Consider the following 72,089-nt stretch of genomic DNA (forward strand, 5'->3'; position numbering starts at 1 on the left):
TTCTTGTTGGGCTTTGTTTGCTTTTCCATATTTTCCCATTTGAAGAAGTTTGGGGTAATGCACAAAAACACACAACTTGACAATATCCGTTAAGGGCAGAGGGGAGGATTCCAGGCTCATCGCTAATTCAAGGATGGATGTTCACTGCCTTCTTGGGCCTATGAGCCAACAAATCAAATTAAAAATGAAACACATTTAATCTTGGTGATTAAAAGAACAACAACAACGACAACAAAAACCCAACTGTTGTATTTATTCTTAAGTTTACCCTCCAGGCTCCCTCTGTCAGCTTGAGTGAAAACTTTCTTTTTTGTTTTTTTAGTTTTTTTTTCTTTTTAAGAGGACCAAACCGCCTTTTGGTTGTAGGAGTCTATTCTCCAATTTCTTAAAAGGTTTTTAATGATACACTAGTGCTGAGCACCTTAGACATCAAATCAAATCAATTGTAACACTTTTTCAAAAGCCAGATTACATGACAATAGGGGCCCCATCACCTCCTCCAGGAGTCTTGCTAGCCTGAAAGCCTCACATTATACACAGCTGTTGATTTGCCTGATGCTTTCACAGTCTATCCCTCTCCACCCACCCTGCTCCCCCTTCATTCTGATAAAGGTGGGGGGTTGAGGGGTGTTTTGGTGGCATGAGATCGCCATCAATCTCAATTCTGCACACAAAACAAGGGTCACTACAATCTCATTTGAGCTTCCAGGGCCTCCACACAAACTTTTCTTCTCTTTGGAGAAGAATGAGGTGGGCTTAATTAAGTGTGGTCACTTATTGGTAGCACTGTATTGATCAAGGAAATGTGCAGATGTGGTGTGAAATGATGAGGAATTACTGGTGTAAAGAATACAAATCAGGGTGAGTGCCCATTATTTGTCCCCCAAAGAAGTTGCTGGGCACTCAATTATCCCAGGCATTGTTGTCACAGGGCACCAGATGGTTCCAATGCTAAGGAGCTTTCTATGACCATAACATTTCCCTGAACATCTTTTCTTCTTCTCCAATTCACCATAGGATGATTAGCTTCTTATTGGGAACTTATTGAAGTGGAGGGGATGGGGTGTGTGGGGGTAGGTGGGGGGGATCATGAACAGATTCAGTTCATCATCAGACAAAAGGAGCAGGAGACCCAGAAATCAGATTGAAGGGTTGCAGCTTGCCTCTGTTGCTATTCAAACCACTCTGTAATAGTCGCCTTGTAGCTTAAGCTTTCCCTTCCATACATATACATACACACACACTCGCACACGCACCTCATTTGTCACTTCCCCCTCAAAAAAGTCTCTGAGATGTAAAGTGTTTCCAATGTGACCGGCTGCTCTGCCTTCTGTCCAAGCATTTCCAGCCAAGTGAGCAGTTTTTCTTTTAATTCACTGAGTTGTTCTCAATAAAATTAATTCCCTCTCATCAGCAGCATTGAAGCATTGGATGAAAACCAAACCAAATGAGCTTTTGAATATAGTGGTAGTCATTAACTTGGGGGGCCCAACTCTATCATCTGTCCATCCCTCAGAGGTGGCTCAGACTGTGCATTGGCTACTGGCCCTGCTGCAAGGGAAAGTAACAATACCACTGGAATAAACAAATAAATCATCATCCCTCACAAACATAAAACTACCATAAAGTCTTAAAGCCCTGTGAGCCTTGGGAATTTTGAAATAGTTCTAAGGAGGGATGGATCTCTTACAAGCTGGTAAAGTATTCCTTCCCAATCAGAGAGACAAACAAAATGGTGGCACGTTGTCACCATATGTTGGCCCTTCTCTCTTCTCTGAATCAGCTTTTTACCAAAGCAAATTTCCAAGGAGACCCAGGTGTAGCTTCTCAAGATGGATCCCAGGCCAGTTGTTTCCAGATGTTCTGTTCCCAGAGCAGAATGTAAAATACGCCAAAGGGGATGCGGTCATTTCTCCAGCATCAGCCTGCAGTTCTCCTTCTCCACCCCCTTTCTGCCAGCCGTGCCCTTTTTTTAACAACATCCTTGCCTTTCTGTGAGCAGAGCCATAGAACCAAGAGAGGCTACCCAATGAATATTACAGGACACAAGGGCCTATAGGATTCACAGGGAAGGTACCTGTTGTTATGGTTACAGCTGTTTGTTAAACATAATGATGGTGTACAGAGTCAATGCAGTTATGACTTTTCTGCTTAAGACAACGGGATAGCTCGAGTGGCGTCTGCTTGAAACTCGATCATGTGGTTTTGGAGGCTGGCAACCACATCCTACTTTGGGGTTAGCCAAATAAAACTATATTTTGGTTTCGTGCTGCTAGCATTGAGGAAATGATGGTTATGCTATTTGGGCCAGAGTTTATGTTTACTTAAACTGCAGCAGCCATGAGACGTGGTCCATTTTTCCTAACTGAACAAAAGCATTTTCCCCCTACTGCTTGTGAAATGGGAATCGTGTCCTTCTCCAGCTCCCCACCCAACCCCCCTCCTCTATTCTTAAAGGTGTTTTCCCATTTAAAGACACAGACACCACGATGTGGCCATTCAATGGACCATAAACTCATATGACAGGCTTATAGCTTGGAGCCAGAGTCGAACACTGAAAGCTGTTTATTATTCACAAACACATAAAGCTTACTGACATGTATTGCATAGATCCAATTTCAACCATGTCTTTTCTTTAATAAATGAAACAAGCTGTACCAGCAGAGAAATAATCAAGTGATGATAACATCTGGTTTTCTGAGCATGCAGGGAGCAGAAAGATCCATTTTTCTCTCACAACAACAACAACAACAGCGAGTCAGAAATCCACGACCTGATTTTGGCCAGGATGGGGGAAGAATGTGTATGAGAGAGCACACGCGTGCGTGAGCACGTGCTCTCCTTTAACAATCAAATGCTGTTCTTCTCATGTCTTATCCAAAAGAGCAGTGTCAATACCCTTTGTGTGGCACATACCCACGTTGGAGAATTGAATGCAGGCTCCGCTGAGGAAGGAGATAGATTTGTCCTGAGAGGCCAAAGAGGAATGGCTCAAGATTTCCTTACTCACCATTGTTGCCATAGGTCTTATGATGAGTCTGAGGAAAAACAAAACGAAACAAAACCAAATGAAAACACTGATCTTGTCTTCTTGAACAATTCAAATCTTGAGAACTCTGTCACAGAATTTCATAATATGCCTTGGAGAAAAAGAATGCCCTGTACTACCTAACAAGTCTATCAGTCTCACATTTCAACAGGTGGCCATTGTCCCAAATGCCATTCCTTTGAATTATTTTTAGCTGCAATAATTTAGTATGGCAAAAGGAAGGAGAGTCATTCACTGAAAATGAAAACCTAGCTACATCCCAGAGATCTAGAAAAGTGATAACAAGCTGGTGGTGTACTGGATCAATTATCAGTTTTGATGGTTCTGAGAATTCTGGACAAAATATAATAGTTATTTGGAAGGAAAATTTGATTTCCCCAATGTTCTCCATAGAGCCTGAGGTGTTTATCTTCTTCACTGACTCTACATTTTCCTAAGCGTGGGTGCTCCTTTCATGAACACAAATTGAGAGCCATCTATGTTTTATTTAGTAGGTAGTGCTAGGTACTGGACCAAAAAGTTCATCCAGGCTAGTCACTGAAAATAATTAAAAAAAAGGATCCCAAGCCTTTTTATTTTAAAATGTCAGTTAAAAAGATGATTACAAAGAGCCTTAGATTGGGCCTCCTGCTATATTATAGCTTAAATCTATCTGCCCCCTCCTTTGTATTCACACAAACATTAATCTGGTTCAGGCTCTAACTACCCCCATTCATCACCACCCATAGCCCGAAAATCTAACAACCCTTTCTCCATAGAGGTACTCAAAAAAAGTTTCTAAAGCATAATCTGGCCATATTTTTCCATTGCTCAAGAAGCCCCCTGACTCCTTATTCCTTCTAGGGCAAGGGATTTTTAATCTGGAGCCAGTGAGTAAAAAAAAAAAAAATACCCAATAACAAAAAAGTAAACAAAAAACTCCTTGATAATTTCATTTAAATACAAATTTTTTTATGATGCTATATATTATTTCATTCATCTTAAAAACATTATTCTGAGAAGAAGTCTTTAGGTTTCACCAGATTATCAAAGGGGTCCATGATAAAAAAAAAAAAAAATTGTCTTTTTTCTCTTTTTCCTTTAAAAAAAAGTTGCGGTTTTGTTTTTGTGTCTTTGATTATGAAAGAGACAAAGTTGAAAGGCAAGGGGAAGAAGATGAAAGAATAAGGTTACAGAGGCCAGAGTTACCCCATATAACCTTCTCCCCTCTCAAGCTAACTATTAGCTTTCTTCCCGAGGCATTGGCATAAAAGTCTGGAATATTAGTATAGCAGGGTGTTATAGCAGGAAATGTAAATATCTTGGTTGGTATTTAAAGCCCTTCCTCATCTATTCCCAACACTTTTTCAGATTGTTTTCATATTATTCCTTCTAACATGTTCTGTGTTCAAAATGACATCCCATGAACCACCCCTACATAGCAGAGGCTATACTGTATCCCTAGGATCCTTCTATCTCCTTTAGCCTCTTAGCCTTTGAAAGTCTAACTCCCTCTAAATATGCACAGATATTTAAACTGAGATCTATGAACTTTTTAAAAAAATTATGATAGCTTTAGTGCCCATACCTTTATAATTGATTTCTTTTGTAATACTATATATTTTGTTATATGCATTTAAAAACATTTTTTTTTGAGAAAGGATCTAGTTTTGCTAGAATGCTGAAAAGGTTCAAGATGTTAAAAAAAAAAAAAAAAGTCAATAATCTTTTAGGTCCCTAATTTGAAAATAGTAGAAAAGTTCCACATTAACTAATGAAAACAAATAGATTTTCTATAGTCGTGATTTCATAGCATTTCTTTTTTTCCTCATTAATAGATATGCCAGAAGTCTTAATTGTACATAAAAATTACTAATGAATGCCAACCTTGGATAGGTGGCACTTTGAAAGTCCAAGAAATGTTTAAAAGCTAAATGGTTCTCTCTGATAAGTTCGTTTTATGATTTCATTTTTTTTTTATCTTACTAATGTCAAAACAGTAAGCAGAGAGCTAGACTTCAAGTCAAGGAGGTCTGGAGTTCAATTTTTAACTATTTTGCTGACCAGCTCAGTGATCCTAGGGAAATAATTTAACATGTCAGATATAGGTTTAACTGAATTAGGAACTGAATTGCATGGACATTGGGAACTCCCAGGTAAAGAAACTCCATCTACCAATGAAGGTAAGAATCTTTCCTGCAATTTATAGCCCCCAAAGTTGCCTAGAGAATGAGAGAACAATTGACAATGTATGTTTTATGTAGGAGTTGAATCTATATATTCCTGAGCCCAATGCTAGCTCTGAATTTTCAACCTGAAATTGCCTCTCTGAACTTGTCTAGACCATAGGATATTTCTTATGGCTGATACAACAAGTAAAAGAAAGTTAAATTTTTTTTATTTAAGGGTTTCCTTACTAGAGGGGTTTCCATACTAGAAGCTTTCAGATTTCTAAACTTAAGTATTATTTTCTGACTACTCTTTTTAGCAATTCAAAATACATGATCAATTTTAATTTCCAAATGATGAATCCACCACTAAAAAGGTTGAAAGTAAATATGGCAAATCAGAGAGGATAAGGCCCCAGAGATTAGAAATACCTAGGTTGTACAGTTCAAAGGACTGGACAGTGTCTCAAGCAGTAAATGATATAAGGATATTTCAGGGGGATGTGCAATAGGCATCAGAGAAATCTGGCAATAAACAACAGATTAAAGTGCCTTTTGGGAGGCAGGCAACCACACTGAAAAAAAGCAGCAGGTAACAGCATGGCCATCAGTAGTGAGTAGGGTTCAGGGGGAGGGATCTAGGTCTAGAAATTATGAGGTGGAAAAGCATTCTCACAGGAGGCAGCACAATACTCAGAAAATTAGGATAGTTTTGGAATCAGACCTGATTCCAAATCAGAGTTCACATCCTTACTTGTCACTTAATACTTCTGAGATTTTGGGAAAAATAACTTTCTCTTTGAGTGTCAGTACCCTTTTGTATGTAAAACTGAATTGATGAAATAGAGCTTGTTCCTAAGAAGAGGATTGATCTGTGAAAATAGAGTGAAGTCCAAGCAACAGGTGGTTCCAGTTGCTGGGGTCAAAGGGACAATGGGGCAAGGAGTCAAAAAGGTCATTGCAGAGACTGACACCATTCGGTGAATCTCATCACACAGATGAAAATGGACAGAGACCATCCCTGATTCTCATTAGATCATTAATGATCTAATTAATGATCATATGATCATTAGATCATACCTGTCATAGAGATGACACGTTGGTATACTAGATCCTACAGAATAAAATGCAACAGAAAGTACACTTGCATTAGGTGCCATACCAATCGAACTAGTTTTTAATGCATTAAGAGGAACTCACTTCAAAGCAGTCGTATCCCAACAAGGGAAAAAATAAATCACTAATCTATTAATTTATCCTAAAATTTTCCACTTTCTGCACACCATTTCTTTCAGTTTGTTCTGGTCAATAAATAGATCATTTCTTCACTAGCACGGTATCTACAAAACAACTTAAAAATACACAAAATAAGCTAGTTGATAGTACTTATTATTCTCACTTGCATATTCTCTCCATTGTTTATCCAGCCCACTTCCAACTTTTGGAAAAAAGTCAAGAAAAATATTTCCCTTGTATAATTACAAAGCCACCCCCAACCACATACACAGACCCTTGTTTTCTTCATTGAAAAAGCAGCAATTCTAGACAAAACAATCAGGCTTATAGATTCAGAGACTTGATGAAAGTTTAGAGGTCATCCAGTACAATGGCTTTGCCCTTGGTGGGCAGCAAAGAGTTAAATTCAAGGGGAAAAATATAAAACAAAACAGTTGTTTGCTACCTACCTGTGATACATACTAATTATTAATCACTATTGACCTATCCATTCCCATCCCTTTATAATCTATCTCCCTTTTGTTGGAGGATTAGAGGTCATTTCTTGAACATATATGCAAACCTATAGAGAAAAACAGACAATGGTATGGAGCTGCCCCAAGTCCCAAACTCTGCTAACTTCCAGTCTCACTTTTCCAACTGCCTTTCAGATAACTTAAATTGGATATCCAGTAGATATCCAACTGAAAATCCAGAAGACATTAAACTCAACATGTTCAAAACTGAATCCATTATCTTTCTCTCAATCCTTCCTCCTCCTCCTATCCTCCTTATAACTGTAGAGGGCAATACCACCCTCTCAGTCCCTCAGGCTCACAACCTAAGAGAGAGAAATCCTCAGGTTTTTTTTTGTTTGTTTGTTTGTTTTTTTGTTATTTTTTACACTCTCTCCCTATTCTATATCCAATCTGTTGCCAAGGCCAATCAATTCCATCTTTGCAACATCTTTCCAATGTATCTCCTTGATTTTGCCACCATTGTGGAGAAGGTCTCCATCACCTAACACCTAGATTAATGTAATAGCCTGCAGGTGAGTCTGCCTGCCTCAAGTTTTTCTCCACTCAAATCTATCCTTCATTCAGCCACTAAAGTGATTTTCCCAAAGTATAGATATAGTCACATCTCGCTGGAATAAAAAAAAATATTCAATAAATTCTAGGGGTTTCTTGTCGCCCACCAGAATCAAATAGAAATTGTCTGTTTAGTGTTAAAAGCTGTACATAATCTAATGCCCTTCTACCTTTCCAGTCTTCTTATGCCTTATTGCCTAACAAGTACTCTTTGATCTGGTGACATTGACTTTGGGACTGTTCCACAAATAAGAAATTTCATCTCTCAACTCTGGGCATTATCTCTGGCTGTTTTCCATGCTCAGAATGTTCTTCCTCCTCACCTCAGCTACAGACACTCCCCCTCTTCCTGTAAATCTCAACTAAGATTCCACCTTATAGGAGAAGCCTTCCCAAATCTTCTTAATTCTAATGCCTTCTCTCTTTTATTTTCTTTTTATCCTGTATATAACTTTCTTTGAATATTTTAGTTTATATGTTGTTTTTGCCCCTTCTCCCATTAGATTGTAAGCTCTTTCAGGGTAAGGACAGTCTTTTGCCACTTTAATGTTTTATGGAAGCATTTAACACAGTGCTTGACACATAGTAGGTTCTTAGTAAATGTTTAATAATTGATTGATGAAGAAATGTTACAAGATAAAGATTCCAATTTGTTTTATTACTGATTACCAGGCAAACTTTGATGAGTCACTTTATTATAAGCTGGGGTGGAGTTTCCAAAATTTAATTAGAGTCTTCAAGGGAAGCCATAGAACAGGAATTAAATGATTATATGATTTTTAAATATCCCCCATCACACCCCTCCTCTTGTCTTTATCTCTAATGAGAGAATAGGGACTAGACCTATGGTGTCATGGGCTATTTCTGGGTGAGGAATCTCCCTCTACCCAAAGTGGAGCATTGAGAGGTTAAATGATTTGCCCAGGATTACAAAGCCATCATGTGTCAGAGGCAGGACTTGAACAATCTTCATGAGTTTAAGGCTAAATCTTATCTACTAATACCACACAGTCTATGTGAAACAGAGCATCCGCAGAGGTTTTTTTTTTTTTTTTTTCAGCATTTTAGCCAGGTTCAGTTGATGAAGAGAATGGGAGAGAAAGAAAAACAAAAATTCCAACAATGTGTTTTATTTTTCCATTTTAGCAACAGCTTAAATGACCATGAATTCATTTTGAGACTCCATTAACACTGTTTTGTTAACTCAGGATTTATTGAGTGCTTACTGTGTGCTTCACACTGAACTGAGGTCTTCAGAAATAAAAGATTTATTCTTTTCAACTGAGAACTTTAGTCTTGGGAAATCCAGTGTAGTCTGCAATTTATGTACCAATTGAAGGGAAAAACAAAAAAGGGGTGAGGGAAAAAAAGAGGAGGAAAAAAGGAAAGGAAGGAGGAAAGCAACAACAACAAAAAGACATATTGTTAAAAAGTGATTGAGAGACTTCCAGCCAAGATGGCGGAGAGGAGGCAGACAGCTGCTTGAGCTCCACATTTTCTCTCAGGACTTACTTCATAACAAGCCTCAGAGTTAATGTTTGACCGGAAAAGAAACCCACAAATAATCACCAACAGAAGACATCTTTGAAATTCGCCAGAGAAGGTCTGTGTTTGCTTGGGGGAGGATCAAACAGACTGAGTGCAGACTGAGGGCAGGCAAGCCAGAGCGGGACAGGCAGCTCACATGGCTCAGACCGGAGGGGGCAGGGGCGCGATCTCTTCTGTTTCTGCAAAAAGACTTTTACCCTAGAGTGAATACTCCATTTTGGCAGCAAGCCAGGAGAAGCAGAGAAGGTGTGAACACAGGAGGTGAAGAAAAAAAGAAACCCAGAAAGCCTCAGAGCGCAGATGCAGCACAGCCATTGCTGTCCTGTTAGTGCCTCACTGCTGTCTCCAGCAGTCTGTAGAGGAAGCCCAGTAACACCATCCAGCCCCAATCCCCCCCCCCCCCCCCAGAAACAGACCAATTGTTTCTCTTGTCAATTTGTTTTCTTGGATTTCCACTCTGATAAAATGAACAAAAAATTTAAACCATTGACAGCTTCTGTATGGATAGAGAGCAGACTTCAAACCCTGAGGAGACTAAAAGCAGATTGTCTCCAGAGGAATCCCCTAAGGGGGAATATGATCTGCTCCTTAATACACAAGACTCTCATAGAGGAAATCAAAAAGGCTCTCACAAGAGAGCTGGAAGAGAAATGGGAAAAGGAAAGGGAAGCTTGGCAAGAGAGCCTGGAGAAGTCATCCAGAGTGGATAAAGAGATCAAATCATCGAGAAATAAAATTAGATCTCTAAAAAATAAAATGGATGAAATGGAAAAAAATTCCATAGAAGAAAAAAACTCACTTAAAAACTCAATTGGAGAATTACAAAAAGATATTTAAAAAGTGAGTGAAGAAAATACATTATTGAAAAACTAGAATGGAACAAGTAGAATTGAATGACTCAAGGAGAAACCAAGAAGTAGTCAAGCAAAACCAGAAAAATGAAACAATTGAAAAGAATGTCAAGTACCTTATTTGAAGAGAACAGACCTGGAAAACAGATCTAGGAGAGACAATTTGAGAATAATTGGACTCCCTGAAAAATGTGAGGAAAAAAAGAGCCTGGACACTATTTTCCAGGAAATTTTCAAAGAAAACTGCCCAGACGTTTTGGAAACAGAGAGTAAAATAGACATTGAAAAAATCCATCAATCACCTACTGAAAGGGACCCTAAAATCAAAATGCCAAGAAATATACTGGCCAAGGTCAAGAACCATCAGAGTAAGGAAAAAATATTGGAAGCTGCTAGAAAAAAATCAATTCAGATATGGAGGAGCTACAATAAGGATAACCCAGGATCTAGCAGCGTGCACATTAAAAGAACGAAGGGCCTGGAGTATGATATTCCGAAAGGCTAAGGAACTTGGTATGCAGCCAAGAATAACTTACCCAGCAAAAATGAGCATCTCTTTCCAGGGAAGAAGATGGACATTTAACGAAATAAATGAATTCCATCTATTCTTGATGAAAAAACCAGATCTACACAAAATGTTTGATCTTCAAATACAGAACTCAAGAGATCTCTAAAAAGGTAAAAAGAAATCTTGAGAACTATATTTCTGCCATAAAGATATGTAAAGAACACATGTATAATTTGTCCTAGAAACTAGAGGTAGAAAAGAAATTATGTCATATAAAAGGGTAAAATGGTAGTACTACATCTCATGAAGAGGCAAAGGTAACCTAGTATATCTGAGAGAAAGAAAGGAGGGGGATGGACATAGTGTGTATCAATTGACATATTCAATTTATGGTTAAACTTCTTCCACTTCATTGAAAAGTGGGAGGGAAGGAGTAAGCTAAGGGGAAGGGAATACAGAAATTGTGAGAAAAAGGGGTAAAATAGGGGGAGGAACTTTAAAGTGGGGGGAGGGATACTAAAAAGGGAGGGCTGCGAAAAAGCAAGTGGTGCTCACAAGTTTAATACTGGGGAGGGGAGTAAGAGGGAAGGAAAGGAGAAAAGCATAAACAGGGGTTAACAGGATGGCAAGCAATATAGAATTAGTCATTCTAACCATAAATGTGAATGGGGTAAACTCCCTCATAAAGAGGAAGCAGTTAGCAGACTGGATTAAAAGCCAGAATCCTACAATATGTTGTTTACAGGAAACACACCTGAAACAGGGTGATACACTCAGAATAAAGGTAAAAGGGTGGAGCAGAATCTACTATGCTTCAGGTAAAGCCAAAAAAAGCAGGGGTAGCCATCCTCATCTCAGATCAAGCAAAAACAAAAATTGATCTAATTAAAAGAGATAAGGAAGGGCATTGTATCTTGCTAAAGGGTAGCATAGATAATGAAGCAGTATCGATATTAAACATATACGCACCAAGTGGTGCAGCATCTAAATTCTTAAAAAGTGATTGAGAATGTAACTTGGTTTGATTTAATTTATTTTTGGTATGACTTTTCTAAGAGCAAATATCAAAGTTTGGCTCTGGAGAGGAAAGTGAAGCAGATGACCTTGCACAGTCCTTTCTCACTTAACAACAATTTACCTGCATATCATGGCATCACTTCCATGATATAATAGTCATTTTCAAGAAGAAAGGACAAACAACAATAACTATATACACTCTAGCCAATTGGTGCAACGAATTCTGAGCCGAATAAATCACAGATCCTTCTATAATAACTATAAACCTTAAAAAAATAAAAGTTTCTTAAAAACATTTTAAATGTTCTTATATGATTTCTTTCTTAGCATCCAACATATCTCTTGATCTAGTAGATAAAGGTCTAAGTCAAGAAGACTGGAATTCAAATCTATCCTCAAAATTCAAATTTGATTCCTAGCTATGAGACCCTGGGTAAGTAATTAAATCTTTAATGTTGTGAAAAATCAAATGAGATAATACATATAAAATCACTTAGTATAGCATTTGGAACATATTATTGTTATTCAGTTAAGTCTGACTCTTCATGACCCCAATGGGAATTTTTTTGGCAAAGACCCTGAATGGTTTGCCATTTTCTTCTTTAGCTCATTTTGCAGTTGAAGAAACTGAGGCAAACAGGGTTAAATGACTTCCTCAGGATCACACAGATAATAAGTGTCTGAGGCCAGATTTGAATTTACAAAGATTTGTCTTTCTGATTCTAACCTCTATACTTTATCTGTTGTGTGACTTAGACACCCATTTGGCACCTATATAGATACTATATAAATGCTCATTCTTTGTTTTTATGTGCTTGTTTTAATTTTTTTTCTGGCTTTTTTAATCTAATTTTCTTTATGTGGTAGATGAATTTTACTATATATATGTATGTTTGTATGTATGTATGTATGTATATGTCAGCTTAGAAAAATCTCTGAAAATAGTATAATGATAAAATGGGAGACTCAGAAATGAAAATAAAATGATTAATTGATGAATCTGACAAATGTACAATTTGTCCAATAATTCAATCTATTTTCCAAATATTATTCAAAATTCCCAAATATATCTTGCAACTTATATTTTTCTTCTTTAGTTTTCTTGATCCATTAATCTCTGAAAGAAATTCATGGATTTGTTACTGATTCACAGTTAACTACCAACTATTTCAGAGGAGTTATTTAATGTCCAGAATATATTTAATGAGTAAACATTTTCAAGTCTTTCTCCTTAAATGAAGGAAAATCTCACCTTGCCAAGAATATATGACTTGAAACAATAAAATGTCTGAGAGCATTTCCAAACAACTGAACTCACTATGGTCCAAAGTACATTGGGAAAGTGCATTTCTGCATCACTAATATGGAGTGCAGCCTTAGATACAAATAATTTAGAAAACCTCAACTAGAACAAAGAAGAGAGCTGGCTCTTTGCTCAATGACAATCTTTTGAATTTTCTTGCTACCATGTGGTTATCCATAAATCATCTATCAATTAACTATAATTGATTTAGAATCCATTTGGATACTTTTAGTGATTACAGCTATCCCCACTCTGAGCCTAAAGGAAGATTTGGGGGAATTCATCAAGCCTCTAAATTAGGACCAGAGCAAGTGAAATTTATCAACCAAATTTTATTTCTCATATAATATGTCCAAGATTTCTTTGCTTTGAAAAGAAATAACATACAGATCTTATCTTCAGGAAACTTCTAGTCTAATTGAGGAGAAAAAAAATCTATAAAAGATAATCAACAGTATAATGCCTATGTAAATATAGATTAAGTACTATAGACAATAGATTCTATAGAGGTTCAAAGGAGGCAAGGATCAGTTCACTTGCACTAAAGTGATTAAAAGAGGTTTCTTGGAAGAGTTGTTTAGCAGACCTTGACAAAGTAGATTTTGGATGGGTCAAGAAGGAGAAAGTGATGAAAGGAAACTATGTAAGCAAATGTATGAGAGTGGGAAAATGCAAATTATATTCAGAAGATAATGAGGAAACCATCTTGATTGTAGTAGAGAAAGTAAAGACAACTTCTTGGACAACAAGACAAGTTAGCCTAAAAAAGGGATTGTGCACCTAATAGTGAGCTGTATATTTTAGTGCCTACCAAGATAGACAATGTGGCCCTCTTACTAGAGAAGATTTACCATGAACAACTATTCAGGGACTTGGAGAGAAGCTCCATCTAATTCCTCATGAAGTCTCATCCTTGTTGTCTAGAGTATTGGTCTCCAAAATGGAGGTCATGACCTATTGAGGAATCATGATGTAAGGAGTCAACCAAATAAAAGGTAGGAAGATGGGCTACAATGATGCCCTCCACGTGACAGTGAATTATGAAACTCATCCCCAATACAATCATATGTACCCTTCACCCATTACAATCCAACACTTCCTATGTTTTCTGCTCCAGCTCCTGATTGCCTAAGCTCTTCCTTTTTGTTCCAGGCATCTGCTACTCAGGGCAATTGTAATATAACCATGACCCAGGAACCAATAGCAGAATTCCTTCTGCTTCAAGCCCAATGTAGTCATTTATCCCATCTAGTCACCCCATTGCCTTGTAAATTTTCTTCAGAGAATGAGCTCTTTCATTGTGGGTAGAACAAAATGAGTTGCACTGGATAAGCATTCATGAATCGAGATCTACAACATAGATCTCATTACATTCTCTTTTCCTTTGAATTCTAATTTTTTGTGAATTCCTCATTACAATTGAGGGCATTACTTTTTAGTAATAACAATTCAAATTCTCGGGGTCAAAAACCTTCATTTTTGTTCACACAGCTCACATATATCCAAGTAGTTTTGAATCATCTCTTATCTCCATATTATCTCTTACATCCATTTATCCCCTTTTTTCACACAGGATCACTAAAGTTTATGTCTGCATCCCCTCTTGTCTGGAATATTGTGATGTCCTAACCTGATCTTGATCTCCCAAGTTTCTCTCCTCTCCAATCTATCTTCCACATAGCTGTCAAAGTGATTTTTCCTAAATTATACATCTGACCTGGAGTTCTGGAGGTGGAGCCAAGATGTCAGAGTAAAATCAGGAAACTACTCAAGCTGTTCCAGTTTCCCTCAAAAACCAGATAAAACTAAGCCTCTGAACAGTCTGAAGGAATGAAACCATTCTCCAGCTCAAGATAATTGGGAAAAAAAACTTCAAGAAAAGTCAGTTTCATTGGGGTGAAAAAAGGTGTTCAGCCCAGGTTTGATAGACTCTGAGAAAGCAGGTAAGAGGGTCTTAATCACAGCAAATCAGCAACTAAGACCTTCAATTTTGGCTCAGTAGAGGAGCAAATCAGTGGGGCACTAGAGATCATAGAGATAAAGGGAGCTTTCCTTAAAATAATAAGCAGTATCTATCTAAATCTATAGCAAGCATTATTTGTAATGGAGAGAATTTGGACCCTTTCTCAATAAGATCAGGAGTAAAACAAGGATGCCCATCATCACCGCTATTATTCAACATTGTACTAGAAATGCTGGCTCTAGAAGTAAGAAAAAAAAAAAAAAAGAAATTAAAGGAATTAGAGTAAACAATGAGGAAATAAAACTAACAGTCTTTGTAGATGATAAGGTGATATACTTAGAGTATCCTAATAAATCATTCAAAAATGTATTGGAAACAATTCTGAGTTCAAGTGCAACTTCAGAGGCTAGCCATGTGTCCCTAAGCAAGTCACTTAAACTTCTATCTGCTTTTATTTCTTGAGGTACCTCTCTGGGTTTTTTTGAGGATCAAATGAATAAAGTGATTATTCTAGCACTTAATACAGATCCTAGGAGCTTAATAAGTGTTTTCTTTTTTTTTCTTTCTTTTTTTTTTTGCAAAATATAACACAGTCATATTAGCCTTCCTGATATTCCTCACATTCACACAAAAACATCACTAAAACATGCAATCATCAATAGAAAATTAAAGCATGATACCATCTATTAAGCATAACCACACACAGAAAAAGGAATGATTTTATATCAAAAACTTTTTGCCAAATTGAAATCAGAGACAATTTATTTTTATTTGCTTCTCAAAGAAAGATGACTCCTATTAAAGTATCTGGGATCTCTTCTTATTGTGACTTATTTGATGGTTTCATTATGTATCTTTCAAAATTAAACTGCTAGACTGACTACTTAGATCAACTTAATTAATTTATCCATTACCAACAAACATTTATCATCTACACAACTGCCCTATCTCTTAGGACATATATGGAGATTTAAATAGATAATGAAACTTATTCAGTCATGTTTCTTTCAGAAGCAAAATAGTTTTTTATGTACTATTAATAAATAACATTAAATTTTAAAATATATTTAATTTTCATTCTTTAATAGTTTCTATTTGTATTTTATACTGAATGCATTAACAAAAGCAGATATTTCTAATCTAGAAATATACATATATTCATAAGTTAAAAATACATATAGTGCATAATCAAAATTTTTTGTGTTTATCAAAGAACTCCCAGAATCCTTCTGGGTACTCAGTTCATTCTCCTTACTCATTCTTGCTGTTGTTGTTTTCTGACACCATTTTGAGGTTTTCTTGACAAAGATTAGGTTTGCCATTTCCTTCTCTAGCTCAGGAAGATGAGTCCACTGTACAGTAACCTAGCTGCTCATGAAGTTTTCCTCTCACTCAGAAAGAAGTAAAATAATGCTTCTCCCATTGCTTCTTTTGGTCAGTTTAATTTATAGATTTTATGTGACTGAAAATAAACTGAACCAAAGGGAGTCTTGGAACAGACTGGCTGCCCCAAGGGAACTCTTCTCTAAGAGCCTGCAGCCAACTTCCCAGGCTTGCCCTGAGCATAATCTACCCCTTATTACCCAAAGGAGAGAGAACAACTCCATGAATTTCTAAATCTATTTTAAGGTAATAGCCACCAAAAGGTTTGAAATGTAGATCAAGAGGTCCCTCCAGGAATTATAAGGTACACAAATGATCAGATCAAGCCTGTTGTAGCAATAGCTAGGTGGGAAAAAGGATAAAGAGGAAGCACTATGTAACTTCCTGCTGCTGTCATCCCACTAATGCTTTTTCTCTTACTTTCCAAAGACTTTTGTACTCTTTACAACCCAACTCATTCCTATCCTTCCAGACTTTTTCTACATCATTTTCATCCATGTACTCTGTGATCCAGCTATTAGAAGCTTTTCCTGTTCCCCTTAATTCTAGTACCTTCTACCTGAGAATATTCCAAATATCCTGTTAAGACAGTTTGCATGTTTCCTCCCTAATTAGACTGAATTTGTTGAGAATAAGGACTTTGTTCATATTTTCAGCACTTCCAAAACTTGATATGTAGTAGGTGGTTAATAAAAGCTTTTTTAACTGACCTACTTTGTGTTTTTCATACACAGAGTTACACCTGGGGTAGTTAATAAACATTTATTAAGTGCTTAATTTGTTATCCTCCATAACTGGAATGATTTCCCTCCTAATCCCATTTTTCAGAATCCCTGAATTCTTTTAAGACTCTTCTTAAATGCTACCTTCTTCAGGAGACCTTTTAATGTTTCCCCAGAGGCTAATACCATCCTCTCTAAGGCTCTAAAAATCTATCCACTCTGATGTATCTTCTAAATATGTATTATACATGTTGACTCTTTGGGCAAGAACCATGGTATCATGGTAGAGAAGGTAAGGAATGAGCATTTACATAGCACCTCCAATGTGCCAGACAAAGACTTTTTACAAATATGATCTCATTTGGGTCTTTGAAGTAGGTGTACTTTCTCATGCAGAAATCAGTGGCTTACTATTCAAGCATAAACATTCCATCTTTATCTTTTTCAGTTTTCTTGGGAACAAAAATTGCCAAATGTATTCATCTGATCGTTCCTGAATTTGTATCCTAAGGCTGATGTTCAGCTGGATTCAGCTAGCTTTAAGCTGTTCAAAAGAGCTAAGTTTTGAAGTGTGTATTCAGTATCTGCTTCTTCATCTAATATCTTTGGGCATATTTCAGACATCTTGTAATGATCCTTCCAATTAGCATTGTCTGCTACCTTCCCTTTAGAAGCTGCCAGAGATTGATGGAACTCGGCTGCTTTGCTCTGAGAGGAAGTTGGGTAGATAGGAACAAGGTCTGGTGGTAATAGTGAAGCATATTAGAAGAAGTTTTTTATTCTTGGAAGGTCTGATGCTTTGTTTTGCATGTGTGTGTGTGTGTGTCTTAAAATCCTTAAAAATCAAGCAGAGTATTTTCATGTGAGGGATTCAATAATTCAACATATATATATGTGCTTACCCTATGCAAGACATTGTTCTTGTTACTCCAGAGAAAAAGACAAAGGCAGAAATAGTTTTCACCCTCAAAGAACTTACATTCCACCATAGAAATAAACATAACATGGTCCAGTTCCCCATGCTCTGGACTTACAGTCTTTAAGGCTGATCTCTAAACTATCATCTTTGGCTTATATTGTTCCATTTAGAGCTCTCATTGAGAAATCTCAGAATATGCCTTATGTCTAAGGAAGATTAAAGCTACAGAGACCCATAATCATTTTTTATTTATATTTGGTTAGGAAATCTAATGGTCTTTTTCTCATTTTTTTTTTCACTTCTCAATGAATTGATCCTTCAACTAATCAACTGATTGAGATGTAAACAGGACTTACTGTGTGCTAATTCCCATGCTATGAAAAATTCATGAGACTTGTTATTCATGATTCCTGTCTTCACAAAGCTTATATTCTAGTTGGGGTGATATTTCTAATATTTAATAATCTAAAATTAAGCATTTAGAGAACTTAACAATTAGTATCTAATTGTTACAATATATGACACAGACTATATGTAATATAACTGTTTAGGGTATGGAGAAATTTGGGGGGCCAAAGTAATTAGCAAAGCCTTCAAAGAAGCAATACTTGACCTTGGAGAAAGGATAGGATTTGGGTAGAGATGGATAATTATGACCTACTATGTGAGGAGAATAACACTCTAGTTTCTGACTTTTCCATAGATTAATATATTTCTCTTTTTTTCTGAGGCAGATCAACCGATCAACAAGAAAATAGTAACCATGGACAGTGTGCTACACTGGAGATATAAAAGAAATGTGAGACAGTTTCTGTCTTTGAGAACCTTACAATCTAGCAAGGAGAACCAATATGTATCTCTATGAGTAAATAGAAAATAAATATAAATGAAATACAAGATAATGGGAAAGGAGGGCAGGATTAGCAATGAGGACCAGGAAAGACTTCATATATAAGATAACACTTAAACTGAGTTTTTAAGGAAATGAGGTATTGTAAAATGAAGCTGCGAAGAGGGATTTTAATCTAACCACTGGAAACAGCCAGTGCAAAAATGGACTTAGGATGCTATGTATAAGGAACAGCAGAATGGCTAGTGTGACTACACCAGAGAATAGGAAGAGGAAAAATATGTAGTAAGACTAGAAAGGTAGTTTGGAGTCAGGTTATGAAAGCCTTTAAGTCCCAAAAAGGAATTTCATGTATGATCCTAAATGTAAGGGAGTCACTGGAGTTCATTGAATAGGAGACCAATAGAATCACATCTGTGCTTTAGGAAAATTACTATAACTAGTATAAAGGATCAATTAGAATGGGAGAGACTTGAGACAATGAGATAAATTAGGAACATAATACAGAAGTCCAGATAAGAAATAATAAGACCTAGAAGTAGGATGTGAGTAGAGAGAAGGTGACAGATATAAGAAATATTGTAAAGCTAGAAATGAAAGGATTGGGCAAGAGTTGGACAGGGTAAGTCTGCTTGAACAGCTGGATGGCACAGTAAATATAGGAACATCAGGAAGACCTAATTTCAAATCCTACCTCAGACACATGTTGTATTATGTTTCTTTGGGAGGAAGTCACTTTGCCTCTCTTAGACTCAGTTTTTTTCATCAGAAAAATGGGGATAATAACTTAACAGAGAATTAAATGAGATCACATATTGTAAAGCATTTTGTAAACCTTAAAGTGAAACATAAATGTTTATCATCACTGTTGTCTTTCTCATTCTCATCCTCATCATTACTACCAAAGTGTAAAATTGTGGAGATCAGAATAACACTGAATTTATGAACCTGGATAACTAGAAGATTATTGGGTTTGAAGGAGAAAGGTAATGAGTTCTAGTTCTTTCTCATTTCGTTATTCATTTTCTTTCTCAGTGGAGAAAGTTAGGGTGGAGTCATTCAAGTAGAGTTGCAAAGCATTTTAGGGAAGCCAGCCGGAGCCGATCAGTCTATAGTCAAGTGGAAAGGCTCCTTTATTCATTCTAGTCCTTCCCCTGCTGACCTGCCCCTTTCTTTTCCTGGGGCTGCCCTCTGGCATTCAGAATAACAACTCCCCTATTTGCCTCAAAGGATACTGAAAGCAAATTGGGTTGGTCCAGGCAAAGGCACAGCAAGCTCCTTATGGAAGATGCTCAATAAAACAAGGTTCCCAGGGCCCAGTCTCCATTTCAAGACTGAAATTTTCAAATAAAAATAAAACTTCCCTACCTCCCTCCTCAAGCTCCCTTTTGGCCTGCAGGCCACCTCCCCTTTTCTCAGGCTCTTAGGCCACCCCCTCCCCAGGATTTTTAACTTCCTGTCCCTCCCTAAAAATTGTTGCCACTTTCCCAGGGATTTTAAGTCAAGTCTGAAAGGGTCAGTCACTGGAATCCATCCTGGTAACAGTAGGGAGACACATCCCCCCTCCTTTCCCCTCCTGTCTGTGCCACTAATTGGTAAAGGAAATGAACCAAGTGGACAGTTTTGTTCTCTAGTGATTAGAAACCTTCTAAAACAACAAGCTTGCATACTCCACCCCCACCTCCCATCCCCTGGGGGAAATAGGTCCTAAAGTCCCAAGAGCAAATCTGTTGATTTAATAAAAGAATTAGGTTGAGGCCTTTTGAGCTGGTAAGAAGAAGCCAAAACAAAGCATGAGTAATAAGTACCAAACTTTTAGAGACCTAAGGGCTTCCCTACCCCCACCCCCACCCTTCTTTCTCCTGGAGTTGCTAAAATAAATCCTAAATAGATTTGTTTTCCTTTTGTTTTTAGTCTCCTTCCACATTGGCTCTTCTCTAAAGTCCTGCCAGTCCTTTTAAGTTAACCATTCCTCCCCTGCCTCCTCATTTTCTCTTCCTGAAGTCCTCACACATGTGGGTGTTTAGAAGTGCCTCAGGAAGCCCTAATTTTAAATTTCTTCAAAATGCTTTTTCTTTACATATTCTGAACATTGGATTAAGCAATGTGTATTAGGTGACTTTATGTCTGAATGGGAAAAAAAATCACACTATAGTTTTGGATAGTCACCTTATATATATATATATATATATATATATATATATATATATATATATATATATATATATATATATATATATATATGCATGGGGATAATGGGAATGATGCAGTTAGATGGCTTAATGGTTAGAATGCTGGGCCTACAGTTAAGAAGACCTGAGTTCAAATGGGTCCTCAGATACAAGTCATTTAACTAACTTCTGCTTGCTTTAATCAACTGAAGAAGGACATGACAAACTATTCCAATATCTTTGCCAAGAAAATGCCATGGACAGTATGGTCTATGAGGTCACAAAGATTTGGAAGCAACTGAATTACCCAACACCACCACCACCATACAATCATAAACATTCAGAGCTGAAAAGACCTCAGAAATCCTCTTTTTTCAGGAATTTTTAAACTGGGTCCACAGACTGCCCCCTCCCTCAAGGGATCCTTGGATAGTTTTTAGGGAAACTATGGCCTTGGGTAAGAAAATAAAAATTACATTTTTAATCTCATTGTAATTGAATTCTTTTATAATGCTACGCATTTTGTTTTACATGCATTTAAAAACTTTATTCTGAGAAGGGATTCACAAAATTTACCCTATGGCCCATAGGATCCATGACACAACAATTCTCCTTACTGCCTTAGCCCCTTAAGAATCTCCTGAATAATATAAATCATCCAAACTTTGCTCAAAAATTTCCAGTAAAGGGGAAGGCACTAGTTTAATGTAGTCATTCTATTTTTTATTAACATTAAGTTTTTCCCTATATCTAGCACAAATGTATCTCTTTGCAATAGCCACCCATTACTCCTAGTTAAACTCTCTTGAGACCAAGTAAAAAAGTCCAGTCCCTTCAAATGTATATTTATACCCACACATACATACATACATACATACATACATGTGTATATATGTAAATATATACACACAGACACACACACTTATATGTTGTCTTGATGGTGGTTGTTTCAAATTTCAAATTTCTTTTCTCACCCCACACCTTTCTCCCCAAAGCCATCTAATTTCTTGGCTAAAGATGAGGACTAATAAGTCCTTGTAAAATGGTCCCCAATTATCTCACCAACTTTTTCCTGACCTCTGCCCTGTCCCCTAAATTATTTTTTTAATTTACTATTTAAATTATTTACTATCCTCAATTAAACAAAAACTCTTGAAAGACAATTTGTGTATATCTTACTTAATATTGCCCTTGAAGTCTAGTAATGTATATAGCAAGCACCTTCTAGAAACACTTAAAATTGAATAGATTGAGACAATCTGATTAACATTGTTTACTTTTTTTTTTTTTTTTTTTTTTTTTGAAGCATCTGGGGTTGTGACTTGTCCAGGGTCACATACCTTGGAAGTATTAAGTGTCTGAAGTCATATTTGAATACAGATCCTCTTGAATTCAGGCATGGTGCTCTATCCATTGCACTATCTAGCTGCCCCCCAAATTATATTGAACAAGCTTATTTTTTCTAAAATAGCTAATTATGTAATAATTTAAGATTTATAAAACCATTACAAATAACATCTCATTTCCCTCCATCCTCAAATCAAAAGTGTTTTGGTTTTTTTTGTTTGTTTTTTTTAATTTCTATTTTACAGTTGAGGATACTAAGACAGAGATTAAATGATTTGCTCAAAGTCATACACCTACTTAGTAAGTATTCAGGTTGGATTTGAATTCAGGAGTTTTGATTCCAGACCTAGAACTCTATTTATTGCAAGAGACAGATGGAGATAGGGATGGGAAGGGAGAAAGAGAGAGAGAGAGAGAGAGAGAGAGAGAGAGAGAGAGAGAGAGAGAGAGAGAGAGAGAGAGAGAGAGAGAGAGAGAGAAACAGAGAGAAACAGAGAAAGAGAGAGAGAGAGGCAGAGAGAGAGAGAGAGAGAGAACAAGTGCTGTATATATATAACTAAAATATATAATTATATGTTATATATATAATACTAGTATGTATATGTATATATATACATATATATATATACTACATGTGAGTCTATATATACACATATTACACATCCATACATATATTTCACTTAATCTTTCTCAGTTTCAGTTTATTTATTTACAAAGAAATAGTCATACTGATTACTTCACAGGATTGCTGTGACAATCAATTGAAATACCATCCAAAGCACTTTGGAAATCTTAAAAAAGTTCTATAAATGCTACCTAGAATGTGCATATATCTATACATATAAAATATGTATGTATACCTACACACACACACATACACACATTGAATAAAATTTCTGCCTGCTTTTCTAGGGCTCATAAAATTTTTAAGTATTTGCAGTATGGGAAGTCAAAGGGAAAGAGACTCAGCAAAGAGTGCCTCCTATAGAAATGGCACAGCTTAATGTGCTGAGAAACATCTAGAAACAAAGGCAGGTGCCATATTATAGTAGCAATATGAATGACTATGCAACTCTGGGAAGATGTGTTATTTAAAGAGGAACTTGAATCCTTTTATGTTTTGGGGGAGTGCAGTATTGGATGTTTCAAAGTAATAGGAAATTTTCTACAAATATATTTTAAGAATGCTTTTCCCTCCTTTCATATTACACACCTTAAAGAAATTCTAGTTTGGGCTTGTGGTAGGTTTTCCCTAAGGAGAGAGGGAATACAGATGGTCATATACTCATATACATATATATCTTTTTAAAAAATTTTTTCAAGGGATTGGAAGGTCACCCAGTTCAAACTCTTAATGTGATAGAGGAGGAAACTGGAGAAGTGAAATGATTTGCCTGGGGTGGCTCTGATGAATAATGATATATCTGCACTGAGAATCAACTTCTCTTGAAGTTGACAAGGTGTTTTTTCCACACCATAATTCTTTCTTGTGATTTTCAAAAGAAAAAAAAAATCCATATATTCTTAGCACCTCCACTTTTCCACTATTCAGAAGGGGAAATATATTAGCAATATTCTTTAAGATTCTAGGATCTTTGAGAGAAAAATTCAAAATCATCAATCATTGTTCTTACAGAAATATACATGGAAAGCTAGATTGAACTGCAAATATTTGAATCTTTTAATTATATCTGTTCTTGTTGCTCAATTGTTTCAATCATGTCTGTCTCTTCATAGTACCATCTGGGGTTTTCTTGGCAAAAATATTGGAGTGGTTTGCCATTTCTTTCTTTAGCTCATTTTACAGATAAGGAAACTGAGGCAAATAGAGAAAAGGAAAAAGAAAGGGAAAAGAGAAGGGAAGGAAAGGAAAGGAAAAGAAAGGAAGAAGAGGAAAGGAGTAAAAAAGAAAGGAGAGGAAATGAGAAAAGAGAAGGAATGGAGTTTGGAAAGACAAAATAGAAAGTTTATACAAAAAAAATAAACTTTTTTAGTTGAGACTTCATTGAGTAATGTAAAGTTAAATTTCTTGCTTTTCTCTCCAGATGGATCCCCTTTGCATTACAGTATTATTTTCAATGAGGCAACATGATGCATTAGAAAGAGTTCTACATCTGGGATTACAGAATCTATATTCAAATCTTATCTCTGCCACTTACTATCTGTATGACCTTGATAACTTTTCTGGGCCTAAGTGTCTTCATCTATAAGGTGAGTAAATTGGACAAGAAGGCTTCAAGGTTCTCTTTAAACTTAAATCTATGCTCCTATGAATTAATAAAGACCAAAAAAATAGAATTATAAATCGGACTGAAAGTTTCCAGCATGAGCTTAGCAAATTTTTTTACTGAATGAAGAAATAAAGGAAGAGAAAGAAATAAATATTTATCAGATACTATGTGCACTTTACAAATATTATCTCATCTTACCCTCACAATGGCCAATGAGATAGGTGCTACTTTTATCTCTGTTGATAAACAGTTGAGGAAACTGAGGCAGACAGAGTTTAGTGATTTGTTCAGTGATTCACACAGCTAGTAAATGACTGAGATTTGATTTTGGACTTAGAACTTTATCCAATGTATCTCTCAGAAGACAAAAGTCTTTGTTTTCTTTTTTAAACTAAATTTTATTTTTTAATTAACAAAAAGGTTATATTTTCTTCTATCTCCTAATGGAAAAAGAAAACAAAAACCTTTGTAATTAATATGCGATCAAACAAAACTAATTCTCACTTTGACAACATTTGAAAGATATATGTTTCAATTTGAACCTTGAGCCTATCTATTATTTCTCTGTCAAGAGGTGGGTAACATGGTTCATCATTAACCTCTATAATTATAGTTGAAGTTTTTAAAATACAAGTTTTCCACTAAAAAATAATAACATGATATACAGCAAATACCAACAAATCCACATAGGTCAATAATATATGCCTGGGCTTCAAATACAGCTACCAATGAAATTGTAACCCAAGTCCATACTTGTCTACTGGGCTAAATGCCAAATGGGGGAATCACATGTTTATGCTCATTAAAAAAAAAAAAAATAGCTCCATGGATCTTCTCTTGTAGCATTATTAAAAAAAAAAGAAGAAGAAGAAGAAGAAGAAGAAGAAGAAGAAGAAGAAGAAGAAGAAGAAGAAGAAGAAGAAGAAGAAGAAGAAAAAGAAAAAGAAAAAGAAAAAGAAAAAGAAAAAGAAAAAGAAAAAGAAAAAGAAAAAGAAAAAGAAAAAGAAAAAGAAAAAGAAAAAGAAAAAGAAAAAGAAAAAGAAAAAGAAAAAAAAAGAAAAAAGAAAAACAGTTCCTATCTGCATCAGTGGAAGGAATGTCCATACTACAAGTTCCTCAACCACAGGTTCCTATCTGCATCAGTGGAAGGAATGTCCATACTACAAGTTCCTCAACCACAGGGGCAGAACTAGAAGGGGAAAAAATTACCAGTTGGAAATGACATTGAAATTTGCCCCATCATTTTTCTGTAATCACTATGAAAACACAAATTCTATCTCTTTATAATTCAGTATAATCCATAGTCCCTTTTCTTGCATCCAAATTCCTACTAGTAGAAGGTTCAAAAACTTCCTTGTGAAAACTTACCCACTTCACTAAATAATCTATTTTCCCCTAAGTCTGGGAGAATGGGAAAAGAGTATATTTGATCAAAGTTCATTACCATTCCGGTGGAAATAAGAGAGAAGAGAAAATACCTAGGACTACCCCATCCCCCAGCAGCAGTTTTTAGGTTTAAAGTTTCATGTTGGCCTATTTCTTATTAGCCAGTCAGAGTTGGCATCAGGGGGCTATCATCTGTCAAAATATCAGTCCAGGGAACAATCGACAAAGCCACCACTTGAGAATGTTGAGTAAACCCGGTAAAGTACCGTCAAAGAAATAAATGTGCAACCTGGCACCCAGTGCCAGCCTAAGCCGTGAGAACCACTTATGTGATAATTGTCCCTCCCAATCTCTTCTGCTCAGTAAAACATTGCCTTGGGCTTGTCTTTCATTACAGGAACTGATCCCTTTTTGACAAACTGAAATACACACCCACCCTAAAACCCTCACCAGCTGACAGTGGAGGAATTCAGGTGGGAAAACTTGCCCTTTCCTAGGAGTTACCAACAGTGTCAGGTAATCTCAGACTCACCTTGGGACAGGGAGAGAGGCAGACCCTTTCTTGAGAAAAGAGGGGCACGTTAATGTGTAGTCATTCAGTAAAGAGGAGATACAGAAATGATTCATCTCTAAGACTCATAAACCCTGGATGGTGAGGCTACCAGTCATATTAATTCCTTATCTTGAGTACCTCCCCCACTCTACTCTTTTGTAGGAAAAAAAATGGTAGGATGAGGAGTTTTCATTATGAAAGGAAGAAAAGGAGTCAGGGAGCAATCAGCAATAAATAAGGTCAGTTGCAAAGGACTTGTGATTTTTTTTTTTTTTGACATAGATGACTTTTGTATTACTTGATTTTTTAATCTTTTGCTTTCCTCATCTATAAGATGGGGATAATAGAATCATAGTTCTATAGATGGAAGGAACTTCAGATGTCAACTAAACCACCCTCTTCATTTTAAAAGTGGCTTGTCATAGAGGTATAAGTAGCAAAAATGAGAAAAGTATAGCACTTGCTTCATGGGATTGTCAATCACCTCATGTTTATTAAGCATCTATTACATGTCAGGCACTGTGCTAAGTGCTGGGAATAAAAAAAAAAAGGCAAAAAACTGCTTTTAAGGAACCTACAGTCTAATGGGGGAGACAGTAAGAATGTGCAAACATGTTATAAAAAAGATAAATTGTGGGTGGTTTTAGAGGAAAGGCATTTAATATAAGAGTATGAGAAAGTCTTCTTGTAGAGGATGAGACTGTAGTTGAATCTGAGATAATATATGTGAAATTACTTTAAAATTTCAGTTATTATTGGTTATGTGCTAGAGAATTAATAAAAATACCTAATATTTACCTGTGCTGTCTTTTTTTATGTATTATCTCATTTGATCCTCACAATGATCCTGAGAGGTAGGTATTATGTTATCCCCATTTTACAGATGAGGAAACAAAGACAAAGCATATTGCTCAAGATCATACAATTATTACGTATCTGAGGACCAATTTGAAATCAATTTTCTTGACTCCAAGCTCAGGACTCTATCCACTATACTGCTACCAAGCTTCCATTGCTTGGGGCACACAGAATTAAATGATTTATCTGATGTCATCCAACTATTAAGTTATTTGAACTCAGATCTTTCTGACTTCAAGGTCCTGATTCAGACACTTACTATGACAGAGAGCAGATCACTATACCTGTCTCAATTTCAGTTTTTTTTTTAATCTGTAAAATAGGGATGGGGAAAGGCAGAATGGACTCATTGGCTTCTGAAGTCCCTACCAGCTTTACATTTCTGATCCAATAAAGGCCTGTATGGGCAATCTTATAGTAATGCCATTGATGACATATATGGCAGTGTTCTTAGTCAAGAAAGAAGAATTTTTTTTCACAATAATAGCTTTTTATTTTCAAAATACATGCAAAGATAGTTTTTTAGCATTCACCTTTGCAAAACCTTCCAATTTTTTCTCCCTTCCTTCCCCCAACTGCCCTCCCCTAGACAGCAAACAATCCAATATATGTTAAATATGTGCAATTAAGAAGACTTTTCCAAGTAATTTTGAAGGTTAGGCAAGTTTCTCTATTTGTAGACTGATTAGAGACATGATTTTATGGACCTTACTGCTGAGAGTAAGAAAAATAGTGCGTTAGAAAGAACATCCATTAATAGTCCATTATAATACATACTTGTGGCATGTTGGATATCATAATCCATTCAAAAGCCATCTCCATGGTACCTTCTTTCCCTCTACTTCACTGAAACCCTTGAAATCTACCTTCTTATCACCTTATCTTATTTAACTGGTAAGCCCCAAAGCCTTTCATCTTTGTGATACTGCAGTTTTTGACATCATCAACTACATCTTCCCCCTAGATTCTCAATCTTCCTTGAATTTCTGTAACCTTGGTCTTAATCTATAAGACTATTCCTTTTCAATCTTGGTTCAACAATTCAGGTCATACCACCTAACTCTGGGTATTTCCCAAGGTTCTATCTTAGATCATCAATTATTTCTCTCGCCTTTCCCTATTGGTTACCTCCATTTCTACAGAAATCAATTAATTTCCATATATATCAATGACATATATTAATCATCATTAACATTATCTACTTTATTTTTTTAATTAAAGCCTTTTATTTTCACACATATGCACAGATAATTTCATCATTCACCCTTGCAAAACCTTGTGTTCCAAAATATGTTCCCTCCCTTCCCCACCTCCTCTTCTAGACAGCCTTGTAATCCAATAGATGTTAAACATGTGCAATTCTTCTATACATATTTCTACAATTATCATGCTGCATGTGAAAAATCAGATCAAAAAGGACAAAAAATGAGAAAGAAAACAAAAACCAAATAAAATGGTAATAAACAATAAAACAAACAGCAATAAAAAAGTGAAAATACTATGTTGTGATGCACTCAGTCTCTACAATCCTCTTTCGGAGTACAGATGTCTCTCTTCATCACAAGAGCATTGAAAATGGCCTGAAATCAACTCACACTGAAAAGACATGTCCTTCAGAACTGATCATCCTATAATCTTGTTGTTGCTATGTACAATGTCCTTCTGGTTCTACTCACTTTACTTAATATCAGTTCATGTAAGTCTCTCCAGGCCTCTCTGAAATCCTATTGATTATTTCTTATAGAACAATAATATTTCATAACATTCATATAACATAACTTATACAGCCATTCTCAAACTGATAGGCTCAGCTTCCAGTTCCTTGACACTACGAAAAGGACTGCTACAAACATTTTTGGACACATAGGTCCTTTTCCCTTTTTTATAATCTTGTTGGGATACAGACCCAGTAAAGATACTGCTGAATCAAAGGATATGCACAGCTTGATAGCCCTTTGGATATAATTCCAAATTGCTCTCTAGAATGGTTGGATCAATTCAAAACTCCACCAACAAAGTATTGGTGTACCAGTTTTCCCACATCCCCATCCAACATTTATCATTATCTTTTCCTGTCCTCTTAGCCAATCTGACAGATGTAGAGCGATACCTCAGAATTGTCTTATTTTGAATTTCTGATTAATAGTTATTTAGAGCATTTTTCATATTACTATGAATGGTTTTAATTTCTTCATCTAAAAATTGTTCATATCCTTTGACTGTTTATCAACTGGAGAATGGCTTGAATTTGTATAAATTTGAATCCATTCTTATATGTTTTAGAAATGAGGCCTTTATCAGAATTCTTGGATATCATCATCATTTTCATGAATTATCTATTGGACATTTTTAAACTGAATTTCTTATTTTTCATCCACTATACATTAAGAGACACTTAAAGGCCTCCACAATCTGTCCCCAATCAATCTTTCCAGTTTGATTTCATAATTCTCCCCCTTTAAGTTTTCAACATTATATCCAAACAGGGACTACTAGCTATTTCTTAAACTTGGAAATTCATCCCCCCATCTCTTACATTTACCTAAAGCATTTTTCATGGTTGCAATACATTTTCTTCTCATCCACTCTATTATAATCCCTAGCTTTCTTTCTTTAAGTATTAGTTTAGGTTTTACTTCCTAAACAAAGTTTTTATGAGCCTCCCAACTGAGAACATTCCCTATGCAAATTTACTGCATTTAATCTTTGTACAAGTTGTATCCCTTAGTATCCCTTTAAGTCTTCTTAAGGACTGGACCTATTTTATTTGTGTTTCTATATCCCTAACACTATGCCTTTACAGAGGAAATGCTTAACTGTGACTAGAGTGTTGAGTGCAAAGTCAGAAAGACCTGAAATCATATCTTACCACAGATAATTATTAGCTATGTCACCTGAACAAGACGAGTAGCCATTCTCAGTTTCTCTTTCCTCATCTGTAAAATAAGAATAACAACAGCACTTATATCACATGATCATCATGAAGATCAATGAGATAGTGTATATAAAGCATTTTGCAAACTTTAAAACACCATGTAAATGTCAAATATTTTTTTAATTGCTTTCAGAGGATGCAAAACATTAAAGTCACAGTAGATTAGACCAGGCAGAATTCTATGCTGTGTAGAAGCTTAGAGAGGCAGGTTGTTCTTTTAAAAAGTTATAAGGATGTTTTTTTCCCACACAGACAAGATGAGGGAGTCCCTCAGATTGTCAGCCACACCCTTTTAAATGATAGAACACCAAGGCACAACATCAGCACCATCACAGACAAAAGGCAGATCCAGGCTATTATGTACAATAACAAGTTGTACTCTAATCAGGAGAGTGGCAATGATTATGAAGTCAAAAGACAATTACTATTTGATATAAACATGATTACTGAACTAAAGGAGCCTGTTATCTTATCTATCATTGTATGAAACTTTGCACAGGTTAATTTCCTCCGCCTATTTTTTGGGTGAAATAAGTCCTTCAGATTTTGATAATGCTCATCTTCTCACTCTCTGCTATGCTTGTCTGGTTGGATGACTTCCCACAATATAATACATTTTTATCAATGGAATTCAAAGACAGAAAATCCCAGCAGAAAATTTGTACTATTTTATACTCAAGGACCTAAAAAAATACCTGGTTGCAGCAACAAATTAATTCTCCTGAAACTTTGAGGAAAATTCAATTCAATCAAAATTCAATCAACTAAGCACATATTTCTTAAGTATCTCCAATATGCCAAGAACTGTGTTAGATACTAGAGATAAGCACAAGGGACAAGCATTAATGACATTTTAACTTGAAAGTGGTATGCTGTAAGATAATCTACTTAACAGTATTTGATGTAAAATATTTAATAGATTACATATGTTTAAAAAACAAAAACCAACTAATATCTTAGCCATGTGTATAGAAAGAACACAGATATTAGATATACCCTGGAGACAGAAGAAGAAAGATTTGGTAACTGATGATATGTAGAATGATATAAGGACTTGAAGACAGCATCAAGATTGTAAACTGGGTAACTAGAAAGATGGTGGTACTTCAATAACAGGGAAGTTCAGAAGAAGAATGGATCATTTTGCTAATTGTAAAGGTCTATTATTTTCTAAGTATTATTATGGGTAAAAATATAATGTAATGGGCTCCGCTATAGAGATCAAAAACTATCTATGTCTGCACATATTGAAAATTGTACATGTTAAAAAGCTATATATTTCAGTCATAGTACTAAATATCTCACTCTGTCTTACCAAAACTGAAAAGGGTGAGGAGAATTCATTCACTTTTCATCTCCCTGAAACTGCAGAACTCATTAGTTGGGGAGGAAATGAGGAGATTAGAATGGGGGGAGCCAAATGTGGGGTCATTAAGGAAGGAGGAGCAGAATTTGCCTAAATTGTAATTAGGTTATAACTTGGTAAGGGTCATTGTTAAGCCATGCATAACCAAGGATGGCTAGGGATGGGAGAGGATGCAAAAGGAGAGAATTGAGATAATATAGGGATATTATAATGTAGCTGCATTGGAGGAAAGTCCAGGAATGATTACTGACAGATTAGAATATGACCCACCTTCCCCTCTCTAATTGGCTGATCATTATTCCTACTGGGGTCATGCCATGGTACACTTTTGGGTAATGCCATGGCCCTCCTCTTTGAAAACCTCTACTTTAGATCACTGTTGCTTAAGAAAGCCTTTTGCAAGCTAAAGAACTATATATATATATATATATATATATATATATATATATATATATATATATATATATATATGTATATATATATGCATATATATATATATATATAGTAGCTCCTACCATAAATATCTTTATGTGCATATGTATGTTCAAACACATAGTTGTCATCAAATAAGGGATTTTAACAATAAAAATGTTTTTCTATTGAAACATTAGATTTAAATTCCCTAAGGAAGCATTTCTGGTTTATATGTTGTATATGTAAAAATAGTGGAAAGAAAATGCTATTATTTGTCCAAAAATATGTTGTCTATAAACAACCAATGGTATTAAATAATCTACTTCCTACAAAACAAAGTACTAAATATGGGCCACAAGAGCAGGCACACAGAAATGGCATAGAAGCATAATTGAAGAAATAAAGAGTCTCTGCTCCTTGTACAAATGTCTACTTTCCAAGCAGCTAAATTCTAGCCTAAAGACTACATAAGCAACCTGAGAGCCCCACTGCTGCTTGATTGGCCTACATAATAATAATAGCTTATATTCATATAATACGTTAAAGTTTTTAAAGTTCTTTGCATCCATTATTTCATTTAGTTATCACAACAATTCTAAGAGGTATGAGGCACAACTATTATTATTAATTTCATTTTACAGATGAAGAAACTGAGGTTTAGGAAGTTTACAATGATTTGCTTAGACTCACAAAGTTATCATGAGTTAGAAATAGGATTCAAAACTAAAGCTTCTTCTTACAAATTCAGTGCTGTTGTTAACACAACCTCCCCCAATATTTCATATCATAATATTTATGATTTCTAGTCAATGTCTGTGCATGGACAAGCCCTGAGGTATTGTTAGTGTTGCTACATAACATTTAAATCCCCAGGTAGCTATCTAACTCTTTTCCATTCTGACTACCAGAATAAGAACAAATATGTAGACATTCAAGTCACCCACAGACCCATAAATAAATAGTAATATTATCTACCTTCTTTTACTTTTTGATGTAAAGATGCTATTTATTCCTTGGCAATGACTTTGAACCTTCATTAAAACCTTGTATAGAAGCCAGTGTTTGGTATTTGGCTGTATGGACCACATGAATATAATCTAGTGGGTTAGCTAGCTGATGGGAGTTACAGCTGAGTTGAGAGCATTTTTTTACAAGCTAGACCATAAGACCAATTTTACCTCTACTGGGGAAAGTTTAGGTGAAGGGATGATGGAAAAGAAAGAGAGAATAGACCAATGCTTCAAACCCTCTAAAAAACATCTATCTCCTGCTTGTACAGGAGGCATAAAATAGCCCATTTTATCAGGTCTAGCATTGTCCTGATTTGCCCCTTAAGATTTGGCCTTGCTTCTCCTCTATCTTCCATGCTAGGTCTTTGATGTCATCAGCTTAGCTTGTGACTCAACTCTCCCACCTTCTCCTGTGATCTTTGATCTTACCTCTACTTCCTACTGATCTGTGTAACTTCACACCCATATGGACATGGGACTCTCTGCCAACATTTTTCTGCAGACCTCAAGCATGTGGCTCCCACCCCTGTTTGGCACCATTCTGGCCACATATGTCAGCTGCCAAAGCTTGGCCCACCCAAAATGCTGTCTGGAGTCCTGTCCTTACAGAGCATTTCAAGACCAAGCCAAATGCAAGTTTCTATAGAACTGGAATAGATCAAATGGTTGTAAAAGAAAAAAAAAAAAATCTGATTTAGCAATACACACAGAAAATCTGTTCATCTAATTATCCATATCACAATTGATAATGCCACTTAACTCCTCAAGTACCATACTATGGTATGTGGGCAGCTAGGTGGCACAGTAGAACGAGTATGGAGCCTGGAGTCAGGAAGACTTATCTTCATGAGTTCAAATCCAGTCAGACACTTACTAGCTGTATGACAGGAAGTGGAGATAAGATCAAAGATCATAGGAGAAGGTGGAATAAGTAGAATCATAAGCCTTTTTGCCTCAGTTTCCTCATCTGTAAAATGAGCTGGAGAAGGAAATAGCAAACCGCTTCAGTATTTCTGCTAAGAAAATCCCAAATGGAGTCACAGAGTCAGACATAACAATAATTATCACCACCGAAGAGAACAAAAAAGAAACTCCTAAATACCTATTATATATTTTATCTCTAACTTTTTTCCAAATACAAGAATATCATAGATATTCCTCCCTCCCTCCATGATTCTTTTTTAAAAATTTACTTTATTTTAAAAAAAAGAATAAGAAAAAAGAAAAAAATTAATACCAAGACAAAGCAAAAATAAAAGAGAAAATTGCCATGTGCCCAGCAGATCATCAGAGAGAATTCAAAATGTATAACAAACAACAACCAGTTCAAGAAAGTATATATATATAAATAGAAGAAGTTATATTCATGAATGTCCATCTTTTCTTTACTTCCTTATACTTTGTTCTTTTGTTCTCTGCTAAGGACCTTTTTTATTCCATTCTTTTTTCCCCATTTCATACCCTTCACTAACCCCAAGCAAGGTATAGTGAAGATATATGTATACATAAGTAGATACTTACATATACACACAAACATACTGCCCACACATGGCACACATATACACACATACACACACATACACACATATATTTCCTATATCTGCTGACTTTTTGCTTTTAATTCTGCTCCTTATTATGAAGAAAATGTTAATAATTCAGATTCAACTTAAAGGTGTGCCTTAGTACATTTTTTTCTTCATACAACTGGCTGTTAAACATTTTCCAGAATGTTCCTGCCTGGATATCCAATGAAATGATGGTCAGAGACTCACCAATAAGAAGGGCTGGCCTTGGGTAAAGACATTTCTAGGGAGGGAAAGCTACTGTAGGAGCAGTGGAGTATTGGTCTCCTTTTCACCAGTAAGTATATATGCCCACAAAAAGTCAACCAGATAATAGGAATATGAAGTTTCTGATAAATGTTGTTTTATGTATATATATATATATATATATATATATATATATATATATATATATATATATATATATATATGTTCAATTTCTTGGCTGCATCATTTTTGAAGAAGCAGTGTTTTTGAGGTCACTTAGGAACCTTATGGTATGATATCTACTTAAATGCTTAAGTTTGAGCCGAAAAATCTGTGCAAAATGAAGCTCATACAACTGCATTCCAACTATGTAGTTTTGATATATGTGCGTAATACTATGTCCCTTGGTTTGTGGTAGATCATTGGGATACAATGTTGAAAGACTTATACTCTTTACCAGTTAGAACTCTCTTTTTCTAACTATTGAAAAGACTCCAACAAAATGACATTCATTTATTAAACACCCTTGCTAGATACTTGCGCTACACAGACTAACATGAAATGTTCCCTGACCTTAAGGAATTTATAATCTATTGAAGTGGGGATGGATATAATATTCACAAAGTCAAGTAAAATACATAGTAATTTGAGGAGGTAAGGAGCATCAGTGGCCAAGGGAATCAAAGAAGGCTTCACGGAGAAGGTAGAATGGAAGTATGACCTAGAAATATTAGTATACCATGAAGCAAGATAAAAATTCAAGATCTTGAAAGATGGTTCTAGGAAAATGGCAGAATAGATTGGTAAATTTCAAGCTCTCCATATTTTCCCCACAATTAGAACAATTTTGCATCTCAAGGTGAATACAAACTGATGAAAAACCAAGATTTTGAGCAGAACATGGGCCTCTTGGTATAACAGGAAAAGAACTAAAGAAAGCCCAGGATTAACCCAAATGAAATGCAAAAACTTTTGGGCTAGCTCATTAGAAAGACCAAGTAGTGAACCCTAAGACAAGCTGGGTGTGGCTGGAGCCTCAACAGGAACCATAGAAACTTTCACCTCTTAGACTGCGGAGACTGAGGCAGAGTTAAGGTAAAAATAGTAATTATGTTGGACAAATGAGGTGCAGAGAAAGAATAGACACTGAGGCATTAAAGGGGTAAGTAGGGCTCATTGTTCTAAAACCCTACTCACATCAGATATGGGTTAAATAGGTAATACTACATATATACCATGAAGAGTATAGCACCCTCCAAAATTTATAAAGAAATAAGAGAGGAGTGATAGGTGAATGGGAAAGCAAAGGGTGAGAGAAGAAGATAAGGGAGGGATCCATGGATGGGGGGAAGTTAAATAATAACCAGCTTCATATTCCTATTATCTGGTTGACTTTTTGTGGGCATATATACTTACTGGTGAAAAGGAGACCAATACTCCACTGCTCCTACAGTAGCTTTCCCTCCCTAGAAATGTCTTTGCCCAAGGCCAACCCTTCTTATTGGTGAGTCTCTGACCATCATTTCATTGGATATCCAGGCAGGAACATTCTGGAAAATGTTTAACAGCCAGTTGTATGAAGAAAAAAATGTACTAAGGCACACCTTTAAGTTGAATCTGAATTATTAACATTTTCTTCATAATTTTTTGAATTTGCATGATCAAAAAAAATCAAATCCTGTTTAATAGCATTTATCACTTTCCAAGTTGTAAATTTTTGTTGTTGTTCATTCATGTCCTGTTATTTATGACTCAATTTGGGGTTTTCTTGGGAGAGATACTGGATGGGTTTGTCATTTCATTCTCCAGATCCTTTTACATATGAGGAAACTGGGGCAAATAAGGCTAAAAAAAACTAGCCCTGGATCACACAGCAAGTAAGTGTCTAAAGCTGATTTGAACTCAAGAAGATAAGCCTTCTTGATTCCAGGCCCTGTACTCTATCTTCTGTACTATCCAATTACCCAAGGTATAAAATCCTTACAATAAAAATTTAACAATCAGCTTTTATGTACCACAATTTTCAGTATATTTACAATAGCTCCAACAAAAACCTATATTCAGGCCATAATTAATCTGTCTCTCATAACCATGTGGGTTATATGACATTACTGACAAAGGCACCAAAAAATCCATTACAATTTGTGCATTGTACACCCTAGAAGTAGGAGTCAGAAGATCTAGAGCCTCAGTCTAGCTCTGTTTTATGAAAGTCAATTGACCTTAATGCTGAGTTTCAGTTTGCTTATATGTTGAATGGAAATAAGAATAATGCTTCATCATTTATTGTGAGGATAAAATGAGATTAAAAACATGAAAAAAATTAAAAAGTGAAAAGTTTTCTACTTTTTCACTCTGAGAATTCACAATAGTCTTCTTATAGGTATCACCAATTCTAGAAAAAAAAAACCTAACATTCAGTTTTTAGAATTTTAGAATTAGATCTAGGGTAGGAAGGGTTTGGGGGGGATCATGTGGTCAAAGCACCTCATTTGATAGAAGAGAAAATTGGGTTTCTAAGAAGAAAAGTTCTGAGATACCCAAGGTCATATAATAGGTAATAGAGGCAAAATCTGAACCCAAATACAAATTTTCTCTCTGCTACCATACCTTATGGCATTTCATATAAGGTCACATGCAATAGAATCTGAATTTGAGCCTCATCCCCCCCTTGACTTTTTGATATATGTGCCATCTTCATAATAATGATAACTGATATTTATATAAAGCTTTAGTACCTGTAGAGGACTTTCATCTCACCTGAGCTTTGTGAAATATATGCTTCAGTTTTATCCCCATTGCTACCCATGAAGAAATTGAGGCTTAAGAGAAATAAGTTGACTTGCTTTTAAGCTCCAAAATACTAAGTGTCTAAGAGAAGATTTTGATCTAGGCCTTCTTGTCTTCAAGTTCAGCAGTCAGTTCATAATTCGATTAAATGCTATTAAAGCTGAAAGCAATGGTTTCAATTACTAATAATAATAGCTAATATTTATATAGCACTTACTATATGCCAGACACAGTACTGAACATTTCACAATTATCATCTCATTTAATTCTCACAAAAAAAAAAATAAATAAGAGGTTGGTGCTACTAGTATTATTCCCATTTTATAGATGAAGAAACTGAGGCAAACACAAATTAAGAGACTTTCCCAGGGATATATATAGTCAATATCTATGGCTAGATTTGAATTTGAGTCTTCCTAACTTAAGGACCAATCATCTTATTCACTGAATTAACATATTATTCTAGACAAAATACTTCCATTTCTTTTTCTTATATGTGTCATCTCCAGAATGATCATGACTGAGATTTATCTAGTATTAAGGTTTGCAAAGTATTTCATATAGGATCATAACTTTTGGATCAGATGGAAACATAGACCATCTGCTCCAACCAGATGAAGCATTAGACAATCGGTACAAGGTCACAAAGTTAGTGATGGAATTGGAACTGAGGACTTTTAACTATCTAATTCATCTTACTTCTTCATTGCATATTGTAACAACCTTGTGAGATTGACACTGTAGACATTAGCTCCATTTTACAGATGAAGAAACCAAGGATAAAAGATATAAAGTAATTTATTTATTGTCACATAGTGTCTTAGGAGGGATCTAAATTCAGGTCTTCCTGATTTCAAGTCTACTGCTCTATGCAGCCTGGTAGGCTGCTTTTTATGGTTTTAGCAAGCAGATTTGTAGTCTGAGATTTAATTATGCATAATATTCAAAACAGTGTCCATGAGATGTAAGATATGTAGAAGGTTGTCAAGTCCACCCACCATTTAATAACTGACATGCTTTAAAATTTATTTTACATAAGAGTTTTATATACACATAATGAATGAGGTAGTCAAGAATGAGTCTCCTGAACCTGTCTTATATTTTTCAAATCATATCCCATTAGATCATCTAAATGACTGCTTCTTTTCCTTCTACGATGACCACATTCTACCCTTCAAATTCCACTCTTTGACTACTGACTGTCATTTTCTAATTTATCAGCTTCTTGCAGCTGGATGATTGTAGCAGAGGAAATGTGAAGGAGAATCATTGACAATAGGAAACTTTATAAAAGTCATACACTTAGGTAAGAGCATTTTCAGCTCTGTGAATCAGAGGAGCAGGACAAGAAGGAAGAACCAGATTAAATTGGCATGTTTTTCCTTCTCAGCTTCTTAATTCCAAGAAACATGGTCCCTATGTTGTTGTTGAATGTCCTTTGTTCTCTAAGAGAATCATGACATCAGGGAGGTGACGCTATGACATGCAAGTGAATTGGATTTAAGTGAGGGAGGGTTGTGCAAAGTTACCTGCCTCACTCTCCCTTCCAGAACCATCTGGGTCTAGTGACAGGATATAGACCAAGAGAACTGGAGTTGGTTGTGGATGAAATGAGAGATGCTGGCCTTTTTAAACTAAGATCTTCAACAGGTTTCAGTTTAACTGAGGCTATTCAAATTCAGTGATTGAGTAACAATTGAGGCAAAGAATCTGTTCTCTCACCCAATTAAAAAAAATTGAAATAAATAAACCTGGGAGGGAGAGTCCCTTAGGATTCTGCTTTAAGCAGAAATGATTGTTATTTACATTTAATCTGAGTCAATCAGTTTCCAAACAATGATCAAATGGGGCTTGACCTAAGACGTATTGGTGGCTAATGAGAATCAGCTTGGTGGTTACTATAAGATCCATCATCCAAAAAAATGGACTAAATGAAAGCTTGCTTCTTTCATCTTTCCCCTAAAACCAAAAACAACCACAAATAAAAAACTCAGGAAACTTTAAAATGTAATAATAATAATAATATCTGCAATTTATGCAGTGCTTTAAATTTTGCAAATCATTTAGAGCTAGATTTAGATTAAGAGCTGAATGGAAATGATCTTTAAGGCCAACTAATCTGATCTAATTATTTTACAGATGAGGAAACTGAGATTTCATGCATCAGAAGTCTTTCAGAGTGATGACAGTAGATGGAATGCTAGACCTAAGGTCAGGAAGTTCAGAATTAAATGAAAAACATTATTGGGATTTTTTGTTTTTTGTTTTTTCAAATTCATTAGATGATAAGAGCAAGAAGGAAGCTTTCAGCCTTACTAGTTCAAAATAGTCATTTGGCAGATGAGAATACTGAGGCCTAAAAAAAGCAAACACATTTTAACAAGGTCATATATATGTATTGGCAGAGCCAAAACTAAAATCTTTGTTATTCTATTTCTGCAGATGATAGACAGTACTGAGGCAAATTTCTGGAAGGGTAAAGTAAAAGGCAGGAGGGGGAAGAAATGAAGTGCTTTGGGTTAGAGTTGGTAAATTGTACAAACTAAGTCATCTCAAAGAAAAAGTTCTCTGTCTTCTTTTATATGTCTATTTTATTAAACTATAAACTCCTTGAGGGCATGTTTTAATGCTTTTTCTTTATACTGCTAGTGTTTGGCACATTACTTATAGCAAGCACTTAATACATGATTGCCTGTTTGAATTTCATCTTTTGTTGCCTTTATTTTCCACTTCTGTTGGGATTTTAAAATTAAATTTCTTATTGATATATTTTGTTTTTATATCACCTTCATTTCCCAATATCTTTTCCACATTTCAGCATATCCCTAAGAGCTATTCTGTATAATCCAAAATAAAGAGAGAGAAAAGTTGTATAAAACTAATCAATATTCTTGCAAATTCCAACATTATGTATGATGTTCAACACACAGTCCCCTACCACTACAAAATATGAAGTAGGATAAGAGAGCCAGGAGGGAAGTGCATTCCCATATGATTTATTTGGTTAATAATTTTTCCCCTAACCATGGCTGTGAAAGATACTGTGGTTCATTTTTAATTTTTTTAATGATGAGATTTTTCATTTTGACATCAAATGTCCATTTTGAACTTATTATAGTATATGACACAAAATGATTTAAATTTGATTTTTGCTAAACTGTTTTCCAATTTTTCCAACAATTCTCAATATAAAGTTCTTCATGAAGTAATTTGTGTTCTCAACTTTATCAATACATAGTTATTGAAATCAAGTCTGATTTCTTCTTGTTTATTTTGTTCCATTAATCTGCTTTTTTATCTTAAAAGACCATGGATATTTTAGATGATTTCTTCTTTGATATACAAATCAAAATCTAAAAAATGTTGTACTCATTCATTCTTATTTCCCCCCTCCCAATTATTTCCTTTGAGATTTATGGGTGAGTTTTGGGGGGAGTTCTTCAAAGTGAAAATAGATATTATTTTGACTCACTTTATAAAGTATCCCTTTGGTAGTAGAATTTTCATGTCACTAAATTTGCAAATTAATGTAAACAGTGTCCTCATTTTTATTATATTAACTTTCTTCTTCATTTCTCTTTGGGACCATCTTTGACTATTTCTTTCTTCATCATTCTCCAGAATCTTCTGATCTTGGAAGGTCCCTTTGCTCCTTCTTTTGATTAGTCCATTCCTCCCAGATTTTCCATTTTAAGGAAATATCTAGGCCAGCTGATGATTATTTCTTTATTCCTTCCTGAGTCCTATTCCTGACTTTCTGAACATCTTTTTCCACTATGCCTTTTTGAGTATACCTTTTCCAACTTTCTCCCCTTAAATGCAAGTTTTTCAAGAGCAGGGACTGTATTTCTTTATGTTTTTATTTGTATTCCCAATACAGTACTTCATAGTATTTGTTGACTTGACAGAATCATGAGATATTCCTCCAATTATTGAAGTTTGGGGTTTGTTTGTTTGTTTTTTTAAAGGAATTGTAATTGTAATCTTCAAAGGTTTTAAGCATGTGCTGGTAGATTGACTCTCGGGTATTGTCTACATTTTGCAATTATTTTGAATGTGATTTCAGTTTCTATTATCAACATCAAGATTTTGCTATTGTCAAAAAGAAATATTATTGTTTGTGGGTTTAATTATTTGGAATTTATAATATCTGTCAACAAATGGAAATAATATGTCCATTTGTCAGCCTTAATTTAACACACTCCTGGAAATGTTAGTGATAGCAATAAGACAAAAGAAAAAAAGATTTGATTAAGAAAAAAATAGCAAAAAAAGTAAGAAATAAAACTATTTTCATTTATTGACAAATATAAGTCACAGAAAATTAGCAAAGAAAGAAATTGAGACTATATCTTCAGTAGTGTTTGAGGATAAAATATAAATCCACAAAAGTAATATTTATTCTTGATAATAGCAAAATCTTGATGGAAATAATTGAAACAATAAATACATATGTAGAAGAGAATGATAATTATGAGATAACTTATCAAAATTCTTTCATGCAGTTAAAACTGTCAACAGAGGAAAAAAATATATCCCTGAAAAAAAGCCTGTATGTATATGTATGTGTTTGTGTTTGTATACGTGTATGTGAATTTGTTAGAAGATTGGATTGCTTATATGGATTGTTTCATTCTTTGTGTTTGTATCACCAACCCCTATATATAGGTTTCAACAAATAATTAATTGACACATTTTTTAAAAAGATGAATAGAGAATTAGTGAATTGAATATATAATCTTGTAACTATGAAATAAATGAACTAATCTGAAAAACATTTAAATTAGAAAGAAATACAATTGAAAAGCATAAAGACTCATTCTTTTAAGTATCGCAAAATTGACAAGTCTTTAGCATTAAATTGATTAAAAAGAAAAAGAAGAAAAATACATTAAAAATTTTAAATGGTCAAACTAAAATCAGAATAGATTAAACAAAAGGACTTTTTAAAAGAACTTATCTGCACAGTTATGTAGAGGATCATAACTCTGAAAAGGTGTACTTGAATCAAGGACAGCAGGGTGCTTATAGTTAAGCACCTACTCAGTGTGAGATAATGGTTCTCTAAACATACTTAATGTGATATGGTGATGTAATGATTACACATCCTCAGTGTGTTGCAAATGATGTAATCGTATTGAGGTATTTAAGGAAGTCTCAGACACAGAAGGATCTCTCAGCCCCAAACACAAAGAAGACTGGAGACTTTCAGACTCTGATCTCCATCTTTGACCTTGTGGTGGCAACAAAGCATAAAGGTGAAAATAGTCTAGAGTAAATTCATCATATCTGCCTTCATCACTTCTCCACCTAAAGCCCAAGGCTTGTCCAAAGATCCTCCAGAAAGCTAGCCCAGACATTACAATTTCTGTTTAAAAGAAATGAAAATTGTTATAAATACAAGATGCAAATACAAAACATTCAAAAGGGAACACTAAAAATATTTTAACCAATTTTTTAAAAATTTAAAAAAGGAGCTAGCACAAAATTTTTTTTGATCTAGAAGAATTTACAGGACAATTCTATCAAACTTTTAAATAACAATACTACTAATACACAAATTATTCAAAAGTTAAGGCAGAAAATATTAGGACAAATACAGTCCTAATACCTATGTCATTGAATTGTAGTACAAAGATTAAAAAACAAAAAAACAACTAAAGAAAAATGCTGTTAATAAGCTTTAGTTCAAACATTTAAAATAAAATGCTACCTAAAATTCTATAGCAACATATCTAAAAATTATTCAGCAACTTATTTTTTATTTTTCTGACATATATTTTTTTATGCAATGGCTTTTTATTAGCAAATATGTAGGTCATTGCTCCTAAACTTGTAAATTACCTCAAAACATCAATGAATCATTGTTCTCATCAATTTGGGCACTCCCTCCACATATATAGGTCACATCCCTTCCATGCCTTCTCATCTCACATGGCTCTTATCCATTTCCACCCATGCATCTTCCATAGGGAGTTGACCTAATGTGGTAGAGGGCTTCCTCTTGATCTCTTGATCTCATCTGGTGACCAGTGGAGTACATAGGCTATACCTCCATTATCTCATCTTGTTGAATGTCTCCTTTCCTCATCATACATTTTTCATGATTTAAATTCCCCTATAAGCACATAACTCATAATTTGTAATGTACTTCAGTCAGTCTATTAACACCCACCTGTATTTCTTTTGTTCTTTAGGGGCACACATTAGATTCCTCAGATATTTTGTATTAAATAATTCATAATCATATGGTACCATCCAAAGAATACTGATTTTTTTTTAAGTATTATTTTGTTTCAGGGAAAAATTTGATGTCATTAGGAGCACAGGAAACTTTTCCAAATACTATCCAGCCAATTGTCTTTCCTCTTATTTGTTGACTACTTATAGTTTCTATGCAAAATATATGTACTGATGAATCAGATTTGTAGACTGTTCCTTCAAGTATAAATCATAATCTCTACAAAACAGGTGCTTTAAAAATTATTATTATAGTTTTTTATTTACAGAATATATACATGGGTGATTTTTCATCATTGACCCTTGCAAAGCCTTCTGTTTCAAATCATCCTCTCCTTCCCCCTACTCCCTGCCTTAGATGGCAGGTAGTCCAATACATGTTAAATATGTTAAAGTATATGTTAAATCCAATATATGTATACATATTTATACAGTTATCTTGCTATACAAGAAAAATCGGATCTAGAAAGAAAGAAAAAAAACTGAGAAGTAAAACAAAAATGTAAGCAAACAATAACAGAAAGAGTGGGAATGCTATGTTGTGGTCCACACTCATTTCCTATAGTTCTCCCTCTGGCTGTAGGTGACTTTTCATTACTGAACAATTGGAACTGGTTTGAATCACCTCATCGTTGAAGAGAACCATGTCCATCAGAATTGATCATCATATAATTTTGGAAATTATATGTTGTCATGTGTATAATGATCTCCTAGTTCTCTTAGCATCAATTCATGTAAGTCTCTCCAAGCTTCTCTGAAATCATCCTGTTGATCATTTCTTACAGAACAATAGTATTCCATAACATTCATATACCACAATTTATTCAGCCATTTTTCCATTGATGTGCATCCATTCAGTTTCCGTTTTCTAGCTACTACAAAAAGGGCTGCCTCAAACATTTTTGCATATGTGGGTCCCTTTCCCTTCTTTAAGATCTTTTTTGGGATATAAGCCCAGCAGAAATACTGCTGTGTCAAAAGATATGCACAGTTTGATAACTTTTTGAGTATAGTTCCAAATTGCTCTACAGAATGATTGGATTCCATTCACAATTCCAGCAACAATGTATCAGTGTCCCAGTTTTCCCACATTCCCTCCAACATTCCTCACTTCTTTTCCTGTCATCTTAGCCAGTCTGAGAGGTGTGTAGTGGTATCTCAAAAAACAGGCATTCTTTATCCACTTGGTTTTTAATCTCTAATATTTATGTGGTACTTTCAGGCTTGCAAATAATTCCACATACACTATCTTTAATTTTTATAACACTATTATCTCTAGGTTATAAATGAGGAAACAAAGTCTGTGATGATGATGAGTAAAATGAAAAACTGGTATTTAAATTGGTATTTAAATTAAGAACTTTCTGACTCCATATCTTACTACCTTTGCTCTATGTCAAACTTCTTTCTTAGCCTAGAGTAATTCTTTAAAGTGAATTTTATATATCATTATATATCATTATTTATATATCATTGAGGCTTTGTAAAATTCTGGGACTTGATACTGTAAATACAATTTCATCTGCAAACATTTAGAGTGTCTCATCCTCTATAGAGACTATTTGAATTTATCATCTTACAAACTGAAATAGAAATAAAAGGAGAAAGAATTAAGAAGAAAGGCTTGGCTGATTTTCCTAGAGGTTTAAATAATTCTATTTCCAAGAGTAGCAAGACCATCAATGATGGGTCTGCTGATTAAGTATGCTTTAGATTTACTCTAGAATTGAAAACTTCCATGAAACAACCACTCAATATAAGAGTTCAAAGCAATCACAGCATCTTAAGACTTAATATTTTCAAAAGGTCTCTATTTCCTAGCCCTAGTTTAAATTCAAAACTCATATCAATATTTGATTTCAAGGTTCAGACTCCATTTTGGGGCACCAAATCAATCTTTTATGGTCAAACAAAATTTAGGAATGCCAATTTTACAATTAGTTAATGAGGAAATAAAACAGAAAAGGACCAGAAAATATACCTTCTCTTCTCCTTTCGCCTTGTCTATAAGCTATTTACCCTTCAAAATTCATCTTGCCTCCTTTTGTCCATTTATTTGACAAACATTGATTAAACCCTTTTTCTCCTTGATGAAAAATTTCCATCACAACTCATGATTGCTGCTCTGAGTTCAGTGCTCCTGTAGAATTTATTGTTTATACAAATGGTTTCCAAAGGAGGAGCCAAGGAATTCCACAATAATAGCAATTGAGGATAAGATTTGTCTTCAATACAATCATCCTTACACAAGTCTTTCTAAGTTTTCTGATTAACATATCTATTTTTCAAGCTTCCATTTTCCTTCCTGCTGAACTGAGGTTTTTCTTTGACAGTAATCAGTGAATTTGATCCTTTATTACACTGTTGCCTGTATTCAGAAATTCAGTATTTCCTAAATTATCATATTTAGGCTTTTGTTTGTTGTTGTTTTAATTTGTCATATTCTACTGGGAAATCTGAGGTCTTTCTCTGTGTACCTTATTTTCAAGATCAGTCACTTTACTTGTGTAAAATTCATACATTTTTTTCAATCTTTTTTTTTTTTTTTTTTTTTTTTTTTTTTTTTTTTGGAGGCTGGGGGTTAAGTGATTTGCCCAGGGTCACACAGCTAGGAAGGATTTTTTTTTTTTTCAATCTTTATATCTTTTCCTTTTCTTCTTACATGCTTCTTTCTCCCTTTCTCTTTATTTTTGACTTTGGAATCTTTCAATGTGTTTTGCATAGTCTCTACTATGTTGGAAGGAGTCTGCATTCTGAGTTCTTAATTGTCTGTTGTTTGTCTTTATTAACTCTTCTTTGATTGCTTTTATTTCTGAACAAATTTCTGTGGAATCATTTGGGAGATTCAAACTGGCTTACCTTGTTTATTCCATTATGTCTAGGGAGTCTGTGGAATTTCATTTTCATTTGGGGATCTTTGGGTCATTTTCTTCCATAGTATTCAATACATTCAATATGTCATGGACTTTTTTTGTTTTGATTTTATTTTTCCCTCCCCTCTTCCTCCTCCCCCCCTACCTTTCTGTAAACCTTTCAGTATTGGTTTATCTGCTTGGAAGCTAGGCTTTTTACCTAGTCTTTCTTTCTTAGATTTTCAGTTTATGGGGTTTTGTTTGTTTATTTGTTTTCCTGGTGACTTGTCTGATTTTTTTCCCTTCCAATTTTTGACCAGTCACTGTTCTTAATGCTGCATCATGGAATTTTCCTTTGATCCAAAGGAGTCCTGAGACACCTAGGACTGAGGGCTGTGACGTCCTACTCATAGTAAATTCCATAGATTCTGTAGCAATTCAGCTACATTTCCTTCCAGTTCTTTTTCTTTTAGTCAGAGCAGCTCATTTTCACCTAGACAGCTATACATGTATGACATCTTCAATTAGCAGGTTACTTTTCCCCTTCTGACATCTTGAAGTCCCTTATTTTCATGTAATTGGGTAGAATCAATAGCTTCTACCACCTATGGAGTGTGACAGGTTATAGGATGGACCATTGCTGTGGGGTAACCAAAAAGGGGTTCCCACAGTTGAATATTTAAGTCAATGCTAATGGTGCTAGTAATATCCAGTACACAGATTAAGCTAGGAATATGTCAGTTTGTGGGAGCATTAAATATTTAAAATTTAAGGCTTTTATTTTGGGTAGTATTTTTGTCTCAGTACTACTGATTTGAAAACTACTTCCTTTTCAATTTTTAAGGGTTTGTTTGTTTGCTTTTTTTTATTTATTTATTTTTACTTTTTGTTGGAGAGGTCTGGAGAAAGTGATTATTGTACCACCTGGTAATGTGATCATGGTGATCTTACTACCATAGGACACTACCTTCTTTCAACCCAAAGAATTGATTGATGAGCTGCTATGGGCCATAACTCTTAACTTGAAACAAAGGATTCTTACAAGGTACTAAGTCAGTGGAATTGATAGAGACAATAGTTATCTAATTTAGCATGGTTCAGTATGATTGATTTTATCTTACAAGGAGATGTTATGGGCCAGAACTTGAAACAAGGTACTAAGTGAAATTGAGGAGACAATGGTTAAATCTAGTTTAATCCTAAAATAAATAATGGTTTCCTAGTGATATAATGATTGGTTTGTATTCAGTGTGTAGCACATATGCTAGAAATTTCAACCAGAGAGATTCAGAGACAAGCAGACAGAAGGCTAGAGGCTGAAGGCTGGAGCACAAATCCTTGGTCTCAGACAGATTCATCCCATCTCACCCCATCTTGATGGCAGGCTCTCCTCCTAATCTTCTCCACTGAAACCAAGACTCAGTAAGGCTTCCAGAAAACTAGCTGAGCCCCAAGTGAAGGAGATAAGACTTTGAAAGAGATAATAAAGGATTTGGACTTTAACCCTCGGCTACTAGTGTGGTGATTACTGAACTGAAACGAAGGCTGCTCCCAAAGATCCCAAGAAAACCTTAACAGAGAACATTACATTTTAGAGAGAACATTACAATGAGCAACTAGGGAAATTCCAAACATCAACCAACCACAGGTAGTAAAAATAGATTTTGGGTTAGAGGGCTTCCCAAAATCTTTTAAATTATATCACAACCAAATTTTTGCTTGCTGAAATTCTCAGAAATTATTCCATAGAATTTTTTCTTCCAACATTAATTATATTGTAAAGCTTTCTCATTGATGAGAAAATTCATGCATAAGACAACTACATTAATATAAAAATTGAGAGGAAAATCTAAAAAAGCCTTGAATGAAATAATAGGCATTTTTACAGGGCTTTAAGATTTGCAAAGGCTGAAGTTAGAATTTATACGACACAGCCAGAGATACAAATTGAGACACAAAATATGTGAGCAAATAAAAAATATGACTTTTTGATGCTAACTAGGTAGGACTAACAAATAAATCAATCATTTGCATTTTATAAGCACTTTTATGTTCCAAGCATAGGTCTACATGCTGATAGTTTTTTAAACTGACATTTACATAGCATTTTCAAGTTTGCAAACTGTTTTTCTATAAGTCATCTCATTTGAGATTTATAATACCTCTTGTGAGTAAAGTCTTGGTATTATTAGACCTATTTTACAGATGTGTAAATGGAGTCATAGAGATATGATGGGACTTGCCCATGGACACATTTAAATGTGAAAATATAAAAAGTAGTATTTGAACTCTGCCTTCAAATCCTTTATTTTTATTATATCAAGGTCATCATACTGCTTCTCTAAATGAAACTGATATTCAAAATGCAAAAAGATATGTGTCAAGTATATTTCAAAAAGTCTAAAGGGTTAGAATTTAGAAACAGAACAATGTTCATTTACAACATGAATAAATTGAATAAGATATTCTATGTTGGGCTCAAAACATCATTGGCATTTATTACATTATTAGTAATAACAATTAATAATGCTGTACAGAAAGTACAGCTAGAAGGTTCTATATTTTTAGCACTGTGAACAATCAGCTGATAACATAGAAGGCCCTAAATGGCACACCATAACAATTTGTTTTCTATTCATTTCTGGGCAAATGGAATTGTTAAAGCATGTAGGAAACATAGCGTTTGGTAAACCTAAGCTTTTATTTTCATATGTTCCATTGTTACTTATATTTTTATAGCCTGCTAGTAGCAAAGGGTCACATTTCCCCAAAGATATATTCCTTATTATCTCTCACTGCTATCTGAGGTCATTTCATGTCTGTGCCAGGGTAGACCAAAATATAAGGGAGGATAGGAAGTTTTTGTTTGACATTGTACTGCTTGACTATGTCTGGAGCCAGAACCCATTTGGACCAATCTCATCTGGGTCCTATCTTTCTTACTCATCTGCCAAAAATGAGTAAATAAACATTGTCCTGAAAGCTGGCTGAGCTGTCAGTCTGATTAGGCTTGAAAATGTCCCTAAGCACTGTGAATCCCAGATCTTTACCTAGAGGTCTTATTGCTTTTGTGCCTAGGGTGATTCCAGGATAGACAGTACATTTTGTGTTGGTTGCACAGAAATCTGGGGTCAGGTCTCTGCGTCAACACTAATCCTTCCTGTTTTTTATCAGCCAGTTTGACATTTGATTTGTGTCTAATTTCTCTCTCAACTGAAGGTCAAATAAATATTGCAGTTAGAAAATAAAAAATTTGCCCCATTTCCAAAATGAATTTAGCTTTTCTCTCTGTGGGAACTCAGTACAAGTGTAAGAACTCCCAAATCAAAAGTTTTCTGTTTGTAAAATAGCCCCCAAATTATGGCATGTTAATAATTTAATTTCTCTCTTTTGCAGAGAGAAGAATTTTGAAGATCTCAACAACTGTATGTGTAGAAAAACTGGTTGAAAGAGGAGATAGCTTTATATAAGTAGAAAACATACTCATAATCTTTTAAAAGGAGAAGTTATTACCTTAGCACTATAGAATTTGAAGCTGAAAGAGATATTACAGGTCAGCTAATCCTGAAGTTTGCAGATTGAAAAATCAAGGCCCAGAAAGCAAAAGCTGCCCAAGGTTACATAGTAAAGAATACAATTGGAATTTGAATGGAAGTCCTCAGACTACTTCTGTTTCTTCTCCCTCTATTTTATATTCTCAAAAGAGCTTCAGGATCACTGCAGTCAGTGCTCCTTGGAAGGAAAGCTATGGTAAATCTGAACAGCATACTAGGAAGTAGAGACATAATTTTGTCAACAGAAGTCCATATAATCAGAGATATTTTTTTTCCAGTACTAATATGTGGCTTTGAGAGTTGGATTATAAGGAAAGCTGAACACCATAGAATCAATTTTTTTCAATTTGCAGTGCTGGAGACTTCTGAGAGCCCTGTGAACATCAAGGAAGACAAATCAATCAATACTTAGAGGAATTATTCCAGGATATTCCCTGGAAAGACAAATAGTTGAAACTTAAATATTTTGGCCACATAAGGAGAAAACTCTGACATTAGGACAGATTGAAAGCCAAAGGAAAAAAGAATAGCAGAAGATGAAATAGTTAAATAATATTATGGAAGCAGTCATAGTGTAATCAAATGAGATAGTGTATATAAAGTATTTTCTATCTCTTAAACTGCTATGTAAATATCGGCTACTATTCTTTTAGGATAGCTAGGTGGTCCAGTGGAAAAAGTGCCGGACTTAGAGCAAGAAGACCTGAGTCAAATATAGTTTTAGGTACTTACTAGCTGTGTGACCTTAGGCAATTCACTTAACCCTATTTGCCTTGGTTTTCTTATCTGCAAAATGAACTAGAGAAGGAAATGGCAAAGCACTACAGTATTTTTGCCAAGAAAATGAAAAAAAAAAAAAAAAAAAAGACAGAGTTAGACATGACTGAAAACAGCTAACATCAATTATTCTTTTAATATTAGGGTATGAGATGCATTGTGGGTAGAAAACCAGCTTCAAAACCAGGAAGACCTGAGTTCAAATTGCACAGATGATACTATATGACTAAACAATTCACTCAGTGCTCTAGGCAACTCTCTGTGGGAAGAAGGTTATTCAAGCAGTTCCCTACATGAATTTTTGCAGTGGGAGGTGGGGGTGGAATGGAAAAGTGCTATAGCCTACTTAGAACCAGAAGGTATCTTAAATTGCCTTTTATTTCTACAAGTTTTGATATTTCTTTCTTTCTTTCTTTCTTTCTTTCTTTCTTTCTTTCTTTCTTTCTTTCTTTCTTTCTTTCTTTCTTTCTTTCTTTCTTTCTTTCTTTCTTTCTTTCTTTCTTCCTTCCTTCCTTCCTTCCTTCCTTCCTTCCTTCCTTCCTTCCTTCCTTCCTTCCTTCCTTCCTTCCTTCCTTCCTTCCTTCCTTCCTTCCTTCCTTCCTTCCTTCCTTCCTTCCTTCCTTTCTTTCTTTCTTTCTTTCTTTCTTTCTTTCTTTCTTTCTTTCTTTCTTTCTTTCTTTCTTTCTTTCTTTCTTTCTTTCTTTCTTTCTTTCTCTTTCTTTCTTTTTTTTCCCCCTGAGGCAAATAGAGTTAAGTGACTTGCCCAGGGTCACAAAGCTAGGAAATGTAAAATGTCTAAGGCCAAATTTGAACTCAGATCCTTCTGACTTCAGGATTAGCACTCTATCCAATGTGCCATCTAGCTGCCCCATGTTTTGATATTTCTGAAAAAAAAAATAAAGAGCCTGAAAAATAGATAGGGTTGAACTGGTAAAGTGTGTATGTGTGTGTGTTTGTGTGTGTGTGTGTGTGTGTGTGTGTGTGTGTGTGTGTGTGTGTGTGTGTGTGTGAGAGAGAGAGAGAGAGAGAGAGAGAGAGAGAGAGAGAGAGAGAAAGAGAGAGAGAGAGAGAAAAGACAGAGACAGACAGAGATAGAAACAGAGAAACACAGAGAGACAAAGAGACAGAGGAAAAGAGAGAGAGACAGAGACACAGAGAGAGACATAGAGACAGAGACACAGAGACAGAGAAGCTTGGGACCTTAGAAAACACTATGTGATTTCCCAAATTTGGCCTTATGTCCCAAATCTGCTTTCTATTATCAGTCTGGGCTATATTCATCATCCATTTGCAGGGCCAGTCTGAGATATATTGACCAAGAAACTAACTTGGCAGGCTGTCTATCTAATTGCCTTACATGATCTGAACAAGATCTTTTCCATTCATTTTTGTTGTTGTTGTTTGTTTTGTTTTTCCCCAGAGTGGATAGCTAGGTTGATCTTTTAATTCTCATTGAGAACACAATGTTTATCCTGAATCTTCTATTATTTGTCTTAATATTTTTGCCATCTTCTTTTTCTTGATAAAAATATGCATTTTATTTCATTAGCAGTCTTCTTACTTTTACAGGCATGACTGAGATAATTTAGGACTTAAAATCACAAAGAATGTATTCTAATAGACATTTACTGAGCACCTATTATATGCCAGATATTGTACTAGATTCTTAGGATACCAAAATAAATATGAAAAGAATTTCTGACTTCAAGAAGCTTATATTACTGCGGGAAATAGTGTTACACATATAGAGATGGGACTAGAGAATAGATCTGTGATCTCATTTTAACAGAGAACTCCTTAGCTAAGAAAACTGTCACTATTAATGCAGGGCAGCCCATTCTCTATAATTTGAGTTTTAAAGAATTATACAGAGGGTTTGGATGTTTGGTATCTCCTTGGAATCATATAGCAAGTATAGACCAGAGCTGGGGAAATTAACCCAGAACATCTAATTTTCTTTGGGGCCAGGTCATTAGCCTTAGAATAAATTGCCTCTCATCCACACATACAAGTATACAAAATAAATACAGAATATTGGAAGTGGGGGAGAGATTAGCATCAACTAGAAGGAAATTAAGAGAGGATTCTCCTAAGAGATGTAGCTGGAACTGAGTTTTGAAGGATTCAAGAACCGGAGGTAAAGAAGGAGATCATATCAGGTCTATTCTCTTTAGTAAGCCTAGAGCTATTCTCTTTTTTATTTTTATTTATTTATTTATTTTTGAGGCTGGGGTTAAGTGACTTGCCCAGAGTCACACAACTAGGAAGTGTTAAGTGTCTGAGACCAGATTTGAACTCAGATCCTCCTGAATTCAGGGCTGGTGCTCTATCTACTGCACCACCTAGCTGCCCCCCTATTCTCTTTAACAAAGCAAATTGCTATTATCCACAAAGCAAGATTTCTTTCTGTCCTTGTTTTTGTTTCTATTTTCTTATTTCAGTTTCTTCTGCTCTTGCCCAAACTGTTCCTTTTTGTTTCTTTCCATGTCTCTCTTGGTCTCAAAGTATGTGGGGCCAGGAATCAGGTGCCAACCAAACTGCAGAAGATTGTCTCAGATTATGACTCCTTGGACAAAGATTCTTCGATTTTCACTCTGTTCAGGGTTAAGTTACACTATTTGAAAGTAAAACATTATTTGATTGGCTACATGGAGCCCTAATCCTGGTAGAAGATCTAGATTTATTGTCAAAGATACTATGCTCTTTCAAATGCTGTACCCAAATATTGCTGGCCTTCTCAAATGGTGAAGAAGGGGCAGAAGGAAAAGAGTAAATTTGAAACTCAATTTTTAAAAAAATGGTATTCCCATTGGGGAGTTTTAATTAGTGAACAATAGGTTGCATCCCACTAAATAATGGTCAATTTTACTTGAGAGAGAGAGAAAAATATTTAAGAAAGCTTAGCAAATGCATGTATTTGAGGGAAATATCTATCTTAGTGAAAACAGGCAAATCTTGCCAAAATCAAATTCTGTAAAATAACACTTAAGTTAGGAAACATACACAAACATTCCTGTAAATAAAATGGAAAAAGCTGATCTCTGTTCAGATAAGTTGAGATCCTTTGATTCAAATGGAGTGATAGAATATTCTGAGCTCCAAACCATACAAGAGAAATGGAAAAAATGAAAAAAAGAGATAGAAAGGAGAGAGTGAGAGAGAGAAAGAGAAAGAGTGAGAGAGAGAGAGAAAACAGTGACAAAACGGAGACAGAAAAACAAAGACTAAAATAGAAAGAGATAGAGATAGACACAAAAACATATACAATATAAACATAGACTATGTCTGATTATCAGATATGCATTGATGATAACTGTTGTCCCTCCCATCAGGAAGAGAAGGCACCCAGCTGCTGCTTTGGCTCTGTTCAATAGGAAAGGAACAAAGAGAATGAACAGAAGACCTGTGCCTCTATAAGTCCTTTAATTATCTCTAGTCTAGTCAGATCATATGTAATTAGTATCTTTCTTGCTACAGTCCTATACCTTTTCCCCTAACCAATCTGAAACACTAAAGTTGACATTACACCGTTCTAAACTCCATGCCAGATTTGAAGGCAATTGAAGCTATTATCACTGTTTTAGAGCAGAAAACAGTTTTGCAACAATAGCTGCCTCAATTCATACATATTAATGTAAATTCATTTCATTTCCCTAAAATCTATTATTCTACCAAGAGATAAACAAAATGAGTCATTTTGCCTTCCCTTCCCCCTAAATTAAAATAATTTTAAAAACAGGGGTTTTTGTTTAGTCATATCTGACTCTTCATGACCCTTTTTGGGGTTTTCTTGGCAAAGATATTGGAATGGTTTGTCATTTTCTTCTCTAGTTCATTTTATAGATGGGAAAACTGAGGCAAACAGGGTTAACTGGCTTATCCAGGATCACACAGCTAGTAAGTAAGTATCTGAGGCCAGATATGAATTTAGGTCTTCCTGGCTCCAGGCCCTAGAAACACTGGACCAGTTAGAAACTACTGAAATCTTAATAGAATAGCACAATATTATCAAGAATTGTTAAATAGACAGACTCAAAACAAAACTTTGAAGGTCCTTGGTCATTTTCTAATGCAAGTATCTATAATAACCAGAAAGTCAAAAATAGGTAGGGATATGGAGAACTTGATATTAAAAGATTATAGGGTGATGGCTCTAAAGGATAAAACACCCATGATTGTGGAAGAGAACTTAGAGGCCAGAGATTATTTATTTCAATCCCTTCATTTTACAAATGAGGAAACTGAGGTCTAAGGAGGTTAAAGATCTTGTTTCTAAGGACCCACAAGTAATGAATGGTGGAGATTAAATTTAAACCTCTGGTTCTACCTCGAATAATTGTTGAAGAGATAAAGTAAAATTAAGATCCTTAGCTTTAACAAAGAATTCTGTTTTCTACTCTCATCATGCATATTCAAGCAATAAGCATTTCAGGGAAAACTAGCACTTCTGGAGTGAGGATTTGTGAAATCCTTTTCTAGGCTACTCTTTTACCTGTGGTGTCTACCTGTCATTCAACTTGCACCTCCAAGAAGCTGTAGCATGTGCAGCTGCCACACCCCAGTAAAACCATCTGGGCAAATGAGCTAAACCAGATTGAGAGTAACTGATAGACTTCAAACCATTCGTAGAGTTGGTGAACATCTATCTCAAATATGTGAAGACTGCCCCTAGCAGAATGGGCAAATGAGAACAATTTCTTTCAATAGCCATGAAGGTACCCAAAGCAGATACTTTGGAGCAGTTAGGGTTTGGACAGATATTGACTACACCAAGGTCATCCATTACATTGCAGCCATCAATTGTCTTGACTTTTGTGTTGCCTCTTCAATGACTGTAGAGGAGAAAGTAAGGCTGATGACTTTTTACAATTCTGTCTCACTCAAATCTAATTGATGTGCAAGTCAAGACATTGTCCTGTGATATCACTGGTCCTCTTCAAAAATGAAGGATGTATAACAAAAGTAAATATTTATTGGATTGGAAGGAACTTAGAGACTTTCTAGCATAAATTGTATCCACAAGGGATCTGTACTAATAAATATTGGAGAAAGGAGGGAAGAAGGAAAAAGAAAGGAGGGAAAGAAGGAAGGAGGAAGAAAAGAAGAAAGGATGGAGGAAGGGAAAGAAGGAAGGCAAACACACACATATAGATTTATATATTTTAACATGGCTTTTTGTATATTATATTATGAGCTCTGTGAAAGCCGGAATTGTCTCTTTCCTTTCTCTGTATCCCTAGGGTTTAGCACAGTGGCTGCCATATTTATTGAAGTTGTTCAGTCATTCAGCTAAGTCTAGCTTTTTGTGACTATGGATAGTACTAGCTATGATGTCTTGCTGGCAAGAAATGGTTTGCCATTTCTTTCTCCAGTGGATTAAGGCAAATAGAAGTAAAGTGACTTGTCCAGGATCATACTGCCAGTAAGTGCCTGGGAACAGATTTAAAATCAGGTCTTCCTAAATCCAAGCCCAGTGTTCCATCTATTGTATCATTTAGTTGCCTGGCATCTAGTTGATACTTAATAAATGCTTGTTGACTTGACTTGACTCTAGGAATCTTGAAAAGATGACATATTAACTCTCCATAACACTTCAAAATTTGGAAAAACAGTAAAACTATAACTTTATCAGTTTGACTATTCCTTTTGCTGATACGGTGGATTTTAATTTCTCTCCCAATAGGTCAATTGTGGTGTTTTTTGTGGGTGAAAAGTTCATTCTTATATGGCTGACATGGCAGTGAGCTTTACCAAACTTAGGCCAGTTATTGACCCATATATATATATATTCCCCAATATGTGCTTCTGACAACCAAGAACCAAAATTTCTTAAGGTGATATCCCAGAAAGTAACTTGCTCTTCATTTTAGGGATCTTCTGAATGTAGGCTAACTCCACTTAACTCTATTGCTCTCTTCCTTTCAGACCTCAGAAGAGTTTTGTTATGGCTCTGTGATAAAGATCAGCATCTATTGAAAGACAAGGCCAGACCAAAGCATACTGAACTGCATTATGGTACAGTGTGAAAAGAAATGCCTATCAAGGGGGTTCCAGCCCTAGTCAAGAAATCTACTTTTTCCATTTTCCAAGAAGGAAAGGGATTTTTATTAGTGTTTTTTGTTTGTTTTTGTTTGTTTGTTTGTTTGTTTTTAAGAATCCAAATTCAAAGAAGCCAAATACTTCTCTCTCATTTACTGAGGAATAATATAGCCAAGAAGGATATAAAGTACATACATCCTACAAAGGACTCTAGAATCATACGGGCAATGAAAGCCAGAGACTGTCTCCATATATGCCTAGGAGCTTCATCCATTGCTCGATATAGTACATTGCAGTGAAAAATACCAAGAATTGTAATCAAAAGTTATAGATGATGCAAATTCTTCAATGACAGCTCATAGTCATAGTATTACACTTCTGTGATTTACAAAATACAATTCCCATGGCAATTCTATGAAATAAATGTGGTGCAATGAATATAATCCTATTTACAGACAAGGAAACTGGAGGGCTCGGAGAGAGAGACAAAGAGATAAAAAAAAGGACAGAGAGAGAGGTGGAGGAAGGAAGGAAGAAAGTGAAGGAAAGAAGAAAGGATAGTTTATTCCTCAATTCTTTTTTGAGGTCATAACATATAGGATTTAGACAAAATATTTATCTGATTGGTCTCATGTAGGCAATTTGAGATGAGTATCAGCAAATAAGTCAATCTAACTTGAGGAACCAAAAACTTAAGTTTTGGGTGGACCAAAAACAAGACCTGAGAGGACTCAAAACAAAAACTAAGTAGGATCTAAGGATTCCTTCCAGCTATTCAGCTTTCCTGGAGCATATCTAAAGTCAGCCTATCCTCTACAATTAGCTTTTTGGGTTAGATAATTTTCTAACCACATAAATCTAGGTTCAAACAGTAGTAATAAATGATAATCACAAAGATTAAGGAAGGAAAGAACTAAGCAGTTATTAAGTCTCCTGTGTTCCAGGCAGTTTAAAGCTAAGGGCTTTAAAATATATATGTTTATCTTTACAATGATGATAAGTAAGCACTATCATTCCATTTTACATTTGAGGAAATTGAGGCTGACAGAGTTTAAGTGACTGCTTAGGGTCCCAGAGCTAGTATGTGTCTGAAGCTAGATTTGATCTCACATCTTCTTGACTCCAAAAAATAGTGTTCTATCCACTGTACTACTTAGATGTCTAGGAACAGAAAAAGATCATATGATTACAAATGAAACTATGAACTATTATATAGTTTTCAAAAAATATATAATAAATCTAACATAATGACAAAATTGCTCTCTGAATTCCATTCTGAATTTATTTTCCTATGAAGTATTGATGTTTGATTGGTACTGTTTTCTTTTCTTTCTTTCTTTCTTTCTTTTTTTTTTTTTTTTTTTGTATATCTAACACAGGCTAACAAATTAAACCCTGGCACAAAAAGCTTTTTCTACTCCCCCTTCCTTCCTCCACTACTCCCAAGAAATAACTGAAGTCAAATGGTGCCATGGAAAGAATGGTGGGCTTAGAGTTAAGGAATACTCATCTTTATGAGTTCAAATCCAGCCTCAAACACTTACTAGGTATGTGACTTCCTGCAAGTCACTTAAGCCTGTTTGACTCAGTTTCCTAATATGTAAAATGAATTGGAGAAGGAAATTGCAAACCACTCCAGTATCTTTGCTAAGAAAATCCCAAATGGGGTCACAAAGACTTGGACATGACTTAAAAATGACTTAACAAACTTTTTGCTGTCACCAAGGAGGAAAAAAATAGGAGGGGATGATGAAGTCCATAGGAGTGCAGCTAAGTAGGAAGTGAAGTGACTGAAGTAGGTGCTCATTACACTCTTAAAAATTAAAAAGATCTTTGGGGACCTTTTGTTAATGTATGCTATATCATACATATATACATACATACATGTCTTCCAAACTAAAACATCTTAGTTTTATTATAAATAGTTTTGCCCTCATGGGCCACTTGACAGAATTCTGGGGATCTCCAGGAATCCCCCAAAAAACTACACTTTTAAGATACAACATTCTAATTCATGTGTGCATATGCCTACTCACAAACATGAGTTTTGTTGATTTTTTACATGACAATAAATGTTGATTTTTTTTACATGACAATAAATGAATGAATGAAAAAAATAAAAAACGTATTAAGCTCATATTATATACCACAAGTTGTGACAAGTAGGGATATAAGACAGCCCCTGACCTCAAGAAGCTTACATTCTGATTTGAGAAAACTAGATCTGTTAGGAAACAATTATTAAGCACTTGCTTAACGGATTTCACCGGCACAGTGGTGCTAAGTACTGGTGATAAGAAAGGCAAAAGATAGCCCCTGCTCTCCAGAAAGCAAAAAACATTAAACAAAAAAGAGGAAAGGGGAGGAAATAATGAAGGAAGAAATAGCTGGAGGAGTCCATAGGAATACAATTGGATGGGAAATGAGGAGACAGCTAGCCTAGATGACCTCTTCAAAAAAAAGGTTTTGGAAGAGCTCTCCACACTCCATCCTCCAATCAGGAGGGAGGATATTCAGGTCAGAGAGTATTGATGATATAGGTGTCTTAGGGCTGAAGTTATTTTGCAAGATGAAGAGATTCTTAAAACATGATGGAAAAGTCCACAGAAGTCCATATGGGACAGTTTTGGCCAAGAAGGGTCACATTATTCAGGAAAGGTATTGGGATGGTGAATGAGGGAGTGAGGTGGGGAAACAAGAATAAACCAGACACATACCTTCCAGAAACAGTGGCAAAGTTGATTGAATCATGATTCCAAAACTGGGCCAGGAATGACAGTTACCAACAAAGACAGATTCCAGAGATAAAAGAATTAAAACCTCTAAGTCATGGTATCTAGTCCAAGTTGTCCAACATATGGTCTAGTAGTAGGGAGTGAAGCAAAGCAACACATTTGAATCTTGATTCAGTCTGGAGTACTGAAATATGATTTCTTTTATTCCACAAGTCAAAATAAACTTTCCACCTGTACTATAAAAGCACGGTTTTTTTGGTTGTTGTTGTTGTTGTTGTTTTGTTTTTTATTTTATTTTTTGTTTGTTTGTTTGTTTGTTTTTCCTGAGGCAATTGGGGTTAAGTGAGCTTGTCACAGGAAGTGTTAAGTGTCTGAGGTCAAATTTGAACTCAGATCCTCCTGATTTCAGGGCTGGTACTCTATCCACTGCATCACCTAACTGTTCCTAAAAGCACAAATTTAAAACATATTTTCTAAACAGTCTTGTGCTATCACAGCTACTAGAGGTTAAAGCTATGTAATTCCAATCATAGATTGTCATGACATTTTTTTTTAAAGTAGGAGTGGAAAGATGTATGGATAACTTGTTATGGCAACCAAATAAGCAAAGAACAGATATGATTAAAAAAAAAAAAAAACAACAGAACTACTCAAGACTTCAACACATAAGACACATCCTTTATTCCTGTTTCTGTTATTATAAGGCCCCCATGCTTTGAATGTATTTATGAGAAGAAAATCACAGATAATTGAGGAATAGCATATTTTTACAGATGAGAAAGCTGATCTCAAGAAGTGATTTGCTTATGTTACATAGCTAATTAGTGGGATACCCATTTTAGACACTTCAAGCTATTGAATTCTACTCTTGTGATCTATCCCATAAATCAAACTGCTTAAACTGTGGGTAATGACCCCAAGAAGGTCACATAACTGAATGTGGGGGTCATGATATTATGATTTATTATCAGTAAAAGTTTGATTTGTACACCTATTTTATATACCTATATACCAGGGGTGATATAAAAATTTCTTAGGCAAAATATGGCTGGAAGGGGAAAAGTTTAAGAAGTCCTACCTCAATACTACTGAATTCCTAAAATCGGATTATATCAAACATTTCATCTTAATTCCTAATCTTTATTTTTTTATCCCAGATGGACAATGCCAGTCAGAATTTTGCTTGCCACTGATAAAACTGGTGAGGTCGAAGGGTGTGATTTTAGTCTAACTAGCTTTTTTTTTTCTTTCTTTCTTTTAGCTAGCTTCTTCAGCCTTTCATGGGAAAGTGAATTTGAGGTATGGGCTTCATGTCTTTCAACTCCAGATCTCACACATAAAATGTCCCAAGTGAATTTTCAAAGACTTGCACAAGGTCTGACCCTCTCTTCTCTCATAGACATTAACTGTAGTCATGCTCTTAAAAGTCCAGGCAATGCTTTGAAAATGCAACCATCCTTGTTTGTTGTGGGAATCCACATGTTGGGGAGAAGGCTGGTATCCTCAGCTCTTTGTGAGAGGAACATCAAAGCAAATTAATCTTTACCTTACAGAGAGTTGACAGAAATAACTGCAAGGGTGGATGGAAAAGGAATTGGGATTTTTTTTTTTTTTTTAATGGAGGGGGAAGGGGAAGTTGGACAGGATGCTTCATTCTTTAGGGACAATGTGGTATTTGTCAAAAAAGCAGAACTCTACTCTCTCTTAATGCTACCATATATTAGCTATGGACAAGTCACATGATATCTTTGCTCCTTGCAGCCCTTCTCTGTAACATAAAGGGGATGGACTAAAGAAACTTCCAGATTCAACAGACTTTCTCCTCAAAAGGATACAGAGCTCCCTTCAAATCAATTGAAGCTCAATGGTTAGTTAAGGACTACCTACCTCAGACCTCAGTCTTCTGGCCCTTTCCTAATCCAAGTTGATTCAATTCACAAAGTGCCTACTATTTTCTAGTCACTGTATTAGGCATTAAGGTGTACAAAGATAAAAATGAAGTAGTCCTTGTCTTCAAGAGGTTTATATTCTTCTATGTGCATGGTTGGGGTATCCACAAATGAGTAAATAAATAAAAAAAATCAAGAAGAGAGGTCATGGAGGATAGGGGTATTTTCAGTTCTTAAATTGAAATTTGGAAATTGAAAAATAGAACTTTTTGGATGACTATCAATTATGTAAGAGATAGTGTGGCATAGTGAATAAGCAGCAGCAGGCCTTGGAGTCAGAAAGGCTTGCCTGGATTCAACTCTTTCCTCTAATACAAACTGTATATCAGCATCAGTTTGGTTTTGTGTGATCTTGATCAAGTCTCTTAATACTTCAGTGTCCCTTCTTCATACTATAAGTTTCAGGACAATTGAGGATCTGCTTTGGAAGAGAATTTACTCACCAGGGGAGTCCCTACTTAAATGAAATCACAAACTTAAAAAAATCAACTATATATCCAGAATAGAGTCCAAATAAGAAGTAGGTTTTGTTTTGAGGTTTTCAACTCATTCACTTCACTACCAATTTAATTCATTTCACCAACTTTTTCATCAGCTCACCAGTAGTCTGATATTCATTAACCCCCCTTGAGGGAGGGATTATTTAAATTTTTCAAACATATCCCTAAAGGTTAGCAGAACAGTATTAACAATAGTGAGTTGTTAATAAATGTGCTTGGTCTCTTTGTCTCTATCTCTGTCTCTGTGTGTGTATGTGTGTCTGTCTCTGTCTTTCTCCCTTCTTTAAAAAATATAGAAACATAATTAACATGCTTTGGGATACTAGCAATTGATAATGATGGGCATGGATTAGTTAGCTAGTAAGTTCTTTTAAAACCTTTCCAAGCTTTGGTCTGCCCAAAATTGTCCTTTCTTTTAGCTGTTCAGGAATGGTTACTCCAAGTCTAGGACATCAATAAAAGAAGTTTCCCAAATGGAAAATCTAAAGCTTCTTCCTTCCTCCAGGCAATTTCTCTACCAAGGTGAGAAAACCTGACTCATAAATGAAGGATATTTTCATAATTTTAATTCTACTTTTCAATTGGTTCCTGTAGGAACACAAGAGGGAGGAGAGAAAGGGAAGGGAGAGGAAGAGAAAGAGGAGAGGAGGAGGTGGGGGTTGAGGAGAGAGAGAAGGAGGAAAGAGGGAGACAGAGACAGAAAGAGGGAGACAGAGATAGACAGACACAAACACACACACACACACACACACACACACACACACACACACACACAGAGAATATATATATATATATATAGGAAGGTCTTAAAGGTTTTTTCCATCCATAGAAGGAAAGCATCATTTCACTGTTTATGATCCTGACCTAAGTCACTAAAATAACAAAACAGAACTTAAAACATCTTTTTTTCCTGAAGGTAATAATTCTTCACCCATACTCTCCCAGGTATAATTTCATCAGATTCATACACATTTAGACCCACTCCCAAATAAACAAAGAGGAAGAAAAGGAAAGATGACAACAGTTAATATTTACATAACATTTTAAGGTTTACAAAGCATTACATATGTGTGTGTGTGTGCCTGTGTGTATCACCTCTGTTGATTTATCCTCCACAACAACCTTAAGAGGTAAAGTCTATTATTTCCCTTTTACCAAGGAGAATACTGTTGTTGAGTTTATGACCTGCCTAGGGCCACACAGATAGCAAACATCTGAGATTGCATTCAAACCTAGATCTTTTAAACTCTAAATGCTATTAGACTATAGCATCCAGAAAGAAAAAAAGAAAGAGGGCAGAATCAGGAGAAATAGTAGGTGAAAGCTATAGAGACTGATTTAGGCTTAATTTCAGGAAAAACAAAACAAAACAAAAAACTCCAGAGTTGTCTAAAAGTGGAATAGGTTGTCTTGGGAAATAGAGTTTTTTCCTTCAAGCAAATGTTGGATGACCATTTGTCAGTTGTATTTTTATTTTTTTTTTTTTGTGGGAGTTCTTTAGGAAAGAGAGCATCAGGAGAGAGATGAGTTGTACCAGAATACTGCCAAAACCCTTCAATCTCCAAAGTTCTGTATTTCTGCAAATGGGATTGACTGGGATAGTACAAAGGAAAGGAAGACCTTTATGTTCCAAGCCTCTCTGGGATGAGTAATGTATGGGAAAGCAGAGTTAAGGCTGTTGCTTGGTTTATTTAGATCAACAAGGTTAAGTAGCAACAAAAGCACAGATTACTAACTAGCTTACTTACTAACTAACCTTCCTATTCTGTTGCAGGCCTGTCCCATCACTGGTAGGGAGGAGGTTCATAGGTGCGGCACATTACAAGCAAATGATCTATTGCCCAAAATATTGAGGCAAACACTGGGAGCTGAAAATGAGCCAGTGGACAGAGAACAAGCTCGTCTTGGCCTGCAGAGAATGAGCACAGTACGAATGACATCTGGACTGTACTTTAAAAAGACAAAAAAAAGAAAAAAAAAGAAAAAAAGAGTACATCTGGACTAGATCCTTGATATGGGGTGTTCTAAAATTCATTATAAGCCTCCACCCTAAATTATTCCCTAAAGCTAGCTACTACCCATCTTCAGCTGGTGGTTGAAAGCAAGGAAAATTTCATAACAATTAGGGAAAGGAATTTACTGTACATTTGAATGAAAGGAAAGGGTGTTCTCTCTCTCTCTTTTCCCTCCCCTTCTCTCCCAAAATTGCCATTCCTGCAAAAGAGTTCAGGAAAAGTATTAGATTCAATTCTAACAAACCTTGGATTTCTATTGCCTGGCTATCACTTCATTATAAAATCGATTTAATCTCTTCCCAGGACTGTTTCTGAGCCCGAGTTTTCAGTGCACACAGAAGGAAAATGGATCCCATAAAACAAGAACAAACTTGAAATTTTGTTACCATGTGAAGGCAAGCTGGAATTTACCAAGCAATTTACAAAACAGGCCATTTGGTTAGATCTACAAAAAAGACAAGCTGTTGCTTTCAGTGGGGCAGTTCTTGCAAGATTTTCAGCCTCAGTCAGGAATTAAAATAGTTTGAGTCTGTAGAGTTTTCTAGAATTACTTTGAAAGTTTAGAAAAATTCAGATATACTAATTCAAACTAGTAAATACTTCCCCCAAGGGGATATCAAAATTTGCCCCTGAACTAAAGTCACTTATAGTGATTAAGAGATGTGCACACATATGTTTATTTATTTGTATATAGAGAAATATATATATATAAAATGCAAAACATATGCATACATATTCTGAACATTATGTACATGCACACATGAATGCTATATATAGATAGGTACCTGTTGTCTACATTTTCAGAATGTACATTGAAAGGTGGATTGTTTTATTCTTTGTACTTGTATTATCAGTGCTTGGCACAGTGCCTAGGACATAGTAGATCCTATATATATAAATATAAATATACATATAAATTGAGTGATAACTATCCCACATTTGAACATTTGCTAAAAGAATGAAATATCATCTCTTTTGAGATAACCAAAAGGGTAATTGAGTAAGTATTCTTAACACTATTTTATCCCAGGTTAAAGCTCAGTGACCAAGCTAGGAATAATACCTGATTTACTAAGATAGTTAGATAGTACAGTAATTAGAGTGCTGGATCTGGAGTCAGGAAAATGAATTCAAATCCAGCATCAGGTATTAAATAGCTGTGTGAACCCAAAGAAGTCACTTAACTTCTGTCTGCCTCAGTTTCCTAAACTTTAAAAAATGGAGATAATAGCAATACCTATCTCTAGGGGTTGTTGAAAGGATCAAATGGGAAAAAAGCTTTTAAAGCACTTAGCCTAGTATCTGCAACATAGTAGGTGCTATATAAATGCTTGTTCCTTTACCTTTGCCTCCTTCCTAAAAATCAAATTTCCTTATTTTCAACTATAGGCTCTTTCTACTAGAATACTGGTTCTTAACTTGTTTTTTGTTCGTTTGTTTGCTTGTTTGTTTGGTACTAGACTTCTTTAAAAGGTTTAGTAAAGTCTTTGAATTTATTTCCAGAATAATTCTTTTAAATGCATAAAATAAAATGTATAGGAAGAAATACTAAGGAAACCAATTATCATGAGATCACTTATCAAAATACTTTTTTTAAAAAACAAATTTACAGATTCCAGATTAAGGGTTCCTACTCTAGGACATGAAATCATTTGATTTTTCCTGATTTCAGATTCATATTTTTCATATTATGATATGAAAGCTATCTATGAAGTTATCTATGATCCTGATCTAAACAAGAAAGATGGTTCTAAACAATTTACTTAAATCCAAGTCTATCAATCCAATTTAATTCAGTACAACTGAACAGGCACTGAATATGATGCTGGAAATACAAGGGCAATTAAATGAAAAATAATCCCTGACCTAAAGTTGCTTACATTCTATTTTGGATGGGGGTGAGGGCAGAGGGGAAGCATACCATGAATGCAGATGAATATGTATCAAAATAATTTGAGGAGGGGGAACTCTAATAAGTGAATTCATGCCACTAGTACTCAGGCATACAGAGATCCAAACCAAATGGAAAACAGAACCAAAATTTAAATATGTGGGTTTAATCTACCTCAATGGAGTCCTAAATTCCTCAAGGCTGGGATCTTTTTTTTTTTTTTTTTCTTTATTTTATTTCACCTTTCCAGGATTAGGAGCAGGCACAATGATCTGACTATTAGAGACAACTTCAATTTGAGATAGCAACACCTTATGCAGATTTAATTCATTTGATTCTTTCCCAAATCTGAGAGTTAACCTCCTCCAGGGGGAAAAAAAAGATAATTTTATCTAACTAACCTGAGAACCTAAATGTGGGGTGCCCTAATGGGAGACTAATTTCACATTGAATCATCATTTGGCCCTAAGGTCATGTGGTTGGAGATCATTATTTTTCTCTTTGGTGGTTAAGACTCACTTTATGCCTAAAAGCTTTTAAAATATTATCTTCCTTACTGTTACAAATAAGGACAACTCAGCATCAGACAGGCTGACTCATAGCAAGCATTTCTCAGGCTCATAACTTCAGATGACAATCCAAATAGGCCTCCCCTTGCCTTGAGCTTTCTTCCTGCCAGCAGACTGTCTGAACCTTGCCCTGACTGTCTCTGGGCATAAATGAATGCTGTATTGACTGAACTATAACAATTTCTAAGTGACTAAGGAGCAGAGTATTCGACCCAGCATGCACTGGGCATTCAATGCCCTCTTATAATTACCAACTTTTCTCTTCCCTCTTCCTTTTTCCTAGTCAGACGCCCTTCTTCCCATTTTACATGGGAACAGCATGACAAATTCAAAGATATTTGAAGTGTCAGAGAAGGAAATCCAACAGTCTTCAATTGTGTTATGTTGATCATCTGGAGAGCATCCAGAGGGGAGCAACCAGAGGGGCAAAGGGCATTGAGTTCATGCCATTTGGAGACTGGTTGAAGGAACAGACAATATTTAGCCTAAGAAGAGAAGACTTAGGGGCTACATGATAGCTGTCTTTCAAGTATTTGAAAATCTGTCATATAGAAAAATGATTATACTGTTCTGCTTGGTTCTATAGGAAAGAAAAAGATACAATGAATGGGATCTATAAAGAGGCAAATTTAGACTTGGTAGCAGAAAAAAACAAAACAAAAAACTTGCTAATATTTAGAATCTCTCCCCTCAAAAGTAGAATGGGCTACCTCAAAAAGTAGGTAGTTCACTTTAGTGAATGTTTTCAAGTGAGAGCTAAATGACCTCTTGTTCAGTGTTTTGCAGAGGTGATTGATTCTCTTTTGAGTATAAGGTGGATTAGATGATTGATAATGTCTCTACCACTGAGAAGCTAAGTGGTATAGTGGATAGAGTGCCAGGCCTGGAGTCAGGACCTGAGTTCCAATATGGCCTCAAATTACCTATGTGACCCCTGTTTGCCTCAGTTTCCTCCTCTGTAAAATAAGTGAGAGAAGGAAATGGCAAACCAGTCCAATATCTGTCAAGAAAACTTTAAATGAGGCCATACTAATTGATTGAACAACAAGGTCCTTACACACTCTTTCAATACTAAGAGTCTATTAACATGTACCTTATATTCAAAGGTATCTGCCCAGAAAATTGATTCAGAAAGGAAACATTTCATCAAGGATAGAATGATTTACAAAATGATTAAAGATCCTAAAATAGCAATTTGCTAAGTTATCATTTGATTGTGATACATTGTACTAGTTAAATAGAGCACCTAATCACATTATCTAGCATTCTAGTTTTCATTCATTCATCTATTTGTTTAACAAATAGTAAATTCCTATTTGTGAAGACCAAGTTAGCATCCTGGATGCCTTGGAATCAGCTAGAGTCAGGATAAGCAGAAGTCCTTGGTTTTTATTCTTGGTCTTTAGGGGTAGAAGTGAAGGGGATGGATGCAGACTCTCCACGACCTCCCTTCTCCTCCTCTATCACCAAAGTGTCCCTGGCTTGTCTTACTCCACCCCCTAGTCCCTCCTACAATTAACTGTATACACCAAAAGATCAAGCCAGCACAGAATAGTGGGAAGGGCCATTTTCCAAGCATATGCTAATAGGGTATTGTCCAATAGGTAATTAGCCTTAAGTGCTCAGTTGTCTGATTCCACTTCACCAACTCAGTGTTTCAGCCCTTTACACCTATTCTCTTAAGAGTTTTTAACCTAATTACTCCATGTGTATAGAAATCATATATACATATATATAAATGTTTCATATTGATATTATATGTATAAATACATATAAATGTATCCCAAAAGTCTTAGTGCTTCAATGACCCATATTCACCTACACATATGATTTGTATTATTTGTGTTCATATTTATTATTATCCTTCTTTTCTTTAAATCCCTTTCACTTTAAGTTACAATCAATCTTGTCATATATATGTGTGTTTACACACACACACACACACACACACACACACACACACACACACACATAAGTATGTGTTCATGCTTTTGGGTTTTTTAACCAAACTTGTGATTTCATTGGTATGGCAAACTCCCAGTAAGGAAATCCCTCTTCAAATGCAGGGGGAGATGGGAAGGAAATAAGCATTTATATAGCATCTACTATGCATCAGACACTGTACTAAGCACTTTACAATCATTATCTCATGTGATCCTCAAAACAATGTTGTGAGGAAGGCATAGTTATTATCCATATTTCACAGATGGGGAAACTGAGATAGAGGGAATTTAAGTGATTTACCCAGGGTCATACTTCTAGTAAGTTTCTGAAGCACAATTAAAACTCAGGTCTTTTTTTTTGCTGAGGTGATTGAGATTAAGTGACTTGCCCAGGGTCACACAGCTAGGAAGTGTTAAGTGTCTAAAGTCCACTGCATCACCTAGCTGCCCCATCTTCCTTATTTTTTGGCTTGGTGCTCTGTATACTACGGTGCCCCCAGCTTCCTGGGAATAAGTTACCTCTAAGACTAAAGGTATATACATGAATGATTATATATTCTTATACATACATATAATATACACAGAATACATATGTGTATATATACACAATATATGTCTATATATATACTCACACTATGTGTATATAGTCACGTGTGTATAGATTACATATTATGCCAATATTTGTCTTATTAATCATTAATAATAATATTCTTGATATAGTAACACAATATACACACATATATATATAATTATGTATGTATGTATGTATATAGATAAGTAGGAATACCTATAGGCTGCCTTTCATTTTCCATTATGCCCTGTCTTACTTAGCCAAGAAAACCTAGTTGTATGTGTGTGAGGACATGAATATATAATCAGTCTTAAGACTGTAAGTAGTGGAGACATGATATTTTTTATTCATATATAAAACAGATGATATTTATTCATATCTATCCACATCAACTATATCCTTGTCCATATCTATTTTAGCTTTCATATCTGTGTCTTTGTCTCTCTCTGGCTCTAAGTTTCTATGTATCTATGTATGTATGTATGTATGTATCTATCTATCTGTCTATCTCTGACCTTTGTTATCTAGCTATCTATCACATTTGGAAACAGCTACTACTATCATTACTCCCAATACCAAAGAACAAATGCAGATAGTGAAGTCTCAGAAAGAGGTCTCTGAAATTTCAGCTTGATCCCAGCAAAGCCAGGAAAGAAAAGTCAGCTTTAAGATTTTGTGTCCTGAGAAAGTTGAGAAGATTTTGACAAGAGGTCTAAACCATTATCCAACATTCATCATTCAAAGGGAAATTTTCTGAACCAATTAAGAGGTGCCCATCATATGTGACTCCATTCAGAAGATGTAAGACAAACAATTGTGACTTCTAATTCCCAATTCAAAACTTGTTCCCTTGGCATATTGTGAAAACTAAAGCTCTCTGATGAGTGCAAAGAAAATGAATAGCAACCTAATTTCCATGCTGAATTTGATTTATTAGTATATTGATGAGCTGAGTTAGATAGTCATATATACACAAGCTAATCCCAAAGAAATATTTGAGGATCTATGGAGTAGGCAATTTCCACTAATAATCATAAGGGCTAGAATCTTTGAGTCTCATTACACCAAAGAAAAAAAAAATTCTCTCCCTGGGGCCCACTGCTCCACTTGTTGAAGCTTAAAACTCCTATGTCAATGTTTGATTACTCACTGCTGGGAATCAATCCTTACTCTTCTGAACTATTCCATATTAGGATTGCACGAACTCCTGGATCAGGTTACTCACTTATAGAAAGCTACTGGAAAATGCAAACCAATGTGCTGGAATTGAATGTCATGTTTTCACAGGGTAAGTAGACTAGAGAGGAAGAATAATCAAATTTTAGATAGAAAGAAGGTCCAATTTAATATTGCACTATTAGTGTATATGCCTGAAAATTAATCTTTGTGTGTGGGATTTTTTTCCCCTTTCAGATTTCAGATCAACAGTATAGTTCTTTCCCTGTATATTACCAGATTTTAGGCATCAGGGACTAATGTGGTTTTCCCCATGATCAAATTTTCTATTTTTCTTCATGCCCTATAGGGTTCATATATACTCAGAGCAGCCTCTGAAGCCAGTGGGGTCTCTTTGCTGGCATGAATTTTGCAAGATGAGAAATGGGCTTCTATACTTCAAAGGACATTGGCATGAAACTGTGCTTGAAAAGGAACAGTGCCATCCAAGCTCCAGCAGAGTAAATATGGAGAAAGTTTGATTAAAAAAAGAGAAGAAGAAGGAAAAGATGATGATATAGTCAAGTTTCTATTTTTTTTTTTTTTTTACTATTGGATTGGAATGGAAAGAGCACTAACTATGAAGTCAAAGAACTTGAAAGTTCAAATCTAACAAGAGCAGATACTTGCTTCTTTATATAACCTTCATCAAATCATTTAATTTTCATAGATCTTGTTTATTCATCTGTAAAATAAAGGGGTTGGACTACATGGTCTTTAAGGTCTCTTCAACCTTTACATATTTATTCAAATGTGGATGACTTTGAAATCATTACTTATTCAATATTATTCCAATTTCTTTTGTCTTATAACTTCCTTCGATGCTGCCTTATTACATTAAAAGCAAGCATGCATATTGACTATACATAACATTATTATGGAGAGAATAGAGATGGAATGATGGGAAATTGAAGGATTTCATGATCAAAAGAAAGACAAAGATGTTAGTCCATCAGATCCCATCCAAGGTTATATTTCCTTGGAGTTGACTAGAGGTGGAAGGATAAATAGAAGGCTAATTTTTCCATGATTTTCCTCCTTCATTCTCAGGATTTTCTTGTGGTTCTAAATCATTATGAAATGGTAAACATATACCAGAGCATATCATATATAAAATGTTCCATTTCCCTAAAGAAGATGGAGTAACAGTTTATATTGTCTTTAGGGATTATTCTGAAGACTTTGACTCAGTTCTGCACTCATGACATACTCATCTACTGCTACCATATAACAATAGAAAAATTATGGGAATGTTATTCTTATATTTGATAATTGCTATTACTTTCTCCTTTTCTTTAATTGAAAATTAAGAATAAATCACCTACCTCACAGAATTGTTGTGAGGTTCAAATGGTATTATACTTGTCAAGCAATTAGTACAGTGTCTGACTTTCAATAGGCACTGATAAGATGTTTATTTCCTTCCCTTTCCCCATTAAAACATATAATTAGCACAACAATATAAAAATAATTTATACAAAATGTGATATCCTTCAAGATAAAAAAAATAAAATCCATCATTTTCTTGCCAATCCTTTAAACCATTGTCACCTCTTCTAAATATGGCTTTTAAGTTAAAGAAGGAATTAAACTAAAATGCCATATTAATCATTTTTATGTATGTGGATGACATCAAGCTATAAGATGCCATTAAAAAATCTATCTCAGATCATTTTATAGAACTTTACTCAAGCAATGTTAAAATGTCTTTTGTATTTATTAAGTACAAACTTTGCAATGCATGTCAAAAAAAAAATAAAAAGATGGAGTCTCAGCTATCTATTTGGTTAGAGAGATAGATGCACTCCCCACCTATTCGACCTCCTCTTCATATATTTACATA

The 72,089-nt window shown here is 35.2% G+C and overlaps 1 long non-coding RNA gene across 1 annotated transcript; it reads left to right on the forward strand.

Moving 5' to 3' along the window:
- Positions 1–24,136: 24,136 nt before the first annotated feature.
- On the forward strand, positions 24,137–57,255 carry LOC141553313 (uncharacterized). The gene is made up of 4 exons (XR_012485391.1): positions 24,137–24,295; positions 26,099–26,217; positions 49,885–50,104; positions 56,745–57,255. It is a non-coding gene; the product is annotated as an uncharacterized LOC141553313 (long non-coding RNA).
- Positions 57,256–72,089: the final 14,834 nt, after the last annotated feature.

The sequence above is a fragment of the Sminthopsis crassicaudata genome, chromosome 2, assembly GCF_048593235.1.
Source record: "Sminthopsis crassicaudata isolate SCR6 chromosome 2, ASM4859323v1, whole genome shotgun sequence".
NCBI lineage: Eukaryota > Metazoa > Chordata > Mammalia > Dasyuromorphia > Dasyuridae > Sminthopsis > Sminthopsis crassicaudata.